At 37.7% G+C, this 72089-nt stretch overlaps 1 protein-coding gene and 1 long non-coding RNA gene across 8 annotated transcripts in view; one reads left to right on the top strand and one right to left on the bottom strand.

Moving 5' to 3' along the window:
- Window positions 1-33953, bottom strand: part of INTU (inturned planar cell polarity protein) — a 92876-nt gene extending 58923 nt beyond the window's left edge. For 3 of the 6 annotated variants that reach the window (XM_058436735.1, XM_058436737.1, XM_058436734.1), the window contains exons 1-3: window positions 24296-24516; window positions 13424-13959; window positions 6464-6549 (exon numbers count right to left, since the gene is read on the bottom strand). In XM_058436735.1, coding sequence (XP_058292718.1) covers window positions 6464-6549; window positions 13424-13959; window positions 24296-24441 — 768 coding nt within the window. In that variant the 5' untranslated portion in view covers window positions 24442-24516. Of the gene's footprint in view, window positions 1-6463; window positions 6550-11768; window positions 11785-13423; window positions 13960-24295; window positions 24520-33845 lie in introns of those variants that run through there. The other 3 variants (XM_058436736.1, XM_032146981.2, XM_058436738.1) reach the window with 3 other exon arrangements.
- A 5041-nt stretch (window positions 33954-38994) lies between these two features.
- LOC131383121 (uncharacterized) lies at window positions 38995-65534 on the top strand. 2 transcript variants are annotated; one of them, XR_009212901.1, is made up of 6 exons: window positions 38995-39121; window positions 39698-39818; window positions 43989-44090; window positions 52752-52884; window positions 55895-55977; window positions 65399-65534. It is a non-coding gene; the product is annotated as an uncharacterized LOC131383121 (long non-coding RNA). The 2 variants fall into 2 exon arrangements; XR_009212900.1 differs by lacking the exons at window positions 38995-39121; window positions 39698-39818 and adding an exon at window positions 41561-41645.
- Window positions 65535-72089: the final 6555 nt, after the last annotated feature.

Here is a 72089-nt window from a genome sequence, read left to right as displayed (position 1 = left end):
ACATATTACCACAAATATTTATTGAATAAGAATGTATAATGTTCTGTATAAAAATTCATTTAATTAAACATAATCATTGTAGTCTAAATTGCTGACTATAAAAATAAGAAAGGCCACCAAAAACCAGACATTAGTATGATCTGATAGTGCAAAAAGAGTAACACCACAATATGAATGCTGACAGCACTGGCTCATCTGGGAAGACAGAAGGAAGAGATTCAGCACTAAGAGTGACTTCACACAACCAAAGTTAACTCCCCTTCCAAATAAGGTGGTATTTCAAATATTCTTCTCTCAGACATTCTTTCTGGTTCTTTAAAACAAAGGCCAAGGAGAGTAAACGCTATCAACATGCTGGATCTTAGACCAACATGGCTCTAAGAAGATTATCAATTTTATCAAGACAGTTTTAATTTCATGGCCTGATGTCAAGATTGGTAAGAGCCCAGAATGTGGCCATTTTCCACAAGTATGGAAAGGTAGCCTCCACTTCTCAATTACCTAATGGTTCTGGTACTGGTCTGTGGCCTGGGGGTTGGGGACCCCTGGTGTAAGAGGATGCCCTTATTCTTAGGAGGTACATGCCAAAGTACTTAGGGATGAAGTATTAAAATTACCTATCCTTGGAAAAGGAAATATTTGTCTAGATACCAACTGGTCAAAGATAACTCATTCATTTCAAAGAAGCACCAAAATTGGATAGCCACACATAGAAGAATGAAACTCTGTCTCTCATCGTATACAAAAATTAACTTAAGATGGATTAAAGACTTAAATCTAAGACCTGAAACCATAGCAATTCCAGAAGAAAACGTACTCTTTGGACACTGGCATAGGTAAAGAATTTATGACTAAGACTCCAAAAGCAAATGCAACAAAAATGAAAATAAATAAATGGGACCCAATTAAACTAAAAAGCTTTTGCACAGCAAAAGAAATAATCAACAGAGTAAACAACCTACAGGATGGGAGAAAATAGTTGCAAACTATGCATCTGACAAAAAACTAATATTCAGAATCTCTAAAGAACTCTAATCAGCAAGAAAAAAGTAATCTCATTAAAAAGTGGGCCAATGACTTGAATACACATTTCTCAAAAGAAGATATACAAATGGTCAACAAACATGAAAAAATGCTCAACATGACTAATCATCAGGGAAATGCAAGTTAAAATAAAATGAGGTACCTACCACCTTACCCCAACCAGAATGGACATTATTAAAAAGTCAAAAAACAATAGATGGAGCAGACGTGGTAAAAAGGGAACGCTTATGCCCTGCTGGTGGGAATGTAAATTAGTACAACCTCTATGGAAAACAGTATGAAGACTTCTAAAAGAACTAAAAGCAGATCTATTATTAGATCCAGCAACCCCACTACTGGGTATCTACCCCAAATTCCTTTATCTGAGCATGAGGATTTAGGAGTACCCAAAAGAAAGTATATGGGAGCCTCTGGTGGTGTTCCCTGGAAATTTGAGAACTCTGGGGAATTCCTGAGTACAGACTTTGTGACACATAGATGGGAGCTCTGAAGATTGTCCCCTGGCATTGGGCTTTAGGAAGGAGCTCTGAGTGGAGATGTGTGAGTGGTACAGACGGGGAGAAATCAGATCAGAGGGAGCATGAGATGAGTCACATCCTAGGGAAGCAGGTGTCACAGAGATGAAGCTGGAGTGTCTATGAGAGTTGTGCATAAGCAGTGGTGATGAGAAAGTGGGTCCTCAGAGAAAGAAACACAGCTCAGAACAGGGAAGGCATCTTTCCCAGTTGAGATTCTTATGGGTGGAGAGGTCAAAAGATGGGATGCAACCTACCAAAAATAAAAAAAGGGAAATTTTTAAATCTACCAAAAATAGACTTAAAAATTCACCAATTTTCTTCAGGCAGCAGCAACAACCTCAAATTTAAGATTGGTTTGCTATGCTTGGTGAAAAACAACATACTTGAAAACTACTGTTATACTTGGCAAACAACATCATTTCTTTTCTGTGGTGCAAGGACCTTTTTGTCTCACCACAACAAAAACTCAAACAAAAACACACACCACCGAACCATCCATTAAAATTCCTTAAGGAACTATTTCAGCCATTATTCTTCTGATTTAAGTAAAGTTGGCTCCATAATATAAATAAAATTATACTTTAAAAAGACATTTTTAAAAGCTTACATGTTAAGTAGCTACAAATGTCAGGAAATCTGGTTGCTTTGATAAAATGGTAAGGGGTGAGACGGATAACCAAATTAACAGTTAAGTGCTATTTTGAAAAACGAGTTGATATACATAAATATTAGGGATATTATGTGTTTTAAAGGGAAAAACTTTTATTAAATGATACTTAATGTAAGTGAGTTTACATGAAGCTTCTTATAAAGGGTTTTCTCTTATTACTCGGTGAGACTTTAACCTGGTGCAAGGTTCAGGATCCTTCGTGTCCTATGTCCCTCTTCTTTGTGCGGTTTGCCCAGCCTTTCCTCAGACCCAAGGACGCATTCTCTATGACACATCGCTTCCAAAGTCTTGTCGCTTTGTCTTTTCTTTCTACTTCAGTCTTTAGCTCATCCTATTTCCAAACAAAGAAATAATCTACCAAATAAAGAAATCCTCTGATTCCCCTTTAGCTACCATCCTCTTCACAGATGGGACCTGGGTAAGCTGTCAGAATCTGCAGCGGCTGTGGAAGCTGACCAGTCTCTCACCTCTGCTTCAGTCTGCACCATCTCTCCCATCATCTACACTACTCTCTGCATGTCTCGTCCTTTCCCTGTTGGCTAACAGCTGGCAGATGCTTTCAATATTCCTTAGTCAAAATTCTGAGGGAATCGAGTCTGACTGGCTCAGCAGATTATCTCTCCTCCATCCTCTTCTCTTCTTGGGCCACCTCACTGAGTGACTCAAGACAAAACTTGGAAGGCTTCTTGGACTTCTCTCTCTCCTGTAGAAAGTATTGTCCTCTTTTCTTCCTCTCTATCTTAAATCTAATCTCCTCCTCCTCTATCCTGGTCAATAAAGGCTCACGCCTTTATCATCTCTCTTTTGGACTACTGCAAACCCAACCACCTGGTTTCCTGACCTCCCGTCTTGCATATGCCTCCCCCATCCAGAGTGATATATTCCTAAAATGCAAATTTGATTTGCATGTAAGTCCTGCACTTTAAAATGTTGATATAAATGGTTACTTCTGGGTTCTGAGAATAGATTTACAAATATTTTAAAAATTTTACTAGTTTGTTTTCTAATTTTTCCACAGTATATGTATCATTTCTGTGTAACAAGGAAATAATAAAAGTTAAAACATTCCACTCAAGAATCATCTCCTTTAAGAAGGCTTTGGCCCCTCCTTTAGGCCTAAGAACTAACTGAGAGAGAAGAGTCCAAGACTAATAATCTTCAGGCTGTTCTCCTAGAAAAGGAGTTAGGTTCCTCCAAAGCTCTAACAAAGCCAGATATGGCCCAGTACTAAATGAAATCAGTCTTGGTCATCTGCAAAATTTGGACCCAAGCTCCCGGATAAAGATGGGAGGAGATGATGTACTACATGCATGATTATGTACCTGTTAAATAAATGAGAGCACAGAGCTGCAGAAACGGATCAGGGTCACAAAAGTCAGCAATTAGATGGGTATTTGCACCTTTGTTCTTGTTATTTAAAATTTCGAAAAGCTCTTTTTTAAATCAACATTTTATTTTAGAAATTTTAAAACTACAGAAAAGTTGTAAGAAGAGAACCATGATTGCTCATAATGCCACATCTAATGGCACTATTGTTCACATTTTGTCACATTTGCTTCATTTTGTCTCTTCTCTCTGGTCTTCCTTTCCTTTCCTTCCATACTCCTCCCTTCTCTATATGTATTTTTTAAGTTTCTTGGCTGAACCTGCAAATTATTTGCAGGTATTTTAATACATTGTCCCTAAGTACTTCAGCAGGTATCTCCTAAGGACAAGGGCATCTTCTTACACCAGGGGTCCTCAACCTCCAGGCCACGGACAGGTACCAGAACTATTAGGAACCAGGTGGCATAGCAGGAGGCGAGTCGTCAGTGAGCGAAGCTTCATCCATATTTATAGCCACTCCCCATCATTCACATTATTGCCTGAGCTCTACCTCCTGTCAGATCAGTGGTGACATTAGATTCTCCCAGGAGCACAAAACCTGTTGTGAACTGCGCATGTGGGGGATCTAGGTTGTGCACTCCTTATGATAATCTAATGCGTGATAATCTGTCACTGTCTCCTGTCACTCCCAGATGGGACCATCTAGCTGCAGGAAAGCAAGCTCAGGGCTCCCACTGATTCTACATTATGGTGAGTTGTATAATTATTTCATACTAATAGAAATCGTGTATACAATAAATGTATACCTGACTCCTCTTGCGTGTTTAACAAGGATGGGTTAATTGTGGATGGAACTGGTCCAAAGTATTTAAATCCTAATTTCTTTCTCTCCCTTTTTCTTCTGCTAAGTGTGCACAGTTGAATTTGCAAAGGTTAATTAAATATAAGTATAATGTGGTTCTGCTGTAAACATAACTTTTCATATTTTTGAAGAAAGAATAGACATGATTGAACTCTGGCAATACTGGAAGCACACCTGCAACCAACATAGGCAAGAAAAGGGGATCCCTCACTCAGGGATAATACTCGACTTGGAGGAAGCTGACTCACTTGTTAAAATACTGCAGTTCTTCACCACTAATCAATAAGTAGCTGCTGTCTGAGCACCCTGAAGTACCCTAGTACCCTCCCTTGGACCTCCCCACATCTAGTGACTAAAGTGGGTAACAGTACAACCTACTCTAGCATCATGGCTGGCTGATGTCCCCCTGATTGTTACTATTTCAAACACCACCCCATCTCCATCTACATCTCGCTATCCATTCCTAGGCATTGCTGGTCTCAGCTACCATAGTTATCCCAGCACTTTCATTTTACATTTCCAAAGATAGCTAAATTTACAGAGCATCTGTGTGTGTGTGTGTGCATGCGCACACAAACATGTGCATACAAAGTATGTTTAAAACAAATAAATGGGCATTAGGGAAATCTTGTTTCCCAGAAAATAAGGATTTTCATCATGTGCCTTATTATTTCAGAATCTCAAATCAGATGCAGCTGAGATTCTGATTTATCAGGGATTCTATTCTTCAACCTGATCAATCCAAAAACGACTTCATCCTCTCACTGCCTGATGGGTCCTCTGTCCCACCAGTCTCCAGCCTTTTTGGCACCAGGGCCTGGTTTCATGCAAGACTATTTTTCCACAGACCAGGGTTGGGGGATGGTTTTGGGATGATTCAAGCACATTACATTTATTGTGCACTTTATTTCTATTATTATTATAATACATTGTAATATATAATGAAATAATTATACAACTCACCATAATGTAGAATCAGTGGGAACCCTGAATTTGTTTTCCTGCAACTAGATGGTCCCATCTGGGGGTGATGGGAGACAGTGACAAATCATCAGGCATTAGATTCTCATAAGGAGCATACAACCTAGATCCCTTCCTTACATGCACAGATCATAATAGGGTTCGTGCTCCTAGGAGAATCTAATGCCACCCCTGATCTAACAGGAGGTGGAGCTCAGACGCTAATGTGAGCGATGGGGAGCAGCTGTAAATACAGATGAAACTTTGCTCACTTGCCCACTGCTCACTTCCTGCTGTGGAGTCCAGTTCCCAACAGGCCACGAACCACTACCAGTCCATGGCCCAGGGTTTGAGGACCCCTGCTCTAACCCATATAAAGCATATCATCTTCCCTATCCCCCCAAAAAGAGAACGCTAATTCCTGATGCTATCTAGAACAGAGTATTCATGGTATACTCTGTTACCAAAAGGTATAGCACTTGCAAAATACCCCTAATAACTGAAAAACATCATCTACGATACACAATGTCAATGTTTAGGGTATCGAAATGACTTTTTATAAAATAAATTTATTTCTATCTACAAGGATTGAAAAATAATTCGTTAAGTAGCCAAACAAAAGTCCAGGAGAAAAGCTTAATTAAATAACAAAAAAAAATCAAGAAACTTGTATGATTTGTTTTTAAAATAAAATCACATTGGAAAAAAAAACATTATAGCAACAGTGATCTTAGTAAGTCAGAGAACAGAAAACTCCATGACTATTTAAAACGACTCTTCTAGGAACTAGATTGTCACAAGCATATATGGTAGTTATAATGGCAAGTTTGCAATTATGTATGTTTTCATTACTGTTGCTGTTACTGCTTTATGTAGAATTTTACTTGTAGATATTTTTCTCTCTTTTTAGAATAATCTCCAAAAGCTAATAGTATTAGCAAGAGCTAAATTTTCTTAAATAGGCAAGTATCAGTGTAACTCATCCATTATACATGATACTTTTCAGAAGCTTAAAAAGGAAAATAGTGCACGATATATTTATTTTATGTAACATCATAAAATATAGAAAAAGAATGTCTATACCTGCATAGGTCCAGGAATGCAAGACAGAACTCTCTCAATGTTTTCAGTAGTAACATCAACATCATTCACAGCAACAAGGACATCACCTGAAACCAGAATAACAATAAAAGATAGTTTTATGAATATCTAAAAACCATAGAGGTCTAGAATTGGAACATTAAACAGCTACTCTGACCTCCTCAAAGTACAGTGAGAAATGTGGTACAGACAAGCAGGAACTTGTCCAAGTTTATAGAGCTTACTGGTGGCAGGGCTAATCTCCTAACTTTACTCTTCTTGATCTATAATACTGCCCATTATTGCACCATAAATAATACAACCTATGAATATTTAAAAAAATAAATATTTTTATTCTTGATACAATTGGGAGAATTATGTAAACCCAAAAACAAATGGAAAATTTGTAGCATGAACCAAATACCGTACTTGACAAAATTGAATCTAACCACTTAGACCCACAGTAAAAACAAAACAAAACAAAAAAAACCCAGCTGAAATTCTAATTAAATCCATGTGGCACATCATAACACAATATACTATGGTATTCACTTCTGTTACTGATCTATGTCTACACACAGTTCTTTGCTTCAAAGACCCCAATCATATCAAAATACAGTGCATGTTTGGTAAAAATTTCCTTTTCCATGTACTTTAAAAGAAATGTGTATGTTTTCCAAATCTGATAATAAAATAAATATCAGTGTTAAAATGGAAATTTACTTTCAGAATATAATTATACTATCAAAATACCAGTTAGCTATATTAATAGAAATATAGACATACCAAAGTTATTTTTCTTATCATTCCTAAATATATTATTAGGAAATTGATGAAATAATTCATATTCATCCATTCATTTAACAAATATTTACTGAGCACTTACTGTGTGCCAGGCACTATTCTAAGCACTAGAGACAAAGAATTGAACAAAGACAAAATTTCTACTCTCAGGGAGCTTAATATTCTTTGGGGAAGATGGATAATAAACATGTTATACAGGTTAAGTATCCCAGATCCAAAAATTGAAAATCCAAAATGCTCCAAAATCCAAAACTTTTTGAGCACCAACCTGACCCTCAAAGGAAATGCTCATTGGAGCATTTTGGATTTGGGATTGTCAGATTTGGGACGCTCAACAGGTAAGTATAATGCAATATTCAAAAAAAAAATCGGAAGCACTTCTGGTCCCAGGTATTTTGAAGAAGTACTCAACCTGTATATGTAGAATCGTGTTGGTAGATAATTCTTCATAAGTCTCATGTTTCTGTACATCTTACAAGCCGAGGCATTGAAAGTCTTTGTTCTAGACTCTTTTCAAAGACGTTCGTGTAATGAACAGCCTTGGACAACAGAGATGGTGTTTCCATCCTGAGCAAAGGTCAAGCTTGTTTACTGAATGGTATAATAAGGTCAATGCTGTGCTCAATATCTTATTATTAATAACTGTTCTTTATAAAAGATTGGTGTTCCCTAAGTTCAGAGTTCCTTTCCTTTAAGGCAACCCATTATTAGGCATCACTTGGCCATCTGTAGGGTTGGCAAACAGATGAAAATGTTGCCACTGTAGGTACTGCTATTCCTCCTTTTTTTCCTTCCTCTCCTTGATACTCTATTGAATGAGATGGGGTTAAGTGCAGAGTAAGCAGGAGTAGTTTCTTAGGCCAACTGTGAAGGCTTGAACTAGGTTTAGCTGCTCAAGAGATACAACTCAGATGAGAGTTTTGCAAGCATGGGCACCAGGTCGTTATGATGGTTAACCATTACAGCACTTCAGACAAACTTTTCTTAAAATTAAGAACTTGCAGACTAAAATAAACTTTCAACTTGAAGTCCACTCGGAAAAAAAAAAAAACACAACGAGATGCCTGTTTAATTTCTCCTATATAAGAGATTACACAAGAGTACTATATCAAATTACTTACAGCTGTAGTGATTTAAAAAAAAATAAAGGAATGATGGACACAGTATAGCTGTGTCAATGTAAAATGAAACCACTTTTGGACTACCCTAATGATTAGTTCTGTTGTCTATAGTTTGTTATCCTCAGGGCACAGAAATAGTAAAACCATTTTAAATTTGTTACTTTAAACTAAAACTCCATTGGATGATGTGCCAAATGACTTTTTTCTCCAAATCCTAATGAATACATTCCTGTAGCTGAGTGTTATAGGGAGTATTATCTAAAATTATCAAGTCTAACAAACCTCTAAAACGAGGAGATGGTTCATCATAAAAATATATGAAAATAAAATTTGAAAGCAAGTGTAGTATACCCAATATTTTTAAATGTTTAGTAGAAAATTTTCCCATTCTATGAAATAAATATTATATCCACGTCTCATTCTCCCGGACATTTGTTTTCCTCTAGTGTTTCTGAACACTTCTGTGAAGTGACTCAGAGATGGCTGGCTTCCTGGACATCACACCTTTGCAGTGGACATCCTAAACTCCAGGAAAGGTCTTTCTCCGTGAGTACACGGTAGTCATTAATATGATCTGTCCCATTTCAAAGGCTAAAAGGGAATGAATTACATGATTGGTTTGCATTGTTAAATAAGAAATGGCCTGGGTAGAAATAAGAGAAAATTTTTATTAAGAGATATATTTAAGAACCAAATAAAATATTTTAAAAAGAGATCAGTTTATCACAGTTCCTCAATGTAAAGTTAAATTATGTGAGAAAAGCCATCAACTTCTCAGTATATACTTAACATCAAACAACATGTGTATACTAAAGGGCTACTACATAAGGCACCAAGGGCTGTGAAAATATATATGCAAAAGTTTGTTTACTGCGGTGTTTATACTATATATAAAATGAATATACAACTTAAATTATTTTTGACAAAAAATTATTGTATATAAATGTAGGAAAAGGGGAGGATATATATCAAAATGTTGTCTTTGGGTATATGGAATTTTTCTTCTTTGCTTAACTGTATTTTCTAAATTGTCTAAAATGAAGGTATATTATTACTATCGCAAAAAGAAAAAAAACTCATATTTTGCCAAAAAACCCCCCACTGTGGTAGGCAGCATAGTTGTCCCCCCAAAGATGTCTATGTTTCAATCCCTGAAATCTCTGAATATGCTACCTTACACAGCAAGAAGGACTTTGCAGTTGTAATTAACTTAAAAGACTGGAAGACTGTCCTGGATTATCCGAGTGATCGTCAGTTAGGTAAAGATAAAGTTCTTTATAGCAGGAAGGCAGAAGTGTCAGGGTCAGCATGAGAAAGACTGGAAGATGCTATGCTGCTGGCTTTGAAGATGGAGGACAGGACCACAAGCCAAAGAATGCAGATAGCCTCTGAAAGCTGACCAAGGAATGGGATTCTTCCCTGGAGCCTCCAAAAGGAATGTAGCCCTGTGGACACCTTGATTTTCATACAAGAAGACCCATTTTAGATTTCTGTCCTACGTTATTGCAAGATGATAAATCTGTATTGTTTTAAACCACTAAGTTTGTGGTAATTTGTCACGGCAGCAATAGAAGATGAATGCACTAGCCTAATAATACAAAGCAATCTTTGTGATGCACCAAAAAAGGAACCATGAATGCTAAAAAGCAAAGATGGACATACAAGGCATATCTGGAGGTCAGTTAGGAAAAAAATAAATCAGCCTTGCTTGTTAGAGGTGGGGATTTATGGATAGAAGGAGTGGCACGTATGTATGGGACAGAGAAATGAGATCAAATTGTGAATTTAAATTGATCCTTTAAATTAAGCCAAATTTGACTTCGGGGAAAGGGAATCTGGTTTTTGAAAAGCAGTTACTATACTGCCATTTTATACATTCAAAACTCAATGTTTTCTGCCAATGCATTTACTAACAATAAATTTTGTTGTTTTTTTTTTGAGTTTTAATCTCAACCCCTCGTCTATAATATGTGGGCACTAAACTAGAGAGAATTAAGGCCCCTCCCAACCTACCATTCTAGAAGTCCTTGAATAATGGTACCAGCTTGTTTTCGTGAAAACTGTTAAATGAAGAAAAATCAGATATTTATCCTGCCTTTCCTGTCTGAACCATATGTCAAGGTTACCAAACAGAGGTGAGGGGGAGCTTCTTTTTATGAAAGTAGTCTAACTGAAATATCAAGAAAGACTGACAGAACTGGAATACCACCATTTTGCAGTCCCTTAATGAATTAATGGATCTAGGCAATGATCATCAATAACTGTTAATATCACAAAAAGAAAAACAGCAGATAATATGTTGTTCCTGATGGAAGCACACAGACCACCTATAAAATATGTTTGATAGCCCTCAAGATCTAACTAACAACTTACAGGAAATACCACTGAAAGTGGGGCATGTTAAATGAATTCTGGCTCCTTTTACAGAACTAAAAGAACAAACCGTAGAGATATTTAGTTCTATCCTATCATTTCAGAAGAAGGAAAGTAGAGGACCCAAGGGAATTTAAGTATATATTATCCCCTGTTCCAGTCATCTATTGTTGCATAATAAGTCATCCAAAAAAAATTTTTTTTTTTTGAGACAGAGTCTCACTGTGTTCCCCAGGCTGCAGTGCGGTGGTACAATCTTGGCTCATTGCAACCTCTGCCTCCCAGGTTCAAGTGATTCTCATGCCCCAGCCTCTCCAGTAGCTGAGATTACAGGCATGCACCACAAGGCCCAGCTAAGTTTTGTATTTTTTAGTAGACACGGGGTCTTGCCATGTTGGCCAGGCTGGTCTCAAACTTCTGGCCTCAAGTGATCTGCCCACCTTGGCCTCCCAAAGTACTGGGATTACAAGTGTGAGCCACCACGCCAGGCCTATCCAAATAATTTTGAGGCTTGAAACAACAACAACTGGCCAGGCACAGTGGCTCACGCCTGTAATCCCAGCACTTTGTGGGGCTGAGGCGGGTGGATCACCTGAGGTCAGGAGTTCAAGACCAACCTGACCAACATGGTAAAACTCCGTCTCTATTAAAAAATACAAAAAAATTAGTCAGGCATGGTGGTGGGTACCTGTAATCCCAACTACTCGGGAGGCTGAGGCAGGAGAATGGCTTGAACCTGGGAGGTGGAGGTTGAAGTGAGCTGAGATGGCGCCATTGCACTCTAGCCTGGGCGATAAGAGCAAAACTCCATCTCAAAAATAAATAAATAAATAAATAAATAAATAAATAAATAAATAAAATAAAAAAATATATAACAACAACAATAATTTATCATCTCTCCTGGTTCTGGGGTTAACTGGGGTCAGCTGTGGTTCTCACTTGGGATTCCTCATGCAGTTACAGCCAGATGGTGGTTGGGGCTGGAGTCATCTTAAAGGCTTCTCACTCACATCTGGTGGCGAGGGCTTCGGCTGGGACTATCAGCTGGACCACTGGTGTCTTGACCTCTTCACACAATGGTGACTGGGTTCTAAGGGCAAGTATCCCCAAACTAACCAGGCAGAAGCTGCATCACCTTTTATGATCCAACTTCTTAAGTCACATGGCACCAATCAAGCTGTAGTCACCAGCCCACCCAGATTCAATGACACAGAGCACAACTCTCCGTGGGAGGAGTATCAACACTACATTTTAAGAAAGTGTGCAGATCCTGTTGAGATCATTCTGGAACACATGCTTTGCCACAGATGCGCTTCCTACAAGATTCCATATGATCCTCCTTGTAAACCCCTATGATGACACTTATCAGACAGTGAGGAGCTGCCTGCCTATCTGTAACCCATCTCTTCCACTAAAACATAGCTCCTTTCAAGAAATAATTGGATCAGTAAAGTAATCTTTGTATTCCTGGCACTTAGCAGATGCTAAAAAAACAAATTGTCAAATCAGTGAACAAACAAATGAAATTCAGATTTAAAGTTGGAAACATTTGTAAATGTATCTGTAAATGTTCTTCATTTAAACCTCTTATGCTAGATAAACTTAAAAGACTGTCAGCTTTTAGAACTGTTATTACTTTTAAACTATCGCAAGGACAAAAAACCAAACACCGCATGTTCTCACTCATAGGTGGGAATTGAACAATGAGAACTCATGGACACAGGAAGGGGAACATCACATTCCGGGTACTGTTGTGGGGTGGGGGGTCGGGGGGGCGGAGACAGCATTAGGAGATATACCTAATGCTAAATGACGAGCTAATGGGTGCAGGAAATCAACATGGCACATGGATACATATGTAACAAACCTGCACATTGTGCACATGTACCCTAAAACCTAAAGTATAATAAAAAAAAAAAAAAAAAAAAAAAAAAAAGAACTGTTATTACTTTTAAATTTTAGTAATAATATATCCTCAAATTTGAATCATTTATCTTTAAGTAATTAGATTGCTATTAACTCAAACATTGTATCTGACAGCTTAAAATTTATCAGCAACACAAAATGTTCATCTTAATATATGTTCAGAATAACTTGTGGGTTTATTTTTCTTGAAAATTGGTGGGCTATTTTATGACAGATATATTTTATGACACACGCCCTTAAAAGGAAATTTATGTATAACACCACTGTTGCTAAATATGCCAAATGAAATAGTTGAAAACCACTCCAAGAACTTAGTGTACTCAAGTGCAAACATACAATTTAAAAGTATTTTTATTCATAAATTATATATTTTTGTATCCTGTTACTGGATATAGCCATTCAAACCTAAATTATCACTCTATGATCAACTTATTTTTCTTGTCAGCAAATATAACCAAGATGAAATAAAATTATATAATTCAAAACTTGAAAATTAGGTAAGCTATTTCTTGGCCTGAACAAGGCACACATATATTCAACACACTGAACTGGTTATTTTAAGAACACTGTGCCTTGTAGTGTACCACGTGTAACCATTTCTCTACTGTACCAAATGTCATTAATCAGTTCTTTATCTGTGGAGACTGTATATAATTGTTTTTATCACATTTCCCGCAAGGTGTCATCGTTAATCGTGTATCTCCGTAAACAAGGATGGATGTGTACCAGCAACACTTACCAATGAGTACCTGACCGCTCTTCATAGCAGATCCCCCTGGCAGCAGGCCATGGACCACAAGCCTCTCTCCATCACCCTGCTTTCCAGTTCTTCTCCAGCTCCACTTGGTCTGATGAATAATTCCAACCAGCACTTCCAGAAGCCTCAGCTGCTCTTTGGCTTTGATGACAGTTAGCTTTTTGGGGTTTACATAAACATTCACATCTTTGTACCGTTGTTGGACAATGACTCCTGTCTTCTGATTGGACTGATGCTTTAGAATGGATACTGGTCCATTGTCATTGCTATTTTTTTTATTGCAGCGCTTGGGTAAAAGTCTTTTCCTTCTTAAAATTTTGGTAAACTGCTTGAGTTTGGGTTCATACTTTTTTCTTTCTTTGTAATCATCTTCAATGATAATCTCATTTTCACTGAACCTGACATGGTTCACAGTTGGTGTCTCAGGAAGGAGGCTTTCTTCTTCATCCTCACTCAATTCCAAATAGAACAGCTCTCCATTTTTCTGCACACTGTCCAGCCATTCAGGCTCAAGATCACTATGAAAGAGAGAAAAGATAATCTTAATAGCAGCCCAATATATAAAAAAAGGTATGTCATCCTGGCATGGGGGTGAGGGTTGGGGCTGGGGAGCAGGAAGATGGGAAAGGGTGAAACTTCTTTATTATTTCAAATTATCCTTACTATTTCTAATTTATTGTGAGCCTCAACATTATTTCATATAGGATGCTTTTTTTGTAGAGCTTTGAAGAATAGGAGTTGGGGGAGAAGGAATCAAAAAGGCATAGCAATAGAAAGGAAAACCAATGAAAAAAGAGATAGTCCCCTTATAGAATCTGTAAGTTGAAAAAAATTAAATCAACCACTGTGTGGTTACTGCTCCCTTTAAACAATTTCACCGAATGATAATTTGCATTAGCAGTTGATTATGCAATTATATCCACAGAAGCATGCTATTTGGAAATTGTACATGAAAATCTATTATTTGCATAGAAATTATTTAGGATGGCTGTCAGGTTAAAGTGAAAGCTAAAGCCAGCTTTAACAGACTTTTACATAAGTTTTCAAAAAAGAAACATTCACTTCACCATGAACTAAAATCTGTCCTGAAAACAACCCGTTTATAATCACAGTTAATATAGTAATGATCACTTTACTGTCTATAATTTCCATAAACTCCTTTTTATGAAAAATTGTAGTAGGAAAAAAACAAAGCACATATTACATAATTCATCGTGATTATAAAAAATATTTTTAACTGGGAAGTATGCCGCTGAAAAAAAACAAAATTACTGCTATTAAAATGATTGAAATAGCATTAAGGAGCAAAAATACTCATGGTAACAAACCTAAACTCTACCCTGTTCAATGTTATGAACAGTTTACCTTTCAAACTGCTATTCTTTAAAGTGAAACTAGTAATAGTGGAAAAATTAACATGTAGAGAGTCTTTTTAGAAACATGAGCTGTAATATCCTGGCCCGAAAGAGTATAATTTGTGTTGTAATCATTAAATCAGACAGAAGACATTTCTGTTTTCTGCAGTGTTTATTAGCAACTCCAGTTCTCTTAACTTAAAAGTCAAATGTCTCTTTCTAAACACTTTGAAAATTAGCCCCCAAAATATACTATTCTATTACTCAACTCAAACTAACCACTGCCCTGGTCTGTGGCTGGTCATTAATACAGAATTTTCAGCTACATATGAGTCATTTTTAAAAATGCCTAACAAGCTGAAAATATCAAAACTAACATTTCTTTGGGACTTGTTGGTTCCCAGTGTGTGGCATCATCATAGGCACTAAGCCTCACTTATTGCAGATTATTAACCAAATATCGCTTATTTCAACCATAGCTATCTGTACCCACAGAATCAGTATTTAAATAACTATGCAGTTCTACTCTTGAGAGTCTAAATAACTATATCCCCACCATAATCATTTAGATAACAAAGCTACCTTGATTTTAATTGCTACAGTGTAAATACCATGATAGCACATTAATTATTAAAAACATATGTATCAATTTAATATGTATATAAATTTAAACAATGAATAAAGTGTATCAGCCTTATTATCTCACCCATTTAACCTGTTAAGTTATTTGTATTAGAGGTATGTAAAAGAAACATTTTTTCCACTTACTAAATATGAAGATGATTCATTTCAATCTCTAAAGTTTGAATGTGAAATCACTTTTGGTTATGATTCAAAGATCCATGCATGTGGGGGCCAAGGGGATAGCATCTTGGCATTCAATTGTGGAGCAACTAAACAGCGCCAGGAACTATGGTAAGTACCAGAATTATAATGACGAGAATGTCAGTTCCCGCCCTTGCTTAGTAAAGAAGAGAAAGTGAGAAAGAATTCATGACAGTACACAGGGTAAGTACAAGACAGAGGCATACAGGAGAGTCACCCAGCTTAGCCATACAGGAGAGTCACCCAGCTTAGCCATACAGGAGAGTCACCCAGCTTAGCCTAGCTGGAGGTTGAGGGGAGATCAGGGAGACCCCAGAAATTAGTTTGAAAGGATAAATGAGGAAGGGAGAGAGGTGGGGAGCTGAAGGGAAAGACGTGAAGAGATTTCAAACGGAGTAACAGCATAAGCAATGACCTGAGGATAGTCCCCATGGCCTAGACGGAGAACCACTAGCAGTCTGCAGTTGCCAGAGTAAATGTGGAAGGTGGGGAATGACAGAAGTGGTCAAGCCCTAGTTTTGCCAGGCTTTTTAGATCACCCTAAGGGGTCTGGCTTTTGTATTGCAGGTAAGAAGGCATCAACAAAGAGTTTTAAGTAGAGAGTTTACGTGTTAGATATCCCTGGATAGGCCTACTTTGGCAAGTAAATCATTGGTGGATTTGAGGTGGACAAGACTCAAGGCAGGAGGACTAGTCAGGGGGCTGTTTCAGTAGTTGAAGCAAAAATCACAAATAAAGCAATAATAGAAGAGATGGAAAGTAGGAAGAACATTTGCGAAACTCTTGAAAATCACCAGAACTTCGAGACTGATTGGGTGGGGAGAGAGAGAGAGAGCAGGATTCATGTTGACTAGATTTCTAGTTGGTGGCTATACTTTCATGGATCCTTTTGTGCATACCCATGTGCAGACTCATCGTAATACATGGGAACATAATCTTAATACTTCTCTTACTATCTCTCTCTCACATGAACACTGTTAAAAAATCCATGCTTTATAATCATATAAAAACACATATAGGGTTATTCTGTCACTGTTTTGAAAAAGTGGAATCATTATACATGTACCTATATAAAGTACATATATAATTTCTCACTTAACAATACCGCTTAGAAATCACTTTATAATTTCTTTAATTATATAATTTCTCACTTAACAATACAGCTTATAAATTACTAGTGGCTGCATAATATTCGATATCAAGGATGTAGGACATTTGGTCATTCACCTACTGATAAGCTTTGTGTTCAGTTCTTGTTTTTCCACCACAAAGTTATAGGAACCATCAATATACACGTGTGTGTGTGTGTGTGTGTGTGTGTGTGTGTGTATGTATGTGTGTGTGTATATATATATATATATTATACATATCTTTACCCAAAAGACTATACCAATTTATATTTTCACTAGCGATGTGTGGGATCCACTCTCTTAATGTCTAGATTTTTAAAAATACATCATTTTAAGAAAAGAAAGACATTTTTTAAAAAGAGGAAGAAACTAAAAGGAAGATAAAGAGGTAGAGACAGGGAAGTGTACATAAGAGACCCCACACAGAAGGGCAACTTATACTGAAAAGCAAATGAACTGAGAAATCATGAAGAGCTGAGTTCAAATTTTGTTCTATTATGATTTTAACCTTTCTAAGATTGACTGATTGATTGCTTTAGTTTTCCTCTTCTTGAAAATAGATTATAGCTACCTCACAGGACTCTTGTCAATAGAAAATACAATAATGTTGTTCCTGGCATGGTTAAGTTCCAAATAAATATCAGTTCTCTTCCTCTTGCTTTTACTAGATATAACTCTTGTGTTTCTGTATTTTTCTAACTGGCATTAAATGAAGGTGTCTCTAATGATCTCAGTTTGCCAGGTTTCAGGGTAGGTGATAGTGACACAAGAAGCAAAGCTAGGCACCGCCTTTAAGGACCCTATAGTTCAATATTCCTAGAAGGTTCTTTATTCCTACTCCAGAGGAATAGTTCCGAGTTAGATAAGCATCAAGAGATTGGTCAACGGGTACAAAGTTACAGTTAGATAGGAGAAATAAATTCTGGTGTTCTATTGCACAGTATGGAGACTATAGTTAACAATATTATAGTGTATATTTCAAAATTACTAGAACAAGGATTTTTGAATGTTCTCATCACAAAGAAATGATAAACATATGAAGTGATAAATATGCCAAATGTCCTGATTTAATCACTATACAATGTATACATCTATTGAAATATCACATTGTACTCCACAGATATGTGTAATTATTATGTCAATTTTTTAAAAAGAGGATAAATGATTAGTGTATTAAGAAATTTTAATAGAATTCTAATGACTGTTGTCCCAAACTAGTTCTTCTAGCCCTATTAGAAGAAAGGGGATGTGTTAACAACAACAACAACAAACACAAAAACCTAACCTTTCATTACAACTTCCCCAAATTAAAGAAATTAATACATACAGATAATCCCCACTCCAGGAGATGAAGTTTAATCCCTCCTCCCCTTGAGTATAGACTTACTGACTATACTCTTCCAGAGAACAGAGTATGGAAAGAGAAAGATAGTAACTTTCCAGGGAAGAGACCTGGCAGACACTACCTTACGTAACCAGTGATCAAGGTAATGAAAAACAAGAAAGGACTAAGAAATTGTTACAGACCAGAGGAGACTAAGCAGACAATACAATATTCTGGATTGAATCCTGGAATAGAAAAAGAACACTAATGGAAGAGTGGTGAAAGCCAAATAAAGTTTGGAGTTTAGTTAACAGAAATGACCATGTTCATGTCTTGTTTTGACAAATGCATAATAGTTGTGTAAGATGTTAACATCAGGGGAAACCGGGTGAAGGATTTATGGGAAGTCTGTACTATCTTTGGAACTCTTGTGTAAATCTAAACTTACTCAAAAATAAAAAGAAAATTAATGAAAGGAATTAAATCTAGCAGTTTTAATTCAGATCTTTGTAGTACATGGGTCGTATTTTAGCACTAATATAAATAAATACTCCTTCAAAATTTTCTAAGACCTTATGGTACAAGCTGCAGAATTATTGTGTAAATGTCTTTCAATTTTCTTTCAATGAGTCTTATTTTGTTTATTCTGCTTTGCTTTAAGCAGAATAACTGTATGTTTATAGCCTGCCTGCAATGTTTTAGGGCACTTTAATTGGTATTCAAGGCCCTAAATGATGTGGTAAACAGGAGTAGAGCCCTTCTTCCCAAAGAAAGACTTGCTAATTTGCAAATAAGCAAGTTCACTTACATAAACTGTAACATAAATATATTAAAGAAAATGAACTTCAGATAATGCTAATAATTGTCTCATTCCTGACGTATTCAAAAATATCTAAGTCAACACTAAATCTTTTAATACCCCTCTAATAGTTATTTGAATCTCTCAGGTCTTTATTTGCATTAATGCCAGCATTTTTCATCATTTGCAATAGTACAGCAATTTCCTTAACTACCACAAGAAAAGAGTTATAAAACAGCCAGCCCTACTGGCACATTTCCTTAGTTAAGGAAAATAAACACTTGTTACTATTCCAAATCTGTTATAGTATACTTTTTTCTTTTTTTCTCAGTGGGCAAAGCACAATGCACTTTACCAAAGTGGTCAACACATATAGTTATGTGGTGCTAATAGGTATAACAGGACAATTCTAGGAACAGAGCAAAACCACACACAATAAAAACACTGACAAATTAATATGGATTCTATCTGGCACTTATTCAGTAAGCACTTGCCTGCCTATGCTTTTCTGTGTTTTCTGTTTTCTGTCTACCAACGATATCTAATTTTCACTCTTGATGGTCTTCTGATCATTTTCTAAAGGAACACCATGAACTTCAATCATTAAAATGTATGCTGGATGATACAGCAGCTTAGGGGTAGGGAGTCTCAGATGAGCTGAAGCTCTTCTTGCTAAGCAACATTAGAATAACTGTTAAGCATGTCAAAGAAGGCAAAGGGATCATTCAATAAATGCATAACTGTTCATTCACTGCAGGTAATACATTTCTACATCAGGAACACATCTAATAGTGACCTCATTCCCCGGGTCACATTTCCTATCACCTGCCCCCTCAGCTAAACAGGGCATTCCTATGCATCACTAAATTGGTGATACAATCTAACCCTGGCAGGACAAAAGTCATACACCAACAAAACATTTTGTGATAGGACTTTACTGTACTTTTAAAGATGTCAGATGGGACAGAGAGCTAATCAAATGGCTGAAATGCAAGTGCCAACACTCAGGAATAAAGACTGCTATAGGACTAGAGTACAGGATGGAGAGATAGTCTAAGAGAGACCAGAAAAGATTCTAGGAGAAGGTAGAACTTAAGTGGGATCTTGAATGATTTTGACAAGTAGAGATAGGAAGAAAGGGTATTTCAAACAGAGAGAACAAAGTACATAAAGGTGTAGGTGTGAAAGCAAGTGGTCAATTTGAGAATGAGTGGATAATCATTTTCAATAATGAACAGGGAGATCAATAGAAATGAGACAGGAAAGACTTGGAACAGATCTAAAATTTAAAAATCATCCTAAGGAACCTAGAATTTATTTGGAAGGCCACCAAACTTTTGAGTAGAGTAGAAAAATGATTTAGAACTGTGTTTTAGAAAGCAAACTGACAGTGGTATGGAAGAAAGACCAGAAACCAGAGAAATCAGAGGCATGCAGATTAGTTAGGAAGCAACTCCACTGGTGCATGGGAAACAGGCAAGAGGCAAGGGGCAAACCTTTTAAGTAAGGCAGTGCCTGTGAGAATGGAGAAGAAAAAACCAGAGAAGGAAGTCAATAGTACCGGAGACATCAGATCTGAAGACAAGAGTAAGGAGATAATGATGTCAGTAAATGAGATGGGTAGCCTTAGAGGAGAAATGGAAGACAATGAATTCTCTTCACACACTGAGCTGGAAGTAAAGATGACAGCAGGGTATTACCATTTTTCATCATAAACCTAGTTATATACCATGTGTCTTTTTAATCTGCATTAAATTAAAAGTAAAAAGGAGTCAGGGTTCACAGCAGAAGAAAAAGTAGGAAATACTATCCTAAATTGGATGTTAATAGTATGGCATCATGAGTCTAAATGAAATATTTTGATGCTTCACAAGTAGTATGTTCCCATGTTAAAAATTCAAGAAAGAGAGGAATGTCAGCATTTCTACACATCATTGAGTTGGGGATATGATGTAACTCTGGCAGAACAAAAATCATAGACCAGCAAAATATTTTGTGTTAGGGCTTTGCTGTACAGATTTTTTTTTTTTTTTTTTTTGAGATGGTGTCTCACTTTGTCACCCAGGCTGCAGTGCAATGGTGCAATCTCGGCTCACTGCAACCTCCACCTTCTGAGTTCAAGTGATTCTCTTGGCTCAGCCTCCCGAGTAGCTGGAATTACAGGTGGACACCACCATGCCTGGCTAATTTTTTGTATCTTTAGGAGAGATGGGGTTTCACCATATTGGCCAGGCTGGTCTCGAACTCATGACCTCAGGTGATCCGCCCACCTCGGCCTCCCAAAGTGCTGGGATTACAGGTGTGAGCCCAGCTTAGAATAGGTCTTTAGTATACAATGATGATAGGGCTTCACTGTACAAAAAAAATAACTTTTTTTTTCTTCAGACAAAATTTTGCTGTCACCCAGACTGGGGTGCAATGGTGTGATCACAGCTTACTGCAACCTCGAACTCCTGAGCTTAAGTGATCCTCCCACCTCAGCCTCCCAAGTTGCAGGACTACAGGCATGTACCATCATGCCTGGCTAATTTTTTTATTTTTTATTTTAGGGATGGGGGTCTCACTACGTTTCCGAGGCTGGTTTCTGACTCCTGGTGTCAAGCAATGCTTCTGCTTTGGCTCCCAAAAGCAGGATACCTGGCCGAGAGATGATCTATTAATGGGGGCAACAACATGGATGAATCTCAAAGTAATTATGCTGAGTAAAAGAAGGCAGACAAAAAAGAACATTCATACTGTACAATTCCATCTTTATAAAACTTTAGAAACTACAAACTCCTATAGAGTGACAAAAAGCAGATAAATGGTTATAGGAGAGGCATAAATGGACTTAAGTAGGTACATGGGGAGACTCTTAGGCGAGATGGATATGTTCATTTTCTTGACAGACGTATACATGTTAAAACATCAAATTGTACATTTAAAATATGTGCAGTTTTTTGTATATTAATTATCCTTCAATGAAGCTATTTTTAAAGTCCCAGAAAAAAATTTAAAGGACATACCTCCCTTCTCCAGCCAATCCTCATGTTTTAGGTAGAAGTTCCTTAGCTTTAGCAGCTAATATCTCGTTTAAAATTATTCCTGTTTCTCTCCATCAGCCAGTTTTAAAACTGATGTAACAACAACAAAAAATTCACTTTGAAAAATTAAAAATCCAAGTCACAACATTGACAAACTCTCTGTAACATGAACTAGGCATATTAGCTGGTAACTTGGCATTGTTGCAGGTGAATGTGTGATTTCTGTTATCTTAATACTAAAACTAGCTAATGGCTCCCTCAACCCAACCAATCCACCAGTATTATCTCTGAAGCCTCCCAGTGCCAACTTAAGACATACTGCAGCAATATAAACTCTTCTTCTTTAACAAACCTAAAACAAACCTATTAAAAGAACTCTACCAGAATTTACCATAATGTAATTTTATCTCAAAGATGATAAACTTTTAAATTCTATATTGACAATCACATACAGCTCAGGTACAAAGCATGTATGAAACAGTAACTTCTAAAAAGAACACGCAGGTAACTAAAACCTTGAAAATTTAGGATACTTTATGTGAGTCAATATGCAGTACAACTTCCTTAGTAAGCTTCATGTAGTCCATGAAATACAATGGGAAATTCATGTCTTTGCTTTAATGAGAAAGACTAAGGTTGGCAGTCCTGTACCTTTGATTAAAGAGTGGTTCTGTGCAAGTTACGAAGGCCACTGTTTATAATGATGACTGCAGCTTAGGGAAGTAAACCTCTACCATAAGGGAAGAACCGAACATAAGCCTTCCTGGTAAGTTCAGCAAATTAACCCTCATGTCCTACAAATCAAGAAGGGACAGACTTAAAATTTGAAACTTGGTAGGACTTGAAATACAGACCAGCAAACATCTTATGATAGGGATTTTCTATACCTTTATTATTACGAGGATAAAGACACTAGAACATTTGGCGTGATTAGTGACATGTGAAAAGCTTAATGATCATTTTTAAAAAGCTAAAATATAACATATATCCATGTATTTTGAATCATGAAATACTTTTACTCTTTTAAGTGACAAGTTCTCCTATCACAAGGTCCTCAGATTGGTCATTTCCTAGGAAACAAAGTTTATTATTTTAATCCCATCAAAGTCATGGTGGCCCATTAGGTATCAGGTGTCTTGAATTCTCACAGTGACAACACTCAGCTGTGCAACCATACATGACTTACAGATTCTCTCTGGGCTAAAAGTATGTGACTCTAAAATGTGGAGAAGCCAAGAGTTTGAGTCTTACACTGTCTATGGCTTCACATACCAAGACCAAATAAGGTTCTATGTAATTCATATTTCCTTCCAGCAGCCTTGTGTAATAATCATGAATTTTAAAATTATTTTTTAATGCCTACAGATTACAAAAAAAAATGATATTTTAAAATTTGTTTAAGTCTTCAAGAATGTATTAAACAGGTTTCCCCACCATACTTTTAAAGACAATGATAAAAATCTTTTACATACTGATAGGTAAAAACAATTGCCAAATAACTGTTGCTCCTACACACACATAAATGATTTGTAACTGTTGTTCCTAAATACACATAAAATGTCATCCTAAAACTGACCATGTATGGTTGTCCATTACTGGGTTAGTTGACATTTTGGCACCAAAACTTTTTCACGATTAGTCATTCACTTCAAGCTACTGCTAGTTGACTTTTCTAAAGTTCTTAATCCATAGCAGTAAGGGATAGATTTTTCTTAAAAATGAAGTAGCACTGAGTACTGTGAATCAAAATAACCTTTTCATGGCATTATTAAGAAGGTGAAAACCTTTAGGTATCTGTATTTTAAAAAATTAAATTATGACGTAAACTGGAAAACAAGAAAATCATGGAGATGCATAGGAAAATAGAGCAGAAATATCCAGAAGTGCTGAGAGGTTGTCCTTGATGGTGAGACTATGGGTGGGCATTCCTTCTGTTATATAGCTATTCATTTCCATAACGGATAAAAGCTACATAAATTTAACAACTGCCTTATAAAACGTGTAGGGTGTCTCTCCACTCCAAATACTAAAGAGATTAAGCCACAAAGGTCACACCAAAGAAGCAAGAAGACACTGCCATCGGAACAGAGTTTTTTGAACACTGTTACAGATATATCCTCCTATGGCCTAGACAGAGCCCATGACCAAAAAGAGGAGATTCTCCTCATCTAAGAATCATTAAAAAACAAACAAAGAAACAAACAAAACCTACAGTAGCAAAGAATGGCATCGTCATTTCTGCTCATACAATGGAATGTGGTGCAATTAAATCCCATTTATTATAGAACCCCATATACTCGATTCCAACCACGCCAACACCCTTGCAGTTCCCCCAGCCCACGTGTATATTCTCTGGATTGAAGGGATGGGCTTAATTGTCCCTCTTTGAAAACCTTACTCATAATCGCTACTCGCTGAGGAATATGAACCCGAGCCGCTGACCCGATCTTCAAAATCATAGTCCTCATCTTCTTCTTGTGAAGAGGGGTCTCTAGGGAGCTCGTCTGAGCTCGGACGCGAATCGCACGAAGCCACAGAGGCCATCGTCAGGAATGTAATAGCTACGAGTGGAGTAATTCAAATCTCGCAGCTACAGCTTGCTGAGGCCGCCATGTTGCCTCTGCTTGGGAAGCGGCAGAGGCCATGTGACCACCAATCCTTAGCTGCAATTGGTGGCAGGTCGCGTTGCCAGGGAGACGGGGAAGCTTCCCAGAAGAAACAAGGAGAACAGAAAGCAGCCAATGGGCTGAAACTTCGAGGAGGGCTTCTCGGTTGGAAGGTAGAAATAGCTAAAACTTCACCGCTTACGCTTCCCGGAACGCTCTTCCTTAGAGCAGCATAACTTGTTAAAACAGGCGGAGATCCACTGGGTTTTTCCCCTTTTTCTTCCAGTGCTGGATATCCAGTTTGCTCTTTGTCCTGTGTTTCTAATGCCTAACAGCTGTCGGTCAGCCTGGATTTCCTTCGAGGTGAAGGAAACCGCACTTTAGCTTTCCTTAGGACCGCATCCGTGCAAGTAATGGACGCTTTTAAGCAACGCGATCTAGATGTTAATGTAAATGCGCTCCATTGTTTTATGGGTTTCGTATTGTTTCGCAATTGCAAACATTTTCACGGTTATCCCAAGTGGGTATTGTAGAGTGCCACAAATGAGTGGCAATCCTGTGGAATCAACTTCATGTTCATTTTCTAACTCAAAATTTTATAATCTAATTAAGTGTTCTCATTACTAAAGTTGGAAGTGTAAACAGGTAAAATCTACCTGTTATTTATGAATACCTATATCAAGTATTTTTTAAGTACAAAAATAACAGCTAGCATTGATTGAGAGTCAGCCTTGGCTCTGCTTACTTTATTCATATACAATGCTGAGCATTCACATACTATGAAGTAAATATTTTCTCTATATTAAAATAAGGAAACTAAGCTTTAGAGAAGTTATGCATCTTACTAATGGTTACATGGCTAGCAGTCAACAAAGTCAACCAAGAAATGAACCTAAGTCAATAACCATTACATGAAATTTCCTCCCTCAGAACCCAGTAATTCAACTATTAGAGATCTACTCTGAGAAAGGATGCAAATTTATAAAATTTGTAAAACTGAAAAGCTGAAAGCAATCTTAAAATGTCAAACAATGGGGAAAAGTTAAATATATATAAAATATGATGATTATAACTAGAATGTGTTCAGAGTAAAGCATGGGGGAAATGTTCATGTTGCAGCATGTAAAAAAAGGATATAATGTTATTTTATGATCTCAAAGGCTAGGTGCTGGGGATTCTCTAATGGGCAATTATAACATAGTGATAAGTATTACAATAAATACAAGGTTCTAACGGAATATCCAGAAAAAACCAAAGTAGTATACGTGGGGCCATGACAAATTTCTTAGAGGAAGTATTAATTTGTATTGTTATTATGGCATGGTTCCAACAGAGAAAGAGTAATGGGAGATGAGTCATCACATGGCCGGTATGGGTATATGCATGGAGAACTCAAAGAAACCTGAATTGTAGCTGTTGCAGGGGCAGAAAAACTCTACCTCCATCTTCTTAGGGTCCTAGCTGGGCCTGAGAATTAAACTTACCTAAAATAGATTAACAAAAGAAAAAGCAACTGGAACTTATACAGATTTTGAGGCCCTGCTCCACATCAACAGGATCAGAATCTCCAGGGGAGGGGCCTGGAAATCTCTATTTCAAACAAGTGCCCCCTGTGATTCAGCAAACTTGGGGAACTGCCCTAAATTTTCTCTTAGTTCTGTGCTTCATACATACAGGCCAACTGGCCATTCCTTGAATAGGCTGGAACCCACTCCCACCTCGCGAATTTGAGCCTGGCAGACAGACCTCTCTCCTTGCTCTAGAATCCAAGTTTTACATGGCAGGGGAGCCCTTATAAAGAAATGAAGACCCAAAGAAGCAGTTAGTCGTTAACTTATATACTGGATTGGACAAAGAATAGTTAGTTGTGAAGAAGCAACTAAACTAAATTGGGAAGCTTAAAAGATAAGTTATTTTAACAAGGTCTGTACAGAATTCTCTTGGTTTCACTTCTATGCCCTTGAGAATAAGAATGTTACATTTTTCTAGTATAGGGAGGGTGTCTTTCACATGGGAGCTTCATCTGCTGCTTTTAAGAAACAGCACAAAGGCACTTGCTGTTTTTCAAGTGTATTAAACTTAAATGGCCAGGATAGTATATTTTACCTCCCTCACAGCCAAACAAGCTGCAGTATGCAGCTTATACTTTTAAGCTGAAGTTTAGTTGTATTTACATTAACTGTACATTACATGTACAAATATACATTAAACTATGTACATGTGAATTTGTACATTACATGTACAAATGTACATTAAACTATATACATTTGAATTTCCTAGGTTTTATGGTTTTGTTTTAATTTCTAAATGTGCTTTTTATAGTGTTATAACAGCTATTACATTTTGTAATTTATTTGTATTAATTCATAAAATTGTTTTCATCTTATATAGGAGCTATAAAGCACAGTTTATACCTCATTTATTTAAAATTATAATTAAAAAACTTAAGTCATCCATGGAAATCCACAAGAGTTTTTTCCTTAAAAGAGGTCTATATGTTACTAAAGGTGAAGATCAGGAGGAGGAGTTTGTAAAGGGGTAATGGGCAAAAGGAGTGTCAGAGGCATTTGAACCAGAGCGACTCCATCTTGAATAGGGGCTAGGTAAAATAAGGCTGAGACCTACTGGGCTGCATACCCAGGAGGTTAGGCATTCTTAGTCACAGGATAAGATAGGAGGTCAGCACAAGATCCAGGTCACAAAGACCTTGCTGATAAAACAGGCTGCGGTAAAGAAGCCAGCCAAAACTTACCAAAACCAAGATGGCTACAAAAGTGACCTCTGGTCATCCTCACTGTTCACTATACCTGAATCATAATTAGAGTAATGAGCAGTGAGGATAATGAGCATTAGTTGCTAAAAGACACTCCCATCAGCACCATGACAGTTTACAAATGCCAGGGCAATGTCAGGAAGTTATCCAATATGTTCTAAAAAAGGGAAGACCCCTCAGTTCTGGGTATTGCTCGCCCCTTTCCCAGAAAACTCATGAATAATCCACCCCTTGTTTAGCATATAATCAGGAAATAACTATAAGTATACTCAGTCAAGCAGCCCATGCCGCTGCTCTGCCTATGGAGTAGCCCTTCTTTTTTCCTTTACTTTCTTAATAAACTTGTGTTCAATTTACTCTATGAACTTGCCCCGAATTCTTTCTTGGGTAAGGTCCAAGAACTCTCTCTCTCAGGGTCTGGATTGGGACCCCTTTCTGGTAACAGGAGGTCCTTGAGGTGGTAGGAGGGGATAGCATCCAAGGCACAGAAGGAGGGATATTACCTCCCTGGACACCTCTTCCCTAAAACTAGGGGGAAGAGCCAAAGAAGGGTGCTGGTGTGGATGGTGACTTGCCAGTTTCAGGCAGGAAGCTGAGGCAGTCTCCATGTGACAGTGTTTATCGTCTGGTAAGTAGGCTGCAACCTTGCCAGCTGAAAGTGATGGAGGAAGTAATGAGGTCAGAAGTTTGAAGAAAGTGGAGACAGGAAGGAAGGGAAACAAATATTTCCATTAGCATTGAGATCCAACAAAAAATGTATTACTTTTAAAATCAGAGAAACAATATTATTTTAAAAAGCTGGAGTTACTATACTCATTATTTTGAGTTTCATGGTAAAATATACATGCTTACTTTCGCCACAATCTTAAACATTAGAAATGATTTAAGATCCCATTTCAAAATAAAAAGTGCTTTAGGTACCTCTTTAATAAGTTAATCTTTCCTTGTTTTAAAAGCAACTTATTGGAAGTAAAAAATAAAATAAGATATTCAAAAAGGACATTTACAAATTTTAGTAAAATATCACATTTTCTTCCTACAAATTTTTCATCAATTTTTTTTTGTAAGCATCTAACAGTTTCATACCCTGCCTCATAAACCTTGCATGGCACCTCCTTAAATAAAGAACAAGGTCCAAACTGTGTAGCTTCTTTTAAATTTTTTTCTCCAATTCTACAAACAATTGAACACCAATTCGGAGTTAAATGCTTTATTCCATGTTACATCTTAATCAAGCTGATCAACCTTCCTATTCAAAAGAATCAACTGGAGCTTGTTATACAGATTTTGAGGCCCTCACTAGTCATTCCCTGAATAGGCTAGAACCCACTTCCACCTCCTGAATTTGAGCCTGGCAGACAGACCTCTCTCCCTGTTCTAGAATCCATCATCTACATAACCTTGAGCAAATGACCTCCATAAGCTTCACTTTCCTTATCTGTAAATTCAGATAATGGTACTTACTTCACAGGACTGTTTGGAATCTAATGAGTTAATGCATGTAAAATACCTAGCACATAAAGCGTCAATAAAACAGCTATTTTATCTCATTTACTCACACAGTTCTCTTACTGTGGAATGATACTTACCCAAGATTCATTTGTTGAAATACTACACCTTTCTTCAAGATCCAATTCAAATAGCACCTTTTTCCAAAAGCCCTCCTACACACATCTCCTACCTCAGTACGAATTCCTTTTTCTACTCTTTCCTCATAATCTATCCCATAAAATTAGGTGACAACTAATATCAGTCTGTCTTATATCTAAAATAGGAATACATCTATCATTGCCACCAAATGACAATCTCCTGGAGAACCTGACTGGGTCTTTTTTTTTTTTTTTTCTCTTTAGTCTTTCACTTGTCACAAGGCTGAACTGGAGCAAAAAATGCCACATGAAAGTATACCTGCTAGGACGTTAGCTATATCCCTGAGTTACGTTAACTCTCTTGGCTAATTTACTTCCATGTGTTAGTTAAATGGATAAAAGTGAGCAACAACAAAATTTACCACCTTGCTTGATCTTTCATCAAAGAAGAAATAATAGCAATCATTTTTATCCTTATTTTAATTTTCAGGGTGTAGTATCAATTAGTCATATTTCTAAATTTACATATCATATTTCTACTAACCTTACTAATATTTAATAAGCTTAAATATTTTAAGATTTTTGAAAGCATGAAGAAAGGAAAGGAATAGGATGCCATTTTCAGGGCCTTTAAAAGAATGTTCTGTATGTTTCATAATTAGCAATTGCAAGAAGATTTAAGAGATTTAGACTGGGGTATATTTTCATTTTCCCTTTTCCACTACGAAATGACCAGCCATCTTCTGAAGCCCAAATATGTTTAATTTAATTCATATGAGACATGACATCCTTATTTCCATAGATTACCATCTTGATTAGGCAAACAATACAATTCTGACATAAAATACACCAGATAAGGACATAATTAAATATTTAGTATCATTAGCAGGTTCAGGAGCTCTTTCTCTAGTAGTAATAGAAGCTAGCAATGAGAAGTAAATGAAAATAGGGCCACATGAGGTCATATTCATTAAAAATTTAAACTACAAGGTAAAAATTACGTAAGAGTTTTGTTAGAAACTAATATTGCCTTAATTGTGAACACAGAAATAATAATACTTTATGAACTATGTGGTAATAATGACAGCCATAATTATTTTTAAAATATGAATAAATAACTTGGTAGACCAACAAAATAGCATTTTAGAAAGTGAGACTTTATTATGTAGAATATTTCAAATTTCAGAGTTTATATATCAAAATAACATTTCAGCAATCCTAAATGTACAGAATTGCATTATGGTCTAAAATTCTCATTTCCCTCTATAAAAGTTGAATTACTTGTTAAAATGCATAGAACTTACCTGCAATAAGATGATATATTCCACATTTGAATAGTAATGGAATACAGATGAGAATCCAGAAGCACAAGTGAGACTAAAATAGATGACACAAAGCTCAAGCCCAAAACCCAATTCATTTACTCCTATTTCTTTTCATTTTATATCTTCATTTACAAGTTATAACAAATTTGGCAAGCTGTTCTACCACTATAGATCAATAGCTGCCAATCAGAAGGAAAGAAGGCTCCCTTAAAACAGGAATACAACAACCCCGGAAATTGTTGATGGCTGACAATCTGCTGATGAAGAGGAAAGTAGAAAACAAAAGGCAGACATGAGAATTACCAAAAAACCATAGTTTATAAATGACTGCCAAATGCCCTAAGTAGCACCTAAAAAAAAAAAATTCACAGCATTGTTGAATCCTACAATAATTTGACATCGACTGTAAAAAATACTTGATAATCTGTAAGTGCCATGCATTCTCCAGTCAGGGGATCCAAGTTCTCATCCTGATTTTGGCACCAATAACCAAGTGGAAGTGGATAAAGTCAGTTTCCTCATCTGAAGGTAGCAATAATAATCTCTGCCTACTCTACAGGGTTGCTGAATATCAAATGAGATAACCCTTGAAATCTAATGCCTTATACCTTAAGAAACAGAGCAGTGTGTACTTTATACTATATTTTCAAAAGCTTTTGGTTTTTTAATTATTCATTTTAGTTTTTATTTTTAGATCTTAAAAAGATATTATATACTCTTTTACTAACAGGAATATTACTTAATTGGGCATACCCCCTGAGAATTCTGGATAGCTGCGGTATTTTGAATTTGCATATTTTCACCTTTGGTAAGAGTATGAAATTTGGGTCATCGAAAATTTTGAGAATCACCTCTAGTTCACTCTCTCCACTGGCTTAGGGGTCAAAAAACCAGCACTCTAGCCTGGACCAGCACCATTCATTAGCTGTTAGGCCTTGGGCAAAGTCACTTGGCTGAATCTTCTCAGAATCTTTAGGAATAGCTATCATTTTGTGTTTTGTTTTAGTTTTTTATTATAGAACAGTTGTTAACATAATCCCTTATATTTGACAGAACTTTAGTTTTATAAAGCACTTCCATATCATCAGAAATTCACGCCAACACCTTGTGAGGTGGTTATTATCCCTTTATATTACAGAAAGAACAGGGGAAAATACAAATAAGTTGGAAGTCTTGCCAAGTCACACGACTACTGTGCAACAGAAGAATTAGGACTCCAAGGAAATGATTAATTTGCAATAGTATTGTGCATATGTTTTTTTAAAAAAAATTTGCAAAATACTGAGTATTTATAGGATTGTTTGGTTATTATAATCAAGATGACACAAAAATAACTTAAGTAACTGAGAAATACAATACGGATGCTTTTCCTTGACTCAGACAACTTATGTGTAACTTTTTTCAAAAAGCAGAATAGCTAAATTTATTTTGCTGAGCTATTGTTATTTTAGTATTGACATTTTGAAGTTAGCACCTCATGCAGAGAAAAGTTTTCAACTTTGCTTTAATTTTGTTTTGGCTGAAGTATCTTTTTCAAAAGCACAGCAATTTAATGCTTTACATTTTAAAAACCATATTTGCAATGGAAAATATACAAGTAATTTAAAAAAGGATACACTCACAAGACTTACCCTTTAAAGTAAGACGTTAAAATAAAATAGAATAGTCTGTTATTTTCTCTTAATAACATGGCTACTAGTCTCTCCAATTGCCAAATTTTGTATATAATTTACAATGGATGTTTTAAAGGAAAAACATAGAAGTTTTGTAACAGTAATACTTTTAAAATAGGCCATGCATTGATATAGTTCATGAAAACTATGATAAGTACAAGTATGATTTAAGGGTTATCAAATCTCCCTAATTTATATAATATTATGCCTAAACAAATCTGTGTATATACAAGCAAAAGACATTTGATTAGATGTGAACTTGTGTGAAATACAGATGCATTAAATCAAAGAGAAACCTCTACAGATGTCTAAGTTTTTTAAGTGTGTGTTTGAAAACACTAAATAATAACCACTAATAAGAGTAATGCATTGCAGTAGCAAAAACGATTTTCGTATAATGTTAAAAAGAAAGCACCGTTAGCCATGATACTGACAAACACATTTATAGTTCCAGATTCCATTGGTTCCTCTAGCATATGAGAGCAGTTATTTGTAATTCAGATAAAGTAGCCTTTCATTGTAATACTGAGCAGGTTATTCTAGAAATATTCCACTACTTCCGAAATAATCATCTCAGTCTTGATGACTATAGCTTAAACATATTCTTTTGCCTAGTTTATTCGGACAGGTTTGTGCTTTGGATCTGAAACCCTAAAGTGTTCATCAGTTTGAAATTTTTTGGCACTTGACATTTAAAACATGAGAAATATAAAGAAATTCTGTTGCAGCAAGGTCTTAAGCTTTTAAAATTAGCACCCCTCCCGGCTTTACAACAAAGTCATGCTGTGAATCAGTTTTTAGTTAATGCTTCTTGGGATTTATTCCTGAACTATAATTTTATCGAATGCAGGGGGAATTGTCTTTGGGAATTTAGCAGAATACCCTTTTCACCGCTCGTTAAATAATATTTTATTTTATTTGGCAGGGGCTCTTTGGGGGTTGGGGGAAACCAACTGCAGAAAATTGCAGGTTTCAGAAGACAGCTCTGAAATCGTAGACACCCGATTTCTCCCTTGCACACTTTTCTTTTTTACTCACACTTCCAATAGAACAGGATTTCTACAGCTCATATGGTTTTGTACAAAGACTTAAAAGGGCCACTTGAAACGTTTACAGATGAGAGGGCTCACATAAACCTCCCCCTGACAGATATTTACTAAGCGCCACTTACTCTTTCTCGCCACAAATGTATTCAAAAGATACTTTAGATATATTTCTAAGAGTTTTTCTTTCCCTACAACGTCTTATGAAGGCCAGGCCTTCCTAGAGCTAAAGCAGCATTAACTGCTTGGTATTTCATCCATCCTCTCTTAAAATGGAAAGACAATTAGCTCTTCATGTGGACTATTTCTTTCTCTTCTATAAACCCATCACTGTAACCACAGGATTTAATATTTGTTAGTCTATTTTGCATGAAGGGTAAGGTTGGACGAAAGTACCGGCAGTTAAAATTAATGCACTAGCAGCTTACAGAAAGTTAGGGTTCTCATTCTTCCTAGAGAAACTCTTAAATTTCTTTTGTGCAGCTGTTGGTGTGTGGGCGCAAGCGCATGCGCGCGCGTGTGTGGGAGGGGGGTGGGGTAGAATTAGATTTGTTAGAAAAGAAGCTCTTTCCCATTCCAGTCACAACTAAAGTTCAAACAAAACTCTTAGCTTGCTGGAAGAAGCCTGGAGGTGTTAAGGGGCAGCTTCGCTTAATCTTACTTTCTCTTCTTCCTAAGGTAGCGTTTTCCGGAGGAGATGGGTGACCGGGACCCGCGCGGGGCCAGTCTCGGCAGCGGGACAGGGTGGATCGCTGGCACCCGATTCTGGAAAGGGTGGGGTGAAGGTCCCAACGGCCCTCCGCGGCCAGCGCCGCACTAAGGCGAATCCCAAGTCAGATGCTTCCAGAAAGACCCCAGAAAGAAAAGCGGCCCCTCCCTCACCAACATTCCCGGGGCAAGAAGGCGGTCTCGCCCCCCGCCCCGGGGCCCTGCACTGACCTGTGTAACAGGACACGCTGCACTGAGTCCAGGTCCTCCAGGCTGCGGGGGGCAGGTTTGGGGATGCTGGACCTGCCCACCTGAAACATGCCCACTGGAGACTCGCTGCAGGGGCGGACGACAGGTCACCCAGGTCCCAGCCTCGGCTCCCGCCGAACCACCTGGCCCCCGCACAGCTCCGGCCGCCGCGGGGCACCTGGAGGTGCCAGCCTCCGACGCGCGGAAGCCGAGGGCTGAAGGCCGTGGTGTCAGCGACGGCGGCCCCTCCTTCGCCCGCGTGCTCCCCTGCCGGTCTCGGAGCCCGGCGCATTGACGGGCGGCGCGGCCACTCCTAGCTGTGGGGGCCCGGGGCAGGTGGGGGCTCTGTGGGCCGCCACCCCCACCCGGGCTCTCGAAGTCCAGGCTGCCCCCTCTTCCACGTCTGGGTTTCTCCGGTCTCTTCCACTGGCGCAACACGCAGCCTGTCTCTGGCGCTGGGGGCGAGCCGTCGAGCGCCTCCGGACCCCGCCGCCTGGCGCTGCCCTCTTTCGCCGCCTAGTGCGGGATGCAGTTCTTCACCCTCCCTTCCAGGACAGCGAGGCCGCCTCGGCCAGGGACACCCGCGTCCAGGCGCCGCCCCCAGTGTAGGAAACTACCACCTGCAGCTTCTAGCGCTGCAAACAAGGGAGGAGTGGAGGAAACTCTCAAGGGCCTCTGAGGCTCTGGCTGCTCTGTGGAAGACCCGAAAATGAGTGGGGAAGAGGCAAAGTAGTTGTCTGTTCTTGATAGGAGTTTAAATTCAGTCTGAAGAAGCCATATACCTTCATCTGTCCATGCAAATGTGTATTATCACTTGCTATGTGCCAGGCCGAGTTCTAGTCCTTGCAGGTACAAGAGTGAATAAAAGGTGGACTCTAGGCCGGGCGCGGTGGCTCACGCTTGTAATCCCAGCACTTTGGGAGGCCGAGGCGGGCGGATCACGAGGTCAGGAGATTGAGACCACGGTGAAACCCCGTCTCTACTAAAAATACAAAAAAAATTAGCCGGGCGTGGTGGCGGGCGCCTGTAGTCCCAGCTACTCGGAGAGGCTGAGGCAGGAGAATGGCGCGAACCCGGGAGGCGGAGCTTGCAGTGAGCCGAGATTGGCCACTGCACTCCAGCCTGGGCGACAGAGCGAGACTCCGTCTCAAAAAAAAAAAGGTGGACTCTGACTTGTCTAGTGTGGCTTTATTCTCTTTTTGGGTGATTTATTTGCTTTAAAATACACTTGACCCCAGGAGACAGTCTCTACTCTAGGGCATTAGGTGTTTCAGTGAACTATTCTATGGCCTGTGGTCAAAGAGAAGACAAAATTAGCTTGGTGGTTTTTCCATCGTGGGAAAAGTGACGCGTGTGTGACTTCTTACTGTAGACTGTCCCTAAGTCAGAACCGGCCAGAATGGTAAGGGGAACCACTGAAGGAGAATAAATGGAGAAACTGGAGCATAGTAGTTTAAAATGTGAGCTACCATAGGTTATAGATTACAGATTAATGATAAATGGTAATAGATTAATTTTAAACTTTAGGGTAATTAGCTCGGACTTGGCTACTCTAGGACTAGACTGTAGGACCTCTGAATGTCATTATCTGCAGATCTTTTCTCTTAGGTCCATTTCTCCAATCAGGGATGTCTTTCTGGCTGCCAAGTGGGTTAAGAGAGTGAATGATGGAGGCCCCATCTCTTAGCATATAGACTTTTACTTAATTCTTCTCTTTTCAGTAAGTTGCCTTACCCCTGGTCTACACTGTACCTGTGTTCTTAAGTCCACTGCATCAAGAATCTGAAAATGTTCATGTCTTTTGATTCAGAAATTAATCCCCAGGAAATGATAAAAAGTGAGGGTCGTGATGTTCTTTGCAGTACATTATTACAGCAAAAATATGAAAGGTATAAATGTCCAAAATTAATATAACTACCTACATAGATTAAAGTTCATTCATACAGTGATCTAATACATATTTATTAAAAGGAAGTTTAAATAAAATGCTTAATGGCATAAGAAAATATTTATGACTTAAACTTTAGTAAATATTCAGGAGACAAAATTGTATATTCAGTTTTTTGTTGCTACGTAAAAATTGGGAAATTGATTGGATGGACATGCACCAAATCTTAAAAATGATTATACCTGGAAGTAAAGTTATGAATGATTTTTTCTTGTAGTTTTCCATGTTACATTTTTTACAATAAATATATATTATTTTTATAATCAGAATGTATTCAATCCATTGTGGGAATGTAAATGTGTGAAAAGAATGATTTATAATCCCACTTGGGAGGCTGAAGGGGGAGGATACCTTGAGCCCAGAAATTCAAAACCACCCTAGGCAACATAGCAAGATCCCCCACTCTTAAAAACAAAAAACAAAACAAAATCCAGATTGATTTGAAGAATAGCTGGTGGCAACTGAATTTGTGGGTAATAATTTCCAATTATTATCTATTTCAGATTACCATTCTCAGGTATACATAAGTGGTTTTGCAAAATATTTTGTCATTTAAGGGTACAAGGGTAGCCTACATTTTAAAAAAAGACCATTACTAATCTTTTATATAGAGAATAGTTATTTTGTAAATCAGATATTTGCTGTTTTTTTTTACTATAATAATTTATCTTTTGTTGAAACTACTACGTAAGTTTTCCGTCTGACTTCAGATTTTGTGAAAAGTCCATGTTCTCACTTACAAGTGGGAGCTAAACATGCTGTACTCATGGACATAAAAATGGCAACAATAGACACTGGGGACTACTAGAGGGAGAAAGGAGGGAGGGGAGCAAAGGTTGAAAAACTAACTTTTGGGTACTATGCTCAGTACCTGGGCGGTGGGATCATTCGTATCCCAACCCTCAGCATCAGGTAATATACCCAGGTAACAAACTTGCACATGTACCCACTGAATGTAAAATAAAAGTTGAAAAACAAGTCAGTAGTAAACGTTAAAAATGTTTTGTGTGAAAAGTTTACGATGTTATAAACCGCTATTCAATTACGTGTTCAAAATAAATCTTCATTTATGTATGTTTTCTTAAAGTAGGATTTACCTATAGCTACTTGTGGGTGAGAAAATATTCTATACGTTCAAATTTATTCTAGACAATGACAACTTATATCTCATAACAGAATAATTCATTTAACATGGAAACTTTTACCACTAAAAGATTCTCACCATGTTTTTATGTTTGTATATTAATTGGATTGTTTCAATCATACTTTCCTTATAGTAACTTATAAGGAAAATAAGGTAAAATATTTGCAACATGTATTTTGAGATGAACAACCTGTACAGAGGGAGAGGTTGATGATACAAAAGAAAAATGAGATCATTGGTACTGCCAAGTCTCAGAGTTAGGAGAAAATGGTATATTAGTGCACAACTGGAGGTCTCACCTTGGACTAGAAGAGGCACACTTCATTATTATTATTACCGTAATTTTCTGCATTTCATAGTAGAGATTTTTAAATAAAAATTGACAGCTACCAGAGAAATCAGGACAGAGCCATACCTTTTCACTAATTTTAGGTGTCCTTACAAAAAACCAAACACCGCATGTTCTCACTCATAGGTGGGAATTGAACAATGAGAACTCATGGACACAGGAAGGGGAACATCACACTCCGGGGACTGTTGTGGGGTGGGGGGAGGGGGGAGGGACAGCATTAGGAGATATACCTAATGCTAAATGACGAGTTAATGGGTGCAGCAAACCAACATGGCACATGCATCCATATGTAACAAACCTGCATATTGTGCACATGTACCCTAAAACCTAAAGTATATAAAAAAAAAAATTTTAGGTGTCCTTATCCTTTCTGACCTTTATCAATAATGGTTTCCATAATGATTTTTAGACTTTTGCCTTAGAGAAATAAATACCTTTATAAAAAAGAAAAAACCCACCCTAGTTTTAGGCTCATAGAATATTGGTACTATTTTTTAATGCATCATGTATAAATTGATCTCCTCTAATAGATTCTAAAGCTTTTTGAGGTCAAATCATGTCAAGAAGCTTTAGAATCTATTAGGTAGTACATGATTTGACCTCAAGCATCCATATATGTTGAGTGACTGCATCCTGGATCATGCTTGCTTCTGAAGGTGAAATCCTGGGTCAACTCAGTATTGACTTGAAGTTTGAGAGAGCTGTTTTCACTGGCTCGCTACAGGGTTCTATACTTGACCTAGTTCTATTTAATAATTTAATCAATGACTTTAATGAAAATAGGGAAAGTATGCTTGCCAAAATTGCAGTGGTTGAAAAATTGGAAATGTGTTGGCTCTTACAAAATTTCTGGAGTCTGGAAACCCTAACTCAAACAGGAAAAGGTATGTGTGTGTATTTTTGCACATATTTAAAAAATAATTATAATAGATCAGGAAAGGAAAACAAGCAGGCTTAGCAGCCATTCAAGCATAAAAGATGCAGGCAAATTATTGTATTGCAATATGAACAGTGTTAAAGGGGCTACCATCATACACTACTCAAGTACCATATAAATTTCTGTCTTCTGTGTACCAGATTTTAACAAACACATTGTTGCTAGAGGAGTGGATTAAGATCCATCAAACCCACCAATCTGTCATAAATCTCCTGTTTTTACTTTCTTCTGTGGTCCATCACCCTCTTGGAAATACTCGAGCATTGCTACATGAAAGGTGGTTAGGAAAAATCTCATTCAGTAGAATTGTCTAAGAATTCTTGACACATGATTTTTTTCTTTTTTATACATTCAAGGGGTATGTGTGCAGTTTTGTTACATGGATATACTGTGTAGTGGTGAAATCTGGGCTTTTAGTGAACCCATCACCCAAATAGTGAACATTGTACCCAACAGGTCATTTTTCAATCCTCCTCACTCCTCTCCCACTCTTCCTGCTTTTGGAATCCTTGGTGTCTATTATTCTCCTCTCTACGTCCATGTGTACCTGATATGGTTTGGCTCTGTGTTCCCACCCAAATCTCATGTTGAATTGTAATCCCCAGTGTTGGGGGAGGGACTTGATGGGAGGTGATTGCATCATGAGGTTGGATTTCCCTTTTGCCGTCCTCATAATGGTGAGTTCTCACGAGATCTGGTTGTTTGAATGTGTGTAGCACTTACCCCTTCACTCTCTCTCTTTCGCCAGCCATGTGAAGACCTTGCCCTCCACCATGATTGTAAGTTTCTTGAAGCCTCCTCCTCAGAAGAAGCCTACACAGCCTGCAGAACTGTGAGGTGATTAAACCTCTTTTCTTTATAAGTTACCCAGCCTCAGGTATGTCTTTATAGCAGTGTGAGAACAGACTAATACAGTATCCATCCCTTAGCTCCCACTTATACGTGAGAAGTTGTGGTATTTGATTTTCTGTTTCTGAGTTACTTCACTTAGGATAATGGCCTTCAGCTCTACCCATATCGTTGCAAAACACATAATTTCATTTTTTATAGCTGCATAGTATTCCATGGTATATATATACCACATTTTCTTTATTTAATCATCCATTGATTAACACTTAGGTTGATTCCATGATTTTGCTATTGTGAATAGTGCTATGATTAAGATTTGAGTGCAAGTATCTTTTTGATACAACGATTTCTTTTTTTTAAATAGATATCTACAAGTGGAATTGCTGAATCGAATTGTAATTCTATTTTTAGTTCTATGAGAAATTTCCATACTGTTTTCCACAGAGATTTTACTAATGTACATTTTCAACAATAGTGTAAAAGTATTCCCTTTTCCCCACATCCTTTCCAATATCTATTGGGTTTTTTTTTTTGACTTTTTAATAATATAAATTTCTGGCACATCTTTAAAATTTTTTTCTCTTTTTTCAACTTCTGTCTCTAGGTATACACGGCAAGCAGGGGCCAGATTATATACACTACCTTAAAGATTATGGTCTTTATCCTCAGTGCAACAAAATAAAGTCATTGAAGAGTTTTAAGTACAGGACTGACATGATGACATGGTGAGCTATTTAAAAAAAATTCACCCTGGTTTGCTCTATGAAGAATGGATAGCCAAGAATGAGTCTTAGTTGTTGTTGTCATTGCCTTTATGAATGGAGTGAGTCTTGAAGGACAGCAGTATTTAATGGCAGAATAGAAGAATATATGCCTGGAAAGGACACACAGAAGTGGCCAGAGAAAGAAAGGACTTAAATCATGGAAGCAAAGGGAACTTAATGTTTCCGCTGGAAAGTCAAGGATGATGAAGCCTGAAATATGTCCTTTGAATTTAGGCACAAGAAGGTCATTCGTGAGTGCTGATTGTATGGAGTAGTGGTGGTGGGGAGATGTATTGAGACAGATGGGAGAGTGAGTTGGAGGGGACGAAGTGCAGGCAAAGAGCAGAAATAGCTCTTCTGCAGTTTGCATCAGAAGAGAATTAGTTATGGGTTAATGTGGCGTTCAGGCAGATTTCTTCCTTCCTTCTTCTATTCCTTCCTCCCTTACCTTATTATAATGGCAGAAGCTTGAGTAAGGTTAAAATAACTGTGAGGATAATCTATTAAATAACTGAGAGGAAGAGGCTGAGCATAAAAGGAAGAAAAATGAGTTGTCTTACAGAGAAGAGGGGATGCTGCTGTCTGGTATCAGAGGGGATGCTGCTGTCTGGTATCAGAGGGGATACTGCTGTCTGGTATCCTGCGGACAACAAATCAGGGCAGGTGTGAAGGTTTGTAAGTTAAATGGTAGAAGATGGAGTCTTCTAGTCAGGGGGCATTATGGGTTGGTTCATGTCCCCTCAAAATATACATGGCAATCCTAACCCCTGGTGCCTGGACGTGACTGTGTTTGGAGGAGTATCTTTGCAGATGTAATCAAGTTAAGATGAGGTCACACTGAATTAGGGTGGGTCCTAATCCAATATAACTGGTGTCCTTATGAGAGAGGAGAAGAGAGACATACACACACAGAGGGAAGTCAATGGGAAGGCACAGAAAGACAGTGACATAAGACAGCAGAGGCAGAGATCAGAGTGGTGCATCTATAAGCCAAGGAATGCCAACGATTGCTGCCAGCACCAGAGGCTAGGAGCAGGCATGCAACACATCGTTCCCAAGAACCTTCAGAGAGAGCATGGCCCTTTCATCACCTTGATTTAGGGCTTCTAGCCTCCAGAATTGTGAAAAGATAAATTTCTGTCATTTTGTGCCACCCAGTTTGTGTTAATTTGGTATGACAACCCTGGGAAACTAAGACAGCTGGATTCTATTTTTGGGTGTGTAAAATGGTAGACAAGATCATCTGCTAAATATGAGAGGGCAGGTAGGGGATAGAGGTTTGAAAACAGCATGGAAAAGATCATTCTGATGTAGTGAGAGGAAGACAGGGCTGACCAGTGTCATAAATGTAAAGAGCTTGTCTGGCATGTTCAGGGCACTGTTCAGCAGGATTTCTAAAATGGCCCCCAAAAGACATTCTACCCTAATCCTCAGAACCTGAGAATGGGCTGAGGTATCAATCCTGTAATGATCTGATATTATATGGCAGAGTTGATGTTAAGATGGGGAGATTATCTGGGTGGGAAAGATCTAATTGCATGAGCCCTGAAAAGCAGAGAGATTTCTCCAGCTGATGGCAAAAGAGGAAGTTAGAGAGATGCTCTTGAGAAGAATTCTATGGGGGCATTGCTGATTTGCAGATGGAGGGGCAGCCTCTAGAAGCTGAGAGTGGCCCCTGGCTGACTGCTGGCAAGGGTACCTCAATCCTACAACTACAAGGAACTAAATTCTGCCAACAGCTTGGATAAGCTTGGAAGAAGATTTTTCCACAGATCCTTCAGATAAGAGGTTAGTCCTGCTGAATCTTTGGTTTTGCCATGTAAAACCATAAACAGAGAACCATGTTGAGCTTGCCTGGACTTCTGGCCTACAATATGGAGAGCTAGTAAATGAGTGTGTTTAAGACTGCTAAGTTTGTGGCAATTTTTTAAATGTAGCAATGGAAAACTGATACAGGGTATTTTCAGGAATGGTGATGGCCAATGGACTATGAACAATTTCACCCAGTAGGCCTTGTGGGTGGAAATAATCTCTAGCAGTGCTTGGCAGCTCTGATGCAGACATAGTTTCCAAGACACCACATTCTTCTGACTGTAGTTCATTTGCATTTTTTGGTCCTCTTCTCCCAAACTCTAAAGGTTGGAGCTCTCACCAGAAGTCACATATATAATAATTGCCTTCAAACATCTTAAAGGCCACCATGTGGAACAGAGATTGTCTTATTCAGTTTATATTCTGAAGTTAGAATTAGGACAAGTAGACTTTATATGAATGCAGATTTATACTTAATATAAAATGCAAGTTGGGCTTTTTGAGAAGCTGACTCTGAGATAGAGATTTCCATATAGAAAGTTTATTGAGAAGTTTATTGATCACAATAAACTTAGGATCAATAACTATAGGGGAGTGAAGGAAGGACTGGGCAGAGGGAGCTGTTGAATGGTAATGCAGGCTCAACAAAGACCTCAGTTGATCCCATGTACTTCAGATGAGATGGTCCCTCAGAGTTGTTCTGAGTTGAAGCAAGAGGGAAAGGTCCTTGTATCCTCTTAACCTGTCATTTAAACTAGAAAAGAGGCATAACCTTGGGCAAGGTAATTATCTTCAGCTGAAGGAAATTGTTGGTGAGGAACTCAGCCGAGAATCACAGATGTCAACATTCCCAGCTGGGTGGAAGAATAAATGCTTCCCTCCTAAAGGTGGGGATGAGAGGGGCAGAGATCAATGTGCTCCACAGCATCTAACATGATATAAAAGAAGACACACCAGTGTCATGGGGCTCTATGTCACTAAAGGGGTTCATCAGTAGAGGTGGCAGGACCCCTGGCAAGGATGTTGCACTAGTGGAATCTAGTATTGAACAGAAAAATGAAGTGGAGTGTGAATCCTTAGAGAATTTCTGAAATTCTTTTTATTCTCTGGCATTTCCGGTGGCTACAGGTGTCCATTCCAACACTGGCTCACCCTTGCAGCTTTAATGTAGTGACCATTTATGAGCTCTCTGCCCTAGGAAGAAGATATAGCATGAGTCAAAGTATGGAATGATATATTAATACTTGACTACCCTTGACACATTGGATTTAATTGTGTTCTTCTACCCTCAGGACAGTGCATATGTAGTCAGGAAAGTTCTCCAGGTGTCCTTGGACTGGCCCAGTTCTACCTCCTTTCTCACATGCAGTTCTCAAGAATAATTGTAGAATGTGCTGGGAATGCAGTAGCCTGAGATAAGGAGGAATTGGCCACATGGCTCAGTCACCCCTAGAAACAGAATGCCCTCCAACACTTTAGCCCAGTGCGTCCTGTAGCTGCCAGGGTATAAAACCCAGAATGGGCTGCTTCCTGGGGTCTTTCAGCTGCATTTTAAGTGGGGCACATGGAGATGAGACTCCATCAGCCTTGGGTAGTTTTCTTGAGTCCTGGGGGACTGGCTCATCGTGAATCCTAGGCTTTTGTTGTCCTTTGCTGACTATCTGTGAGTAATAAATCTGCTTCATGTAACTTCTTTTTTTTTTTTTTTTTTGAGATGGAGTCTCACTCTGTCACCCAGGCTGGAGTGCAGTGGTGCGATCTTGCTTCACTGCAGCCTATACTTCCCAGGTTCAAGCGATTCTCCTGCCTCAGCCTCCTGAGTAGCTGGGATTACAGGCATGTGCTACCACACCCGGCTAATTTTTATATTTTTAGTAGAGATGGGATTTCGCCATGTTGGCCAGGCTGATCTCAAACTCCTGACCTCAGGTGATCTGCCCGCCTCGGCCTCTTAAAGGGCTGGGATTACAGGCATGAGCCACTGCACTCGACCTGCATGTAACTTCTTAACATGTGTGAGTGTTTTGTCTCACTGGACTCCCACAAGTAGTACAGGTGCAGCCGGGGATGCAGTGGGCTGAAATAATAACTAGTGCACAGTGAATCTGCTTTGCACGTAAGAGGTCTAGATTTTTAAAATTATAGAAATATCTTAATCTAGTCATTACTCCTTTAGAAAGAGTAAATTTCTTCAGTTTTTATAATTGGCAGAGCAGGCTTCTCTATTTCTATTTACACATCATTATTTAGGAGGAGTCTTTTAGCTTAAAAATGGGTTAGAGCTATTATCAATTATCTAAAAAGAGTTTTGTTTTTTAGTTAGGTTCAGCTTTCTGAAGAATTTGAGAATCCATCATTGCACTGGAAAATGGAAGAAAAAGTAGACTTCAAAGGACCTTGCCCACAAAAGACACCAGAATGGTGGGTCATCTGGCAGGGGGAGGCTAGAATATGTGGGAGGTGAGGTGGGGGCTGAGAAGGAATAACGAAGACAGAGCTTCTGGGTACACACCAGCCTGTGTAATGTAGACAGGAAATAAATGTTTTTACCTGCTGAACTCTGTGCTCATGACAGGATTCTGGTAAGACTGTTCTTTTTGATAATGTTCTATATGTATACACTCTTCCAGACAGTGAGAGGCATAACAGCAGGGTTATAGCAATTTAGCATTTCTGACTTTCCCTCATGCATATTATTTATTTAACAAATATTTAATGAATATTATTAAATGCAAATCACTATATCATCCATTAAAAATGCTTTTAATGTCCTATATCACTTGGTTCTTGTTCTATCTTCCTAACCAGATGAGGCATCTTGTTAGATTTTTGGCATCCTCCAGGGTTAGGGATCCTGGCCACTTTCTCAGGAGTTAGTTTTCAGCTCTGATGTACCAAGCTCTGCCCTGTCTCAGGCTGTCCCACTGCTGTCGCTCTAGAACATAGCAGGAGCATCTATACCACCACCATCTGATATCCAATTGATACACTCTTGCCATTTCCTGGACCCCTGAATGCATATTCAGGTGTTTTCATCCTAAGCATTGAATAATAATATGTGTGTGGAGTGACAGATAAATAGGATGATAGCCAGATATGTAGATAAAGTTTTATTTGCTTGGGGCAGGGCGCGGTGGCTCATGCCTGTAATCCCAGCACTTTGAGAGGCCAAGGCAGGTGGATCACTTGAGATCAGGAGTGAGACCAGCCTGGCCAACATGGTGAAACCCCGTCTCTACTAAAAATACAAAAACTAGCCAGGCAGGGTGGCATACACCTGTAATCCCAGCTACTTGGGAGGCTGAGGCGGGAGAATCACTTGAACCCCGGAGGTGGAGGTTGCAGTGAGCAGAGATCGTGCCATTGCACTTCAGCCTGAGCGACAAAGTGAGACTGAGACTAAAAAAAAAAAAAAAAAAAAAAGTTTTATTTGCTTGGATCCAAATCCTTTCTGTGTGCAAACCCTTACAACAAAATAGGTGAAAAGGGCTCTTTCCTTGCTCTATTCTCTCTGGGGCCTGGCATATGCCTCCCTCTTCAGGAGCTGGAAATTTGTTAAATGGCATAGAGCACCAGCGGCGAAACCTCTGACTTCTTCATTTCAAAGATACAACTCAGTCTTAGAGCATGGGAGTGTGTTTTGAACATTCAAGTGGATGCTGTGTATTTGTGTGAGCTGCTAACAGTAATGCTGTCTCATAATGCATGGTATCACCCTTCACTCTCCTTTTAATGGCATCACACAGATGAAAGGTAAGCATAAGAATGTGTAAGAACCTGTGTAGGAGGTAGGAATAGACAGTGAAATGCTACAAAGATGCAGTGCCTTTGTTAAGTGTCTTTATTCTGTCATGGTCCAGATATAATTAATGACACAGTGAAGTTGTAAAAATAAGGATGGTGTGTTCACATAACTGAGAATTAAGGAAGTGAGAGGAAACCTAAAAGGAAATAAGGCAGTGGTTGCACAAAAAATCAGTGTTCTGACCTTTAATGGACTAAAGGGAATTTGGTAACTTTAAGCAAATGCCTTCTGTAGGGGAAAGGCAGCACAGTTTATTCAAAGTTATCATGTCTGGCTCATTTATTAATTTTGGGGGCATATATGAATAAGGATACACAGAAACAATAGACATAATTTGTTTTATCATTCAAAAAGCCTTTCACAAAATTTTCCATCAATGTTACAATGGGAAAAGATGAGGCGGGTAGACAATTTAAAAGGTGTAAAAAGTCTTAGAGACATAAAATGAAAAGTCTCTGGAAATAGAATTGTGATCAATAGAGGCCTCCGAAAGGGAAGGTAGAACTGGATGGGTTTAACAACTTATAAATACTGGAAAGTCAGAATAAGCAGTGACGTATTTGAAGATATTGCTTGTTGCTAAGCTATTTTGGGAATTTTAATGACTATGGAATAAACTGGTAACTACATGAATAGACAAAAAAAGGCATATTAATTTCAGTGATTGAAAATGTATGAAAAATTAATCCAAATTAGATTTATCTATGTGTTATCAGTTATGGACCAGGTGAAAGACCTGAAAATCAGTTAAAGTGTAATCTCAGTGTGGACAGCCTAGAAATTCAAGATTTTAAACAAAATGTTGATACAAAATAAAGGCTATCATCTACCCTAGGTCAAAGTCATGTGCTCTGATAGCAAATTCCATGCACAGTTTTAATAGACTCCATAATAAAATAATAAGAAAATAGGCAAATGTTTCCAAAGAGGTAATTTAAATGATCCTAAAAATGGGTGGGCTGAACGTTTGCAAGAGATCAGGAATACAGGTTGGAAAGATGACCAGGGAATATGATTTATTAATTTTTTCTCAACTTTTTTATTTTGAAAAATTGCCAACCCTCAAAGAAGCTGAAATGAACATCTATATGCCCTTCACCTAGAATTCATCAATGAGCATTTTTTACATTCATAATCTCCGTTTTTCCAAATTCTTTGAAAATAAGTTGTGGAGGTCACATTGTTTTTTTCCTAATACTTTAGCTTCTGTTTCCAAAGAAAAAGGACATTCTGTTATGTAACCACAATATTATTATCACAATATGACTGACACATTAGTGTTATCTAATAAATGGTCCACATTTTCAGATTTCCAAAATTTTCAATAAGATTTTAGTTATTTTTTAAAAAAACTAGAAGCCAATCAATAATTATTTGTGCATTAAGTTGTCAGTCTCTTTAATCTTTCATTTTAAACATACTACCAGTCCTTTTTTTTTCTGGTTTTGGTATTGACATCTATGAAAAGTCCAGGCCAGTTGTTTTGTAGAATAGGCCACAATTTGGAATTTTTTAAAAAATATGTATACTGGGTCTCTGTCACCCAGGTTGGAGTGCAGTGATGCGATCTCGACTTGCTGCACCGTTGCCTCCCAGGCTGAAGCAATCCTCTCACCTCAGTCTCCCGAGTAGCTGGGACTACAGACATATGCCACCACACCCAGCTAATTTATTTTGCATTTTTATTGGTGATGGGATTTCACCATGTTGCCAAGTCTGGCCTTGTACTGCTGGGCTCAAGCGATCTACCTTGCTTTCCACAGTGCTGGGATTACAGATGTGAGCCACCATGCCTGGCCCATGATGTGGATTTATCTTATAGTTTCTTTATGACTGTATCAGGTTAAACATGTTTTAATATGAATAATACGTAGGTGATACTGCTTTCAATGCATCCCTCCAGGTTGCATATAATGTCAACTTGCCTCATCATTGGTAATGATGAGTTTAAGCATTTGGTTAAGGTGGTGTCTGCTAGATTTCTCCACTGTAATAGTAACTTTTCCCATTTGTAATCAATAAACAATCTTTGGAGTGACGTTTTGAGTCTATGTTCCTCAATAACTTTTTAACCAAGAGTTTTGGTGTCCATGGAAGATTCATACCTATTTTCTCATTCTCTCATTGCTTTTATATTACTAGCTGGCATTCTTTTAAGGATGAACTCCCTCTACCTTTTTAAAGGATCACTGTGGCCTTGCCGATTCTTTTTCTATTTAATGTGTTAAAATCCATTCCATAGTTACTCTTTTTGATACTTGAATTGTTCTGACTCCAGTGTTCCTTTGAACATCTCCATCAATTTTTCAGGATTCTTTTGCTTTCCAACACAATACAGTATTTCAAATTCACCTTGAACTTTCCTTGCTCCAAATTTGTAATCAACTGTTTATCAAAGAAATTCGTTAAAAATTATTTATGTATTTATTTAAAAGTAAGAAGTGGTATTTAGACACCAAGATCTGGGTGTTGGGAGAGAGACAATTCTGTGCAGGTCTCTCACATTTCTGTGCACCTTGTGAGGGAGGGAGTCCCAGCTCTTTGTTCTGGACTCCTTTTTCCAGGGTGTTTGTGAAGTGAACAGCCTTGGAAGACAGAGATGAAGTCTTTCTCCAGAACAAAGGCCAGGTTTGTTTACTGTCCAGTGTAATCAAGATAATGTCTCTCTCTGGGGCAAATGTCAGACAGCCTTCCCATTTTACAAGATTCGGCTAAGTTCAGGGTTTCTTTCCTATAACAGAACCCACTGCGTGTGCAGGCATTACCTGGTTCTTTTCATGTTGCTCTGTGGAAATTGAGGTTGGAGAACAGGAGCAAATGCTGATACTCCGGGAACTCTATTTCCATGAATAATAAACTCCTTTGTTGCTGACCCAGGAGTTTCTTGTGTTCTGCTGGCATTCATGAAACTGGCAGGCTAGCTTGTCAGGTTTCAAGTAGGATAACATCTCAGACTCTGTACAGTTCTTGACACTGGGGAATGGGTGTGTTTACTGCTACTGATATGTCATTGCTTCCATGCCTTTTCAATGGAGAAAACTAGGAAATATATTTTTTTAAAATCATGAGTGGATACTAACAACTTGTATTTCAAAACAATGCCATTAAGTTCTTCCTCTCCTTCCGCTAATCCGTATTTACATCTCCCTTCTCCAACAGAGAGAGCCCTAGTTCCTAAGAATATCAATAAATTCACACAATTGCTCTTTCCTGCATTTCATATAAATTGGGATTAGAATTATTATGCCAAAGTCATTGTAAGTTCAGTAGTTGTTTGCAGTTTTTTTGTCCTTATAGTATATCACACCCAAGATGCAGTCATATTACTGTACTATAAAGATACTTCAATTCTCTTTTTTTTCTGATTATGTTACCAATTTGGTATTGTTCTGACTCCAGTGTTCCTTTGAACATCTCCATCAATTTTTCAGGATTCTTTTGCTTTCCAACACAATACAATATTTCAAATTCACCTTGAACTTTCCTTGCTCCAAATTTATAATCAACTGTTTATCAAAGAAATTCATTTTAAAAATTATTTATGTATTTATTTAAAAGTAAGGGGTGGTATTTAGACACCAAGATCTGGGTGTTGGGAGAGAGACAATTCTGTGCAGGTCTCTCACATTTCTGTGCACCTTGTGAGGAAGGGAGTCCCAGCTCTTTGTTCAATTTTAGACCTGCGTAATACTCCATCTTGTTTATTCAACCAGGTTCCTGTGCATGGGCATTTTGATCGTTCCTAATATTTTACTATTATCAGTAATGCCATATTGAATAACCTTTTGTTTTGGGTGAGGTATACCTTCACGGTAAATTCCTAGAAGTAAAAATGCTGGCACAAAGAATAAATGCACATGCAATTTGCTAATATCTTCCTAATAGATTACATCATTTTGTAGTGCCATGTAAAAAGTTTGAGAGTGCCCTGTTCATTTCTTCTTAATGGTGTGTATGGAAAAGCTCCTGAATTTTTGCCTATCTGAAACATGAAAAATTGTGTTAGTATTTGGCATTTCTAATTATATGTGAAATTATGCATCTTTTCATGTGGGGGGAAATCGGTGTGATTCTTATACACATGCATGTGTCAAAGCTCATCAAGTTAAATATTTTAAATGTGTGCCACTTATTGTATGTCAATTATAGCTAAATAACACTTTTTTTAGTTTAAAAAAATTAAGGAGTGAAAAGAGACTAAAACCCCAAAAGAAAAATGAAAAGACAGGAGCAGGCAGTTAAACAAGAGAGAGATAAATAAATACTCTTTAATAATATGCCTTAAAATTATGGCATAAATTTAAATTTTTAAAAAATTTCTTTCTGTGAAACTTAACAGGAAAATTACAGTGTATGCCGTCTCAACCCAAGATAACCAAACACTTTTCACAGATAGAAAAAAGATCATTTGAATAATATAAATATAAGTAATAAAAACAACTTGAAAGTAAATAAACAGGTCATACATAAAATGTAACATGAAGAAGATTTATTATATTCTCCAAAGGAGGAAGAAATGGCTTGATAGTGGGTGGCGAAGGAGGATGTGGGGGCTTGGGGAGTCATTCTTTGAAAGGTGCATTCTTTTTTTCTGCATGATCTTCATCAATTTTTTTGACTTTAGAGAGATCACAATTATTTGCACTCAAATTACACTTAAAAATAAAGTTTGTAGGCAGTGCGCAGTGGCTCATGCCTGTAATTCCAGCACTTTGGGAGGCCGAGGCGGGCGGATCACGAGGTCAGGAGATCCAGACCATCCTGGCTAACATGGTGAAACCCCGTGTAGTTCCAGCTACTCGGGAGGCTGAGGCAGGACGATGGCATGAACCCGCGAGGCGGAGCTTGCAGTGAGCCGAGATCGCGCCACTGCACTCCAGCCTGGGCGACTGTGCGAGACTCCGTCTCAAAAAAAAAAAAAAAAAAAAAAAAAAAAAATAAATAAATAAATAAATAAATAAAAAATAAATAAAAAATAAAGTTTATAACAGTTAAGACCACCTTCAAAGAAAAATACAGGGTAGACATTACAGTGCTTTGAAACACACGGAATTAGCTAATGTGTAGCGCAAACTGCAGAGCATAGATCTGTTGGCATAGGTCCACACAGAAAAATATTTTTGGACCATCCAAAGGTGGAACTCAATTCAAATTTGTTCCATTTTGAAATTTCCTGACTAGAAATGTATTGAGTAAAATGGTGACTGTCTTTTTCTAAAACTGTAATATTGAAATATCACTTTTTACACTAAATCTACTTAGCATGTTTTTTGGGGAAAGGTAATTATAACAAGAAAAAAAAACCCCAGATAATGTGAAAGGCGGTATAACTTTTCAAGAGGTGTGATGGTAAAAGTGTCATTGAAATCAACAATCATTATATAAACTGAGCTTGTATTTCAATGCTACTATTCTAATGGATAAGAAAAGCCGAAATTATCATGTCTAAGTAAGTAGTTTACTTTGGTAGAGGTACTGATGATTCATCAAACATACTGCCCTTGTAGACACTAAACAATTCTAAGTCTGGTTATCACATGCTTTCTTTCATGTTTTAACTCAGAACCTTGATTTATGCTTCCCATTGTTTTTGGATAAAATCCAAATTTCCTAATTCTGTTGAAAGAGCCTCCACAATTTGGTTCTCACAAATCTCTTCAGGTCTTTTATTTTCACCCTTCCTCTAGAGCTCTGTGTTTTAGCTACGTTGAAATGCTTTTACCTTCTAGAATTTGACCTACTTTATCTCACCCAAAGGCCTTTTAAAACCTGTTTGCTCACATTAAACACCCTACCTTTTATCGTGATTTGAAGGTTACACAATATATACATGTATCTAAATATCGTGTGATACCCTATAACTATGTAAAATTATTATATGTCAATAAAAATAAAATAAACATAAAAACACCAACCCCGCCTTTTGTTCTTTGCCTCATTCTCTCCTACTGAGGAGTCTCAGCTTAAATTTCAATTCTTTGGAAGGTCTTCTGTGTCCCCAGATTAGGTTAGCCCTTAGGTTCCCTTGCTAGGTGCTTCCAGAGTACTGTGTGTTTCCTTAATTACAATAGCCTTTATTATAATGCTTGCTTCATTGAATGCCTTCTGAACTTTCAAGGGCAGGTACTATGAATGTCTTATTTATTCCTGTCTCTTCAGCATATGGGAAGATCTCTGTAAGTATTTCTTGGATGGATGAATAAGTAAAAATGTATACGAATTATGCCATTAAATATACACTTCTAATATACTTTTGTCAACTCTATCAGTTAAAAATTAGGGGCTTTTAACCCTATCATTAACATTTTTATTACAAAAATGTATTTATATTTATCTGTTTCTATTTCCCTGCAATGAGAAGGACAGAATTCTGAAGCATAGACACAGAATAAATAATGCCTCTTTGCTGTTACAATTTACTTGGAAAAAGCATGTCTACTTTATAAACATTGTTATTTTTATCCTATACTTTCTGATTGGCACAGGACAGATATTAAAAATATTATACTTTATAACCTGAAATCTGTTTTTTAACTTAATTTTTTTTTTGCTTTTTAAATATATAAATTTTCAGAAACTCATTGCTTGCTAACTGAAATCTGTTTTAAAGCAATACATTTTCTATAGAGAAGGTATTTTGGATAAAAAGAATGATGATGTAGCAAGTTAGAGATTTGGGAGAGCATTTTAAGTAGTTCGATTTGTTCAAGTATTGAATATGAAATTTAAATCACATTTTAACTCTTTCCTTTAAAAGTATACAATGTTTAAAACAATATTATTAAAAACTTTATTTTAGATATTTAACAATACCTTTTAGAATTGGTGGCTTTATATTAACATTGCAGTTTTAGCTAGTCCATGGTATTTGGAAAAAAATCAGGTTTACAATGGTGATAAATATAATGCAAAAGTCTTAAAATGATTTAAAATGATGACTTAAGAGTTATGAAATAATCAGCCTAAGCCTGTATTAAATTAAGAAAAAGTTCCTCTTTTAGTTTTGAAAAGCAAAAGGGCTCCACCTGGTGTTGAATGAAACTATAGACTTTTAAAAATGATTTGATGATTTTACATTTTCTAAAAATTGAAATTCAAAATGCTTTTCTCGATTTTCTGTTTATAGTAATGCTATTGATATTGTTCCAAAATTACATGGACTTAATTCTTTTATGAAGTAATTAATGTATGTCTGATAAAAAATGTTTCCTTTAACATTTTAAAAGATTTTAGAGAAACTTCTCTCATGCACCTTCCCTTCATCCTATCTTTGGCAGGCATGAAAATGCACCTCACAGACAGAGCACCCAGCTGCTGTGCTTTGAAGTCAGCCACACCTCCCATTCATTGCTCTTACCAATGGACTGACTGCTGTGGCGATACTGAGGCCGTCTTGGTTCTGGAAGACAGGTGGGGCTCCTTCCACCGCTTAGGCTGGAGTACTTCCCCAGGGCTTTGACAAACAATCCTTAGATGCAGAGCAGTGTAGGATTCTTCCATTCAACCTTCTCTCCCTCATCCTGGGGTCAGACTTGGATGCAGTCTGACAGCTCTCCCAGCCTTTCCAAGCTCCTCCTTTATTTCTTTTTACACAGGCATTTCCCACTATTAAAATCCTGACATATTTAATCCTGTCTTTGTTATCTGTTTCTCTGAGGTCCTGGGCTAACACAATTTCCCTTCTGGAACTTTTATGAAAAATGAGCAAGTGGAGACATTGATCTTATTTTCTAATATCTGGGTGATCTACTATTTGGTTCTTATGCATTAAATTAGATTTTGAAATCTTAAACTCAGGTCCAGGTCTCTTCGAGCTTTGCTAATTAGTGCATGGTGTGGAAAAGTTCATGTGTCCTGTGGAACCACTTGACGCTTTGATGCTCCATGGCATCAAAGCATGAAGAATGAAATAAAATGGTATAATTATTTTGTATTTTGACTACAAGATCTCAAAGGATGTTATAGTTAAAATTCAAAATAATTGTACTATTTACATGATATAACTATATACCATATAAGATATAAGGGCTCTCTGTGATCCTTTGATTCTCCAGGATCTCAGAGAAACAGATGCAAAGACAGGATTAATAAATATAAATAAATTTATATAATAAAAATATTAACGACAGGGTCAAAAGCCCCCAATTTTTAACTGATAGAGTTGACCAAAGTATATTAAAATAATATATTTAATTACTTAGTTTAGTCAGCATGTTATTGTTTGCACCAGTCACAAGGGCTTTTGGACAAGAGTGATGATAAATCAATGCAAATCCAACATCGCTTCTAGAAAAATGCCTTCTCATGCCTGTAATCCCAGCACTTTGGGAGGCTGAGGTGGGTGGATAACATGAGGTCAGGAGTTCAAGACCAGCCTGACCAACATGGAGAAACCTCGTCTCTACTAAAAATTAGCCAGGTGTGGTGGTGCATGCCTGTAATCCCAGCTACTCGGGAGGCTGAGGCAGGAGAATCGCTTGAACCTGGGAGGCAGAGGTTGTGGTGAGCCGAGATCGTGCCATTGCACTCCAGCCTGGGCAACAAGAGCAAAACTCCATCTCAAAAAAAAAAAAAATTTTTTTTTTTTACTGATGAAGAGAAGGACTTTAATGTCACTTTTTATCCACACAACAAATCATATTTAGTGTTATTTTTCAATATTAAGTGCTGGTGATGATGCAAATGCATATTCAGATTTGTTGGTTCTCATTGAAATGGGATATACATTATTGGAGTATCCTAGAGAATAATCAACTATGTGAAGTGAAAGACACTTCAGTTCCTGATAGAAAGGCAATAAGCACCAGTAACTTGCGATTTCTGGAAACTGCCCAGGGATCTTGTGTCATTCCATGTACTTGGTTTGCTTCTATCTCATTGATATTTACACTAAGAGGTTAATGCAACTCTAGGAAAATAAAACTTCAGATTACTTTGTAGTATAAGAGAATGGAAAGAAACCATAGCCTGGGAGGTAGAATATTTGCATTTGAGTCTTGGCTTCACTTACCTTGGGTAAGCCACTTACCTTCTTTAAACTTCCCTTTCCTTATCTGTAAGATGGGGCTTTAATTCTCTGACTCTCATTCACATGGTCATAAGGCTTAAATGAAAAAACCCACTTGAGAACACTCAGTAAACTAAAGCACATTGCATTTTTAAGGTTATATAATCATAGTTTAATTGTATTTCTAATAAAATTATCTGCTAAAAATGTAAGTAGGTATTCTGATCTTTTATAGGAATTTTGAAATTTATAGTACATGTAAAGATATTTAAGTAAAAATTTTCTGAAGCAACTATTTAAATAAACAAATATGTTTTAAAATAGATCTTATTTTGCTTTGCTTCTTTCATGTAAAATACATAGATTATTTATTAACAAAGACAAAGATTATAACTTAGCTACCTTTGGTAGGTTAAAAATGGAAACAAAACTAAGTGTAAATTTGAATTGCATGAAAGTTCTGGAGAGACAGAGAGGTTAATTCTCTCCCTTCAATTTTTGAGGCAGTGGTGGAGGAAACACATTTTTATAGAACCTGACAAAGCACAGAATGAAAGAAGACATCTTTGTTTATCTGTAGACCTGAACAATGAATAATATTTTTGTTTTAATTTTTTTATTGTGCTCTTTTATAGGTTTTCATGAAAGTAAGTTAATAATGTAACATCTCCACAAATTCTGTTTTAAAACTATAGCTGATAATGTTCTTACATGATAAAATATTGTCCATAAATTATTCATTTGTAGTTAAAATACAAAATAATTATTCCACTTAATTTTGTTCTTCATGCTTTATGCAACCATTTAACTGTGATAAGTGTAACACTGTTATTATGAAGTAGTTTAATTAGGCATCCTTATTCTGGTTAACTTAAGCAAAAAGAGGAAAAAATGAGCTACTGATATTTCACACAGACTCCAAGGAAAAGTTGAACATCTAGGCCTTGGGAAGTGCAGGAACAGGAGGCTCTGAGGTCTAGGGAGAAACTTTTCATCCCCTCTTTGCTCTGCCTAAGATACTCCTTAAGTTAAAGTCTGGGTAAGGTTATACTCTGAGACCATTCCTTGGTCCTGAAGAAAGTAAAATATCTTCTGTGAAATGCCAGTTTTGTGCAATACAAGAGGGGTGGTCCCCAAAAGAAAGTGAAGGGATGCTGGGCAAGAAAATAACAGATACTCACTACTTGATGTATTCAACTCAAATATTTTCCAATGACTTTTTTCATTTGTGACAGTTATAATCACTTTCCTTAGTTTCTAAGATGACATGCACTATCTGTTAAGTCATGACAAGCTCAGATATTCACCAACATGCTTTTTTGATGTTCGTTTCTTCTCTCTAAGCAAATACTGCACTAGATAGACCAGGCACTGATGCTTATCACTGAGGTATTGGTATTTTTTTGTTCTTAGGATTGTATATTCTTGAAATGATTGCTGCCGTGTAAAGTTAAGGCAAGGCACGCTGGAAAATTGCAGGCTTGGCGAGTGTCCAGGTAAATGGTATTCTTTACTGCTTCCCTATGGCCATTATTAACAGGATGACTTGAGCAGAGGCAGCAGATGCCCATGGGGATAGTGTTTTATCTTCTAGAGATAGCAGCTCTGTGTATGCATGCTCATGGACAGGGCACGGGTATGGCTTTGGGCCAAAATATGTGTATCTGCTGCTTTGAGAATGACTTCTTTCAGAGGCCAATGTGGGAGGATTGCTTGATCCAGGAGTTCGACCTGGCCTGGGAAACATAGCAAGACTCTGTCTTTACAAAAAATAAAAAATGAGCTGGGCATGGTGGTGTGCACCTGTAATTCCACTTATTTGGGAAGCCGAGATGGGAGGATCCTTTGAACCCAGGAGTTCAAGGCTGCAGTGAGCCATGATCACGCTGCTGCACTCTAGCCTGGATGACAGAGCGAGATCCTGTCTCAAAAAAAGAAAAAAACAGACTTCTATAGGTACTTTAGTTTAGAGTTAGCTAGAAAAGTAGTACTAGAAATGAGACATGATATATGTTTCACATCTGAAAAACTCTCAGAACATCTCTGATTTCTATCACCATCATGTATACATTACAATAATATCTGTTGTTTAGATTGGACTATATGTGTTGCTACTCTTATTTTTTATTACATTTGAAACATTTTACATATTCAGATTCTGTTGTTTATAATTTACTTTTTAAATAGTTATAAAAATATCATTTAAATATATAATTTATCTTTCTGTTATTAAAACAGATATTCTAGCAAGAAACACTAGAGGGCATTCACTGCTTTGTTCAAAGACATTGGTCCACTTTATATGCAGCTGTTCATATGTGATGCAATTTGTTAATATGCTTGAGAAATTAAGTATGAAAATTTTCATTTTCTAAACTATCTCAGCATATTATTGAATACTGAAACAACAAAAACGAAAAAGTGGATAAGTAGGTCACAGGGCACAAGAATATTGAATTTTTCATATTGGAAACAAATCTTTAAATAATCTTTAATGTGACTTAATTTCTCTTAAAATAAGTCAACAAATAATACAAAATATCAAGTTTTTAGCATTTCTAGCACAGAAAAAAAGCTTGATATAATTTTAGACTTACCTTTATTTTAAACGCGCCTGGAATTTAAAAACACAAATAAATTATGTAGAAGCATCAATGAGTTAAATCATTCATTTCCCAGTTGTCATTTTATTATAAGATATCACTGAAATTATCCTGCTTCTATTTCCATTCTGAAGTTTTCTTATTACACTTACCTATCCTTTTGCTCTCTATTCAATTTAACTTATTTATGCATTCAATTCTCTTATTGGGCACATTCTCTATGCATTGTTTTGGGTTTGTAATTCTCAAAATACTGTGTGTATGCTACAACAAAATATGCTCAAATAATTTGAGTAAGAACAAATCCTCATGAACTATAGAGATGACAGAAAGAAGAAGTAGTTTTTTTACCCTCAGTTTCTTTTTTGATAGGTTTACTTTATTTTATATTTTATTTATTATTATTATTATTTTTTGAGACAGGGTCTCACTCTGTTGCCCAAGCTGTAGTGCACTGGCAGGATCTCAGCCTGCTGCAACCTCTGCCTCCTGGGCTCAAGCAATCCTTCCACCTCAACCTCCTGAGTAGCTGGGGCTACAGGCGTGCACCACCACACCTGGCTAATTGTATTTTTAGTAGAGACAGGGTGTTGTCATGTTATTCAGGCTGGTCTTGAACTCTTAGGCTCAAGCAGTCTGCCTGCCTCGACCTCTCAAGTTGCTGGGACTACAGGAGTGAGCCACTGTGCCCTGCTGATAGGTTTATTTTAGACTGGACATCTGGCTAAATATTCTTATTGGCTTAAGTTTACACCAAAATATGTAAAATAATCTGAACAATTTTATAGATAACTTTATAAAACCACATGGCTTAAGGAAAACCTAAAAAAGCAAGTGTTTACTTAACATTTTTACCCCTAATTTTTATATTTATATGTGGAATTTTAAAAAATGCAAGTATCACAAATATGAATCTTAGCATATCTCTCCCCTGCCTTCAGGAACCGATTTTTAGATAAAATTATCTAATAAAAGTTAAGTAAATTTTGGCCCGGTGTGGTGGCTCACGTCTGTAATCCCAGCACTTTGGGAGGCTGAGGCGGGCGGATCACGAGGTCAGGAGTTTGAGACCAGCCTGACCAACATGGTGAAACCCCGTCTCTACTAAAAATACAAAAATTAGCCGGCCGTGGTGGCATGCACCTATAATCCCAGCAACTTGGGAGGCTGAAGCAGGAGACTCGCTTGAACCTGGGAGGCAGAGCTTGCAGTGAGCCGAGATCACGCCACTGCACTCCACCCTGGGCGACAGAGCGAGACTCCGTCAAAAAAAAAAAAAAAAAGTTAAGTAAATTTACACTATATGTATGAAATCTTTTAAAAAGTATAAGTGCTGTATAAATGTAAGAAGCTGTCATTTTGGGATTTAAATTTTGACGTTGATATTTATCAGCTTAGTGTTTTCATCTGTAAAAATGAAAACGACAACTCATTTGATGACTTTCCTCCCTTTTTGCATCAGTACTTTCCTGAGAAATGACAGTCTAGCTGATGGATCGTGTCTAGGTACTGCAGAAGGTGGGGAACCATATGAGGAGCAAGAAAGAAAAAAGCAAGGAAAAAAACGACATGAAATTTAAAAAAATTATAGAACTGTAGGAATGAACTTTTCAATTGTAATGTAACACTACCAACCTAAAAAGATGACAAAAAAAATTGCGAAGGACTATTTAGATGTCTTTTAAGTCACTACCCTTACAGTATCTTGGTTCTCAAATTTCTGTATGAGTTTTCTGTTTTACGGGTTTTTCCAACACATTTTGAAACTTTCACTGGCTTCTTCTAATCTGCACTGTTTGTGATCTGTCTCCTATGTTATGTCAGTGTGGGATTAGGAAATGCAATAATAAATTATGTTAAACATAATTAGAAAAGCAAATCTATTAGCATTCCAAAAAATATATGACTTTTGGAGTATTCTTTTTTTTCTGTTTGTAGTTAGCTTCTTTAGTGTAAAGATAATTAGGAAGTTTCACTAATAAACTTGCCCTCTTTTGATTGTGCAATTAGCTCTGAGACAGCAAAGTTCAAATGGTGTATCTTTTTATTTTTGCAAACAATGACTCTGTTTTAGAGTCAGTGCTTTTGTTCAAATATTGTAGAGGTCTTTTGGTGTGGGATAAGGGTGTATTCTGGGAGGTAGCTGGTGGTGACATCAGAATCAGAAGGAGCATATGTTGTTTTAAGAAGCACATTTCAGCTTTGAACAATGGGAACACTTGGACACAGGATGGGGAACATCACACACCAGGGCCCATCATGGGGTGGGGGGAGGGGGGAGGGGGAAGGGATATCATTAGGAGATATACCTAATGTAAATGACGAGTTAATGGGTGCAACACACCAACATGGCACATGTAAACATATGTAACAAACCTGCACGTTGTGCACATGTACCCTAGAACTTAAAGTATAGTAATAAAAAAAAACACATTTCATTATATAATTACTCTGATGTGTTCTTAATCATTTTACATTGAAATTTTGAATAACATTTAAAAAGGGCCTGAGATTTTTAGATTTATTAGAAAGGGGCAATAGGTTTAAAAGAAGGTTGAAAGATAGAAATTATTGGGCAGCTACTTTTGGCACAAAATGATCCTTTGTTTTGCAAAAGGACATCTTGTACTCCAAGATTCCTGGATATATAGCACACAATTTGATCTTTAAAAATTTTATTTACCCACATTTTGGAGGGACTATATTTACTTTGGAAATAGGGCACATCTAGAACTTTTTTTTTCCCCTTTAATTTTGCTAATATGCTGAGCAACTCCTAGTTCTGATAACTACCAGAGAAAGTGAGGAATTTAGGGTAACAGCATTCACCTGCAGGGGAGCTTCTCTCGCAGAATCCTGAGAGTCTCTGGGACTTTGAAAAAGTGAAAGAAACTTTCATGTCACCATACTCCTCGCAGTCCTACAGTCCATATCTAATTGCTTCCACTGACATTTGACTGCTCCAATATTTTGTCTTCCCCTTAAGCTATCGACATTATCTGGAACCTGCCTCACCCTCAGCCTGCCTGCCGGACTCTTCACCGTCAAGAGGCCTTGCTACACACAGTTTCTTTAGCTTTCTCCTTTTTTCCCTCAAAATATTCTGTCTTGTAATCCCCTGATCAAAATCTTCAGAGACCCACTTGCATATTTCAAACTGAGTATGTATCCTTCAGCCTGGTATTTAGGACCCTCTATAATTGGCTGTCTCTGTATAACCTCTCATGACTTATTTTATTCTCTACACTCAAGTCAAACTCATCAATTTGATTTTTTTTTCTTGAAAATGTGCTACATTTTCTCAGCTTTTCACATTTTCTCTTGCTGTTCTATTCACCAGGAATACTTTTTTCATTTTCATCTGTAAAAATTCAAGCCATCTTCAAGATATATCTAGATGCCAAGTTCTTGGTTAAGCCCTCCCTGTTCTCATTTGGATGTCACATCCCATTACCCCCCGAATTATGCACTCAGCTTATGCCTTTACCAGGTCTTATATTAATACCTACCTTATATTAAAGCTATTTTATATTTTTCTTGAATTCTGTTCTTGAGGACAGAAGAGTATCTTAATCCAAGTTTGGTCTTGTTTTTTTGAGACAATCTGGCTATGGTGCCCAGGCTGTACTACAACTCCTGGGCTCTAGTTAGCCTCCCACCTCAGCCTCACAAGTAGCTGGGCCACAGAGGTAGTGTATAGTTTTATTTTTTCATGCAATGTCTAAAACAAAGCTTGACCCACAGTAAGTGATCAACGAATATTTGTTCAGGCTGGCCTGGGCAAAGCAGTGAAACCCTGTCTCTATTTAAAAAAAAAAAAATAGCCAGCCATGGTGGTGCACACCAGCAGTCCCAGCTACTCAGGAGATTGAGGTGGGAGAATCTTTTCAGCCTGGGAGGCAGAGGTTGCAGTGAGCCGTGATCGTGCCTCCGGCCTAGGTGACAGAACGAGACCCTCTCTCAAAACAAAAACAAAAACACACACAAAAAACAGAAATAAAATATTTTTTGCATTATTTTCTGATAATGTGGGGTGATTTTAAAGATTGATTTTCAACATAACACAGTTCTGGAAACCATATTATAAAATAGATTGTTATAAAGTAGCTTATGTTTTGTATTGGAATGATATAATTCTCAGAGGCTTGATATGTGCCTGATCATCAATTTTGGCATAATATTACCAACAATATTTTTTAAAAAGCAAGACTTGGCCGGGCATGGTGGCTCATGCCTGTAATCCCAGCACTTTGGGAGGCCGAGGTGAGTGGATCACCTGAGGTCAGGAGTTTGAGATCAGCCTGGCCAACATGGCAAAACCCCTTCTCTACTAAAAATACAAAAATTAGCTGGGTGTGGTGGCGTGCGCCTGTAATCCCAGCTACTAAGGTGGCTGAGGCAAGAGAATCACTTGAACCCGAGAGGCCGAGGTTGCAGTGAGCCAAGATCACACCATTGCGTGATCACGCCCATCCAGTCTGGGTGACAAGAGCGAAACTCTGTCTCAAAAAAAAAGAAAAAAAGGGCAAGCCTTTAAATTCAATAACTCTCAATAGTCATTTCCCCGACTGTAAGTATAGTGTTGATTATATAGTGTTTTGAAAGTGGGCAGAATCACACAGAATCACCTTTTCCAAACTTCCTCAGTTTATGAGATGACAAAGAGGTTGAGTGACTGCTCAAGGTTTTACAGCGGATTAGTGGCAGAACAGTGATTAAGACTCAAGTTTTCCGATCTCAGTTAAATAGCTTCTTCAGGACTTTATCATATCTCTTTAATAAAGTTCACAATACGAGTTTAAAGGTACTTTACCTATTTATTATACCAGGTTCTATGACAATTGTCTTCAAGTGTAAATATAGCTCATAAAATATTCCTATGGACCTATTCCTAGGGTCTCTGAATGTGTCTCCTCAGAATTCATATGTTGAAACATAGTTACCAAAGTGCTGGTATTAGGAGGTGAAGCTTTTTAGAGGTGATTGGACGAGTGCCCTTGTAAAAGAGACCCCAGAAAGCTGCCTTGCCCCCTCCACCATATAACACAGTGAGAAATTGGAAGAGGGCACTTACCTCAACCCAGCCATGCTGGAACCATGATCTTGAACTTCCCAGCCTCCAGAACTATAAGAAATAAACTTCCGTTGTTTATGAGCCATCCAGTTGATGGTATTTGTTATAGCAGTATGAATGGACTAAGACACTTATATTGTGGTTTTCTTATCTAAATGTTATTTTAGTTTAATTCAGTTGTGTATTGCTTAACAATGGGAATGCATTCTGAGCAATGCTCTAAGTGAGTTTACCATTGCATGAACATCATGGAGTGTATGTTCACAAACCTAGATGGTATAGCCTACAACATACCTAGGCTGTATGGTATAGTCTATTGCTCTTTGGCTACATACCTGTATTGAATACTTTAGGCAATTACAACCACTGTGTATGTTAACATAAAAAAGGTACAGTAAAAATATGCTATAAAAGGTAAAAATGGTACACCTGTATAGGGCATTCACTGTGAATGGAGCTTGTAAGACTGGGAGTTGTTCTGAGTGAGACAGTGAGAGAGTGGTGAGTGAATGTGAGGGCTGAGGACTTTATAAACACTGTACCCTTTGGCTACACTAGATGTATAAAAAATATTTTTCTTTCTTCAAAATGAATTAAGCTTCACTTACTGTAACTTTTTTTTACTTTATATGCTTTTAAATTTTTTTAAATTATGATCTCTTTTGTAATAACACTTAGCTTAAAACACAAACACATTGTACAGCTGTGAAAATATTTTCTTTCTTTATATTCTTATTCCATATGTTTTTTTCTATTAACATTTTCAAATTTTTACTTTCTAAACTTTTTTGTTAAAAATGAAGACAAAAACACACACATTAGCCTAGGCCTGGACCCAAAGGGCTCCATGGCCTCTACAATATTCATGCCATCTTTCACCTTGCTAAAGACCACATGCTTGCCATCCAACCACTCTTGGCAGTGCAGATGAAAAACTGGGAACCGTTTGTGTTGGGTACAGCATTTGCCATGGACAAGATGCCAGGACCTGTATACTTTAGGATGAAGTTCTTCTCATCAACTTTCTCTCTGTCGATGGACTTGCTACCAGTGCCACTATGGCGTGTGAAGTCACCACTCTGACACATAAACCCTGGAATAATTCTGTGAAAGCAGGGACCCTTATAACCAAATCCTTTCTCTCCAGTGCTCAGAGCACGAAAGTTTTCTGCTGTCTTCGGAACCGTGTCTGCAAACAGCTGGAAGGAGACACGGCCCAAGGGCTCGCTGTCGACAGTGACGTGGAAGAACATGGTGGGGGTTGACCATGGCTGATAGTACGGGGCTGCTGGCGGCGGCGGCATCTGCAAAGCGTCATTTTCCAGATTTTCTGTAGTAAACTATGCATTAAACTCATTCCATTGAACATTCTTTAAAAAAAAATCCAACTATGGAGAACGGTACTATCATGAATCTAGGCCTCCCAAAATATAGGCATCTTGCCCTCTCTTCTTTTCTTGAAGACTTGGTGTAGAAACAGGGAGGAGTGATAATATTTATAGTTTCTATTTGTTGTAACAAGACATCGCTGAACTCTCAGTGTCTAAGTGCAATGTAGGCTTTTCTTTTCGCTCATGTCACAGTCTACAGCAGATCAGGAAGCTTTTCTGGTCAACTCTCTTCTCAGTGGTGCTTTAGGGATGTGAGCTCTTTCCTCAGTGTGGTTCTGCCATCTTGGAGTACTTATGTCCAGGCCCATTGACAGTGAAAAGAGAAAAGAGAGTGAGAGACAAAGGAGAGGAAGAGAGATTGACAGACAGATTTGAAAGAGAGCTTGACAGAGACAGAGGTGGGAGAGGGAGAGACTGAAACAGAGAGAGAAAGAGAGAGAGAGAGAGAGAGAGAATGAGAGATTGTGTGAGAACTTTTTTTAGGACTAGATTTAGAAGTGGTATACATCTTTCTACTTTGCTTCTACTTACATTCCTTAGTCCAGAGCTAGTCACATGAGTCTACCTGTGTGTCTAGAAGGAAAATGCAAATAATTTGATGCATACATAATATTGTTCTTGCCATAGTATATAGATAGATAGAGATAGACACATAGATACACAGCAATATACAGATAAAGAGATACAGGCTTTAAATAATTGCAGATTATTTAGTTAATTAATTAATTAATTTAATTTTTACTTTCATATTGCCTCATTGATATGGTTTGGCTCTGTGTCCCCAACCACATCTCATATGGAATTGTAATTCCCAGTGTTGGACGAGGGGCCTGGTGGGAGGTGACTGGATCATGGGGACAGATTTCCCCCTTGCTGTTCTTGTGATAGTGAGTTCTCACGGGATCTGGTTGTTTGAAAGTGTGTGGCCTTTCCCCTTTCCACTCTTCCTCCTGTTCTGCCTGTGAAGAAGGTGCTTGCTTTTGCTTCACCTTTCTGCCATGATTGTGTTTCCTGAGGCCTCCCCAACCATAAGTCCTGTACAGCCTGCACAACTGTGAGTCAATTAAACCTCTTTTAGTCATAAATTACCCAGTCTCACTTTTTTTTTCCCCAGACAGGATCATACCCGACCGGCTCACTGCAACCCCCGGTTCACCAATCCTCCCGTCGGCCTTTCTGTATTTTTAGTAGGGATGGGGTTTCACCGTGGTCTCCATCTCCTGACCTCGTGATCCGCCCGCCTCGGCCTCCCAAAGTGTTGGGATTACAAGCGTGAGCCACCGCGCCCGGCCGACCCAGTCTCACTTTCTTTATGGCAAAGTGAGAACAGACTAGTATACTTGTTAAGTGAGTATCTTTAGATTTCTGGTATAGAAAACAATAGGATAATGAGTAAAGAACTTGAGAAATGAAATACAGCTTATTATTAGTTAGAAGAAGCAGAGCAGAATACCGAATAGCAGGGTTTTGTGTTTAGGTTTTAAATGAGACAATGTATAAATTAAGCTTAAATCATATCCAGTAATGGATTTATGGAAATCTGTAGCCAGAAGAAGAATCGGAAGTTAGACAAGTTTCTTTAAAAAAATAAAGTCCACAAAACAAGGCTTAAAGCCGGCAGTGTGTTGGTAACTTGCTGGGGCAGTAGGTAGGGTGGGAGGAAACCCTGGTTTGTAGCATTTGATGGTTTCTGCAGTGTAAATGTTTCCACCAATGCCAAGCTTGAAAAATTAATTAACAGTTAATAATTAGCCCTCTAAGCCAGAACTAGCCAGGGGTAGAACACCACTCCTTAAACTCTACTACCACAGTCAAGCCCAGGAAACACTTTTTATGTTTTATTGTGCAGGCGATTAACGGCCACCACAGCTGCCCTCTCCACCTCCACCACCACAACTGCCACATATTGGTACTTACAATGGGCCATGCCCTGTGCTAGGCATTATGAAGATGATCTCTTCAAATCCTCACAACTATGCTTTGAGGTAGGTATTATTAATGCTATTTCCGTCTTACAAACGAGAGAACTGAGGATTTGACTACTCCATAGTCAAATAGTGAGTAAGTAGCAGAGCCGGGGTTAAAAACACATGTAAATCTTAATTCAGGCTAAAACCAGGAATGCTTCGAAGCTAGTATCTGTAGCAAATCTCTTGCCATCCGGGGAATAAAAAATTAGATTTAGGAAGCTTCTAAAGGGGGATTTTTTGGAAATATTCAAAGAACAAAAAGCTGTCATTTGAGACTCGTACTGAGTCCTATTACTTTCAAACTTTAGCTGGCATTGAAGTGTTATAAGTGCTCTTAATATATCACTTTTATTTTAGGTTTTGAAAATATTTGTACAGTACAGGCATATTTTATTTTATTTTGCTTTGCTTTATTGCATTTCGCAGATAGTGTGTTTTTTACAAATTGAAGGTTTGTGGCAACCCTATGGGGATCATTTTTCCAACAGCACGTGCTGACTTCATGTCTCTGTGCCATATTTTAGTAATTCTTGCAATATTTTAATGTTTTCATTATGATCATATCTGTCATGGTCATCTGTAATCAGTGATCTTTGATGTTACTATTATAATTGTTTTGAGGCACCATGAATCACACCCATAAACAACAGTGAACGTAAGCGGTAAGTAAATATTGTGTGTGTTCTGACTGCTCCACCTACTGGCCATTCCTTCATCTCTCACCCTCTCCTTAGGCATCCCTATTCCCTGAGACATAACAATATAGAAATAGGGCCAATTACTAACTCTACAATAAGTGTTCAAGTGAAAGGTATGGTAGCAAATCTCTCACTTTAACTCAAAAGCTAGAATTGATTAATCTTAGTGAGGAAGCCATGTTGAAAGCCAAGATAGGCCAAAAAGCTAGGCCTCATGCACCTAACAGCCTAGTTGTGAAAAGAAAAGTTCTTGAAGGAAATTAAAAGCGTTACTCCAGTGAACACATGAATGAGAAGAAAATGAGCAGCCTTGTTGCTGATATGGAGAAAGTTTGAGTGGCCTGGATAGATCAAACTAGCCACAACATTCACTCAAGCCAAAGCCTAATCCAGAACAAGGTCCTAACTTTCTTCAATTCTAAGCTTAGAGAGGGGAGGAAGCTACAGAAGAAAAGTTGGAAGCTAGCAGAGGTTGGCTCATGAGGTTTAAGGGAAGAAGACATCTCCATAACATAAAAGTGCAAGGTGAAGCAGCAAGTGCTGATGGAGAAGCTGCAACAAATTACCCAGAAGATCTGGCTAAGATAATTGATGAAGGTGTCTACACTAAACAATAGACTTTGAATGTAGACAAAAGAGCCTCCTGCTGGAAGATGTCATAGGACTTTCATAGCTAGAGAGAAGTCAATGCCTGGGTTCAAAGCTTCAAAGGACAGGATGACTCTCTTATTAGGTGCTAATGCAATTGGTTACTTTCAGTTGAAGCCAATGCTTATTTGTCATTCCCCAAATCCTGGGACCCTTAAAATTATGTTAAATGTGCATTGCCTGTGCTGTATAAATGGAACAACAAAGCCTGGATGACAACACATCTATTTACAGCATGGTTCACTGAATATTTTAAGTTCACTATTAAGATTTACTGTTCAGAAAACAAGATTCCTTTCAAAGTATTACTGCTCATTGACAATGCACCTAGTCCCCCAAGACTTCTGATGGAGTTCTAGAAGGAGATTAATGTCGTTTTCATGCCTGCTAACACAGCATCTATTCTGTGGCCCATTGATCAATGAGTCATTTTGACTTTCAAGTTTTATTATTTAAGAAACATGTTCTATAAGGTTATTGCTGTTATAGATAATGAGTCCTCTGATGGATCTGAGCAAAGTGAGTTGAAATCTTCTGGAAATGATTCACCATTCTACATGTCATTAAGAACATTCATGATTCATGGGAGGAGGTCACAATATCAATATTAACAGGAATTTGAAAGAAGTTGATTCCAACCCTCGTGAATGACTTTGAGGGGTTCAGACTTCAGTGGAGGACATAAATGCAGATGTGGTGGAAATATCAAGAGGCCTAGAATTAGAAGTGAAGCCTGAAGATGGGACTAAACTGCTGATATAACTTTAACAGAGGAGGAGTTGCTTCTTAAGGATAAACAAAGAAAGTGGTTTCCTCTTTTGTTTTTTACAGTTTTATTTATTTATATTTATATTTTCAGCTGTTCTTTTAGATTTAGGGGTACATATACAGATCTGTTATCTAGGGAATATTGTGTGATGCTGAGGTCTAGGGTACAAATGATGCCATCATCCAGGTACTGAGCACAGCATGCAATAGTTAGTCCCTCAATCCTTCACCCCACCCTACCTCCCTGCCCCCAGTAGTCCCTAGTTCCTATTGTTGCCATCCCTACATTCATGAGTATCCAGTGTTTAGCTCCTATTTATAAGTGAGAACATGCAGTATATGCTTTCCTGTTCCTGTGTTAATTTACTTAGGATAATGACCTCCAGCTGCATCCATGTTGCTGCAAAGGACATGATTTCATTCTTTTTTATGGCTGCATAGTATTCCATGGTGTATATGGACCACATTTTCTTTATTCAATCTACTGTTGATGGTCACCTAGATTGATTCCATGTCTTTGCTATTGTGAATAGTGCTGTGATGAACATATGAGTGCATGTGTCTTTTGGGTAGAAAGATTTGTTTTCTTTTGGATATATACCCAGTAATTGGATTGCAGGGTTGAATGGTAGCTCTGTTTTAAGTTCTTTGAGAAATCTGGCTGAACTAATTTACATTCCCATCAACAATGCATAAGCATTCCTTTTCTCCACAGCCTCACCAGCATCTGTTGTTTTTTGACTTTTTAATAATAGCCATTCTGACTGATGTGAGATGGTATCTCATTGTTGTTTTAATGTGCATTTCACTGATTAGTGATGTTGAGCATTTTTTCATATGTTGCTGGCTGCTTGCATGCCTTCTTTTGAGAAGTGTTTGTTCATGTCTTTTCCCTGATGTTTAATGGGGTTATTTGTTTTTTACTTGTTCAATTGTTTAAGTTACTTATAGATTCCGAATGTTTTACCTTTATTGGATGTGTAGTTTATCAATTCTTTTTCTCTTTCTGTAGGTTGCCTGTTTACTCTGTTGATAGTTTCTTTTGCTGTGCAGAAGTGCTTTAATTTAATTAAGTCCTACTTGTCAATTTTTATTTTTGTTGCAATTGCTTTTGCTAACTTACTCATAAATTATTTCCCAAGGCCAATGTCCAGAATGGTGTTTCCTAGATTTTCTTCTATGGTTCTTATAGTTTGGAGTATTACATTTAAATCTTTAATCCATCTTGAATTAATTTTAGTATATGGTGAAAAGGAGGGGTCCAGTTTCGTTCTTCTTTCACTTTTGTTGCCCAGGCTGGAGTGCAATGGTGTGATCTTGGCTTACTGCAACCTCTGCCTCCTGGATTCAAGCGATTTTCCTGCCTCAGCCTCCCGAGTACTTGGGATTACAGGTGCCCGCCACCATGCCCAGCTAAGTTTTGTATTTTTAGTAGAGACAGGGGTTTCACCATTGTTGACCAGGGTGGTCTTGAACTCTTGACCACAGGTGATCCACCCGCCTCAGCCTCCCAAAGTGCTGGGATTACAGGTGTGAGCACCGCACCCAGCCCCCATTGTTGTCTTATTTTAAGAAATTGCCACAGCCACCCGACCTTCATCCACCACCACTTCGATCAGTCAGCAGTCCTCAACATCCAGGCAAGACCCTCCACTAGAAAGAAGATTATGACTTGCTAAAGTTCAGATGATTGTTAGCAATTTTTAGTAATAAAGTATTTTAAAATTAAGGAATGTGCATTGTTTCTCTAGACATAATTCTGTTGCTCATTTAATAGACTACAAAATAGTATAAAGGTAACTCATATGCACTGGGAAACAAAACATTTGTGTGACTGACTTTATTGCAATATCTGCTTTATTATGGTGGTCTGGAACCAAGCTGGCATATATCTTCAAGGTGTGCCTATATATTTTTCTTTAGTTCTTTTTGTTTTTATCCAGAGGATTTTTATGCATAAAAAAAGATTCATTCATTCAGCACATTTACTGTTGTCTGCAGATCATGACTTTTGGCATATCAAACACTAAAACATGTCCACTTTACCTTGCGTGGACATGTTTTAAGTAATTATAGTTCTGTTGACCTCACTTTTGCATTTCAGGTCTAAATTTCTAACCCAGTTACATAGCTGCTCGTGGGCAACATGGGCATTTCCAATGTGGTAAGATACTTAGACTCCCTTAACTGTGTCTTCTCGTTGGCTACCTAAATTCTGACTCTGGAAGAGTCACATTTATAAATCATCTTGTGGCATGTCATTTAAAAATTTTTCTCATTATCTTATGCAGATGGAGAAACCTACTCATTTCATAATAATTTCAGATGCACAGAAGCAATAACCTTAGAAGAGAGAAGTCACCTTATAATAATTCAATTCTTTTGTTTGAGGTCAGTTTTATAGTTAGACTTAAAAACCTTATCCTCAAATCTGTGGTTGTTCTTATGCAGTGTAGTAGAGATGCAGTAGCATATGTGACCTGAATATGTAGCCAATTGTGTACACTCTGTGTACACAATTGAACTCAGGAGTAATGATTACTCAGGAGTAATCAGTAAACTGATTAGGTCTTGCTCTGATGGTAGTATCCTGTTAAATTTTCTAGAATAAGAATGATACATGTGACATTTTAAATATCAGCTTACATATGCTTCATCAGTGTGCAATTGTTATTTAATTATTATAGCATTTTCTTATCAATCTAAAGTCATTTAAATAATTCTTTATATATGAAATTAGAAAATATCTGAAGAGATTATAAAGAATAATTGATAAACCATAAGGGATCATATAAGACAAAATGAGTCTTATTTATTTAAAAAGAAGGAAGGAACATTTAAAAGGTTGTGTCTGTTGGCTGGGCGCAGTGGCTCACGCCTGTAATCCCAGCACTTTGGGAGGCCGAGGCAGGCGGATCATGAGATCGAGACCATCATGGCTAACACGGTGAAACCCTGTCTCTACTAAAAATATAAAAAATTAGCCAGGTGCAGTGGCGGGAGCCTGTAGTCCTAGCTACTCGGGAGGCTGAGGCAGGAGAATGGCATGAACCCAGGAGGCGGAGCTTGCAGTGAGCCGAGATGGTGCCACCGCACTCCAGCCTGGGCGACAGAGCAAGACTCCGTCTAAAAAAAGATTGTATCTGTTGAGGGTGGTGTATATGTATATATACACATAGGTGTGGGTGAAATTTTTTCCTCGAACATGTTTTATATTACGTTATAAATGGAGCTGAGTCTTTTCAAAAAAATCAATCCAAGAAGAGAATGGTATCATAGAAGTCTTTAGATTGCCTGGAAAATAAAGTGTTAGTTGAGACAATTTGCACAAACGCCAACACTGTTGTGGAAGGATTTGGACCAAGTCTTGGTATACTTTGTTTAGCATACAAATGGAACAAATGCCACCAATTTTGCTTTTTCTGAGTGTAATTTTTCTTAACTTAGCCATAAAACAGGTCTTCGGTCAAACATGATTTTAGCAATTTGCTCAATTTTGGACTATGTGAAATCAGTTGTCAAGTAGGACATCATCTAAATATTTTAAACATCATGGAGAAAGTTATAACAAAAACCCAACAGTAATACTATTGTGGCCTTTTTAATTGGGTAAGCATTTTGACCTAGTGTGTATACTTCTGAAAATATAACTGTATCAGTCAGGGTTCAACCAAAGAAGCAGAACCAATCGGAGGTATGTATTAAGAGATTTACTGTAAGGAATTGGCTTATGGGTTGTGGAAGCTGTCTATATGAGTCCAAAATGTGTAGGGCAGGCTGTCCATAGGTGAAATTTACTCCAGGGAAGCCTCAACTCTGCTTTTTAAGGCCTTTCAACTGATTAAGTCAGGCCCACCAGATTATCTAGGATAGTTTTCCTTATCAAAGTCCATTGATTATGGACTTCACAGTCACAAATACAAAATGTCTTCAGCAACACCTGGATTAGTGTTTGAATAACTGGGGACTGTAGCCTAGCCAAGTTGACATATCAAAAGACCATCACATTAACCTAAAGAAATAAGCATAAACATAGAAAAAGCTTTCTGTGCAAATCTGTTCATTTTTGCTAAAAACCTGGGAATTGTAAAATATTGAGTAATAGGCAAGTAGTTAAATTATGATACATTTATATGAGAGATATGTTATTAAAATAATATTTTTAAATTACATAGAGGATTTTTAAAGTTTCATAAGGTTAGCTAAAAATTCAGGAGACAAATGTGTGATTATTATTTTAAACATTTTAATAGAAAAATGAATATTCAGCAAAATGTCAGAAAAGGTATCTTTGGGTACTTTTGGCATCTTTGGTACAAAAATTACTGTTCCAAAAAGTAGTGTTTCTACTTTTTAGAAAATTACTGTTCTAAATTCGTAGTGTTATGAATTTTCAAAATATCATGTTAAGGACGTTTTAATTTCCATTAAGCCAGTTTATTTTTTAATTTTTTTT

The sequence above is a fragment of the Hylobates moloch genome, unplaced genomic scaffold (genome assembly GCF_009828535.3).
Source record: "Hylobates moloch isolate HMO894 unplaced genomic scaffold, HMol_V3 SCAFFOLD_3, whole genome shotgun sequence".
NCBI lineage: Eukaryota > Metazoa > Chordata > Mammalia > Primates > Hylobatidae > Hylobates > Hylobates moloch.
This window is presented reverse-complemented; position numbering and strand designations above follow the sequence as displayed.